Genomic DNA, 72089 nt, shown 5'->3' with positions numbered 1-72089 from the left:
AAGTAACAATTCCACGCTTGATTTCACACCTTATCTACTAAACATAAAAATTACATCAGCATCACTTTCTGTAGGATAATCTGAATTCCAGAATGATTCCCTGAAATCCATTGGGTTTGCGTTGTCATCCAAGAATGCTGAAAAATCTTGTGTATGCATTTGTTCATGACTGTGTGCAGCTGTCTACACTTGAAAAAGATCAGAACTTCAAGCTTTAGCATTTCATTTTGTTATGCTCTATGACAATTGGGAATTTGACTGTGGGAATAATATTTTGTACTGATAGCTGTGAAATTTTTAAACAGGTGCCAGAGACACCTAAATCAGTGACTAAATCAGAATGAAATTTTGAGATTCAAGTTAATGCCTAGCTATAGTCTGGATGTGTCTATATAAAATTTCATGAGTTTGATAGGTCAAAGCAATATTCAGTACAGTTATAACTCTACAAAGTTGTGTATTGTAGAAAAGGTTGCATAATTCTAAATCTTGCATAGGGGCATTCAGTCTTATGAATAAAAGTGACTGCCTTGTAGGAGTAACCACAGCCTAGAATTTTTCAGTAACTCTATCCCAGCTTCTCAGATCTCTGTGGTGGGTTAAAACTTCTAATATTGAACAAGTGTCCCTATATATTTTTCCCAGTCTGTTTCTATGCTAGGTTTCTATTAGTAACATTTCTGAAACTATAAATTCAGAACTAAGGTGGATAAGGTGTCCCTTTAAAAATCTTTGAAGGCATATATTTAATTTTATAAACTACAATCCAATAGGCATTTTTTATTGAGGAACAGATTCATCTGTCTTAATGTTATATACCTAATTGTGAGCTAATCACTCTGACTACCTCTTATATCACTTCACCACAGACCTCTATTTAGAAAGGTGGTAACAAACTTCAGCTACTTTTATCATCTATGGTACAAAACATGTACTTCTAGGGGGTAATTTATCTTACTCTAAAGATAGATTTTAAGATTTTTCTCTCTGGAGGTACCTATCTCTTGCCATACATTATGAAAGGAGCTAATGCCTGTGTATGTTTGCACTGGTTTTGGCTGGGATAATTTTTTCCATAGCACCCGATATGCTGCTGTGTTTTGGGTTTGTGATCGTAACAGTGTTGATAACACAGGGATATTTTAGTTATTGCTGATCAGTGTTTACACAGCATGAAAGACTTTTCTACTCCTCAGACTGACCTGCCAGTGGGTAAGCTGGAGGTGCACAAGAAGCTGGGAGGAGACACAACTGGGACAACTGACCCCAACTGACTAAAAAGATGTCCCATATCAAATGACAGTATGCTCAGAGCTAAAAGCTGGACAGAGGAGGTTGGTGGGGGCTGCCATTGCTCAGATACTGGCTGGACATTTGTTGATTGGTGGATTTTCATCTGTTGCTTCACATGTTTTTCCCAGGTTTTATTTTTGTATCTCTTTGTTGTTTTTTTATTTCTTACTTTCTTTTTTTTTTAAAAAAAAAAAAAAAGTTTTTATCTCAACCCACGAGTTTTCTCACTTTTACCCTTCCAATTCTCTCCCCATCCCACTGTGGCAGATAGTGAACAAGCGGCTGTGTGGTGATTAGTTCCCAACTGGGGTTAAACCACAACAATACTGGATGTGCAAAGTAAAGACACTAATTACTCCATAGGTCTGTAACATTTAGCTTTAAGTATGGGTGACTGAGTTAGAATAGGTGAAGTTAGAGTGAGATAGAAGAATTTATGCTGAAATGGTCAGCTCAAAGACTTTTGAGCAATGAGAAAGTTGTGTTTTGGGGATGAAAGCAGTTTATTCTAGCTGTAACTAACATTTCAGAGTCTCCCCTTTTTGATACAAGAAACATATTATTTGTGTCATACAACACGATAAATAAATTATTTTCTTTCAATTTCTTGAACAGTTCAAAGCTATGTAGCATGTGTCTCTCTTTTTTAGTCTTTGAACTTTTTTGAAAGCTATTTTACATTGTCATTATCTTTCCCTGTCAAAAGTGTCAAGTTACATTAAAAATGAAACAACACATTTCCTTAGAAGTATGTTTGTTGTTATGAAAAGGGAACAACTTGACCTTACTATGGGTCAGCAAAAGCTTTATCTGAGTGTTTTCAGATATGGAAATGTACAGAAAATTTGTTATGACCTTTTCAGCCTTCAAGTTCATATTATTGAATGAGATCACAACTCAAGAAATCCAGAAATTCGATAAAAGTAAGAAAAGAAACATGGTTGTTGCTGAAGTTTTAAAAGAAAACAAATCACTTAACCAGCTGAGGTCACCAGCTGTGTGTCTGTATTTGATGAAATGTTAAATTAGCTTGTGGTAGTGAGACACCTGAGCAAATATTTTTTCTTTTTCAGTTTATTTCACTGTTGAAGTTCCCCTACATTATTAGTGGAAAAAAAGAGACATGATTAAGAGCTTAAAAGAAGAAATTTTATTTTCCTTTTTCAGTCTATAGCTAAAAATAACATGGAAAGGACATGTTATAAAATGTGTTTAAGAGACAAATGAAGAGCATGTCTCTATATTGCTGTGCCTTTACAGGCAGTGGAGTTCACATTTCTTGACAGGTATAAAAAAATGCAAAATTTGTAACTGAAACATAACCTTTTCTTCTATTTTACACTAATGGAGAAACAAGTAATTTCTCACATAAGCAATTAATTTCACTCTTTTTTTCTCAGAAGTAATTAACGATTCAGACTGGTCTTTCAAAACAAATCAGAAACATACAAAGTATTTTGCATATGGTATATATTAAAGAGGATGTCATATGTATATATGCACACACATATATAATACATTACAGAGTATTCTTTATGTATATATATGTACATATACACCTATATACTATCATGCAGAGCATGTATGCAATGAATGTAATACGAAGAAAAGGAGAATACATGTCATGTAATTAATATTTATACGTGATTGCTGCTCTGTCCTTCAGTCTAGGTATGAAAAACAGAAAAGGGAGAGGAGTGATATTGTTCGGAGCTGTAGCAAAGGTAATGCAACACATTCACCCATATTAGGCATTACTTTGCAAGTTGAAAATGCTCCTGTTGAGGTCAGTAGAAAACACATGGATCATCTTCAGGGGGTGGAGTGAAGCTGTGTTTATTCAGTGTATTATTACACTGAATAAAGAATCACTCTTTCAAATCTGATATTTGTTCTTTCTTGAAAGTCTTTGACATGCATAACCCTAGGACGATAGACAGTACAATGACTATGGCTGACTATATTGACCAGGCAAGACATGCCCAAACAAATCTCAAATCTCCATTCCATCTCCTGAGTCTTACAAGATTCACTTCTGAAATCCCAATTAAAAACTAAAATAATTATATGTTTGCATATTAAACTTGCCCACATCCCAGAGATGTAATTCTAGGTATGATTTACATGCCTGTAATCTGTTGATTGTTTTATGATATGTTTTCTCTGTGTTACTCCATCCCAAATATTAAAATCTAAGTATTTTGTAAGCTGGCTAGTCACTGCTTAAGTGTGATATTTCCCTGAAGGAGAGTTTGCAGAATTGTATGTACTACACTAAGCCCAGACCTTCTGGAAAATTCATAGGTAATTATCTGAGGACTTCAGCCCCAAAACAATTTGTTCTCAAGGAGAAGGATTTTGTGTGTTCTCTCTCAAGAAAATAAAGGGCTAAGCTTCAGATCATATACAATATATCCTTGAAGAGGTCACAAAGGGTCAGATATGCAATAAATCTCAGACCTGTTGTAGTGAGAATCATAAGCAATTAGATGAAATCACAAACATCACTGGAGTAAGTAGATTGTTCCTTTTAAGAAAGTATTTGTAAAATGCAAAACCTGTTGGAGGAACCTTATTTTCTTTTTTTCTTGGGTATCCACACCAAAGATAGCTTTGTTTTTAACAAATGACAGAAAAAGATTAACATGTTAAAACATTAATTAATGATTAAAAGGAAAGTGATTAAAAGGTTCACAATGTTCCATTATGTCTCCAGAAAACTTGTGAAACATCTAGTTACTTCTGAAAAAAACAACATCAAATGTAATGACAGCAGAAGAATATGACTCCAGCAGCTAGCCATGTTCATGTATTCTCAGTTGTGTTAATCAGCTGCATCTGACCTGGAGATGTGTCTTGATTCCTACTGATCGGTCCTCAGAGTTCCCATTGTTTCCACTGTTTTGTCAAACAAACAAACAAAACCCTAGAGAAAAATAAAAGAAAGCCATCCTAACAACATAACTGTCTAGGTATTCTGTAGCTTTTTTTTTTTTTTTGCTACTATTTTCTGTGTTTCTCTTACAGAAGAGCATTTGGTAATCAGACTAAACCACATATTCATCAGAAGGTGAACTACTGACTGCTTCTTTAGTCACAACTGAAAAACAAACCTTTTCTTATTTTTCTACTCTATTCACTACAAAATTTGCACCATGTTTTTTATGTAGGTTTTTTCTCCCATTTTATTCTTTCTTCCTTTTTCATAATCTTAGTATAAATATAATAGAAATATTTTTTGTTTTTAAAATGTAATCTCTATTAAAAAAAAAAAGTGTAATCACAGTGGTTGAGAAAGGCAATATCATAACAAGGGCTATGAAGAGCTAGCCATAAATATTTCCTTTCCTGATTTGAAGTGTTGGTTATTATTCCTTGATTCTGTCTCCCTATTTTCTGCCATTACTGAGGCATCAGCTGTTTTTTTGCTTATTTGTGCTGCAAGTATATAACAACCACTGTTTAGACAGTGATTGCAGCACTCAGAACTGCAATGAAGAATCAGTGTAGTCACTGTAAGGTTGACTGAAAAACAGAAGAACGTACAGTGAAAATACTGCTTTTTCTTTTTTTTTTTTTTTTTTTTTTTTTTTAAGGTTTGGAGAATACTAACCCTCTCAGACTGGAAATGGCAACTACTTGAAACCTGCAAATGGAGCAGCCATTTCAGTGTCCAGCTCTAAGACTTGATTCTAAGACTCTTGAGTTAGTTCTGTGAAAAATTCTTGATTATAATAACCGTAAGAATACAATTGTCTCTTGTGAAATTAGAACCATGTCTGTTCTTTGTTTCACAGCTGTGGGAAAAAAAAAAAAAAAAAATGCTGGACCAGATTCTTTATAGTACCAGAAGTTACTATTTTATGTGGGTGGCAATGAAGTTGGAATGCATACTCCAATCAAAAGAGTCGTCAGGGCCTGGGGGTTGTTGACAAGGGAATCTGGAGTACAGGCTGTTTTTTCCTCTATCCTTCCAGTTGCAGGCAGAGACACTGGAAGAAACTGATGGACCCAGTCTATTAATATATAGCTCCATGGCTGGTGTTACTGCCACAGTTTTAGGGTTTTCGATAACAGGATGACCTACACAACACCAGGCCTGCTGGCATCAGATGGGATTCACCTTTCTCAAAGGGGGAAGATGGTCTTTGCTCAGGAGCTAGTGGGACTCATTGACAGATCTTTAAACTAGACCAGAAGGGGGAGGGGGATAATATCAGCCTATGACAAGCTGTGGGATGACATGCCAAGGTTAGAGGGATGGGTTGTTAACGAGGGCCTTCAGCCTGTTGCTCTGAGAAATGTTTGGTACACTGCAGCACACTTGAAGTCTTATAGAGGTGACTCAGGGGCTCCTAAGGTAATAGGAACCAAAAGGAAAATACCAGTGAAATACCTTAAAGGGATTAAGGGGTGTTCCTCTAAGAAGGTGGCATGGCCAGCAGCCCAGCTGAAGTGCCTTTACATCAATGCATGCAGCATGGGCAACAGACAGGAACAGTTGGAAGCCACCATGCTGCTAGAAAGCTACAACCTAGTTCTATTATGGAAACTTGGTGGGACGAATCCCATGACTGGAATGCGGCTATCTATGACTACAGGCTGTTCAGAAGGGACAGGTGATGAAGGAGGGGCAGAGGGGTTGTCCTTTACATCAAGAAATGGGTAGACTGTGCACAGCTGTCTCTGAAGAATAGCCACAAGCAAGTTGAAAGTTTATGGGTAAGAATCGGAGACCAAGGCAACAAAGGGCACCTTGTGATTGCTGTCTTCTACAGGCCACCCGATCAAGGGGAGCTTATTGACAAAGCCTTCTTACTCCAGCTACAGAAAGGGTCATGCTCACAGGCTCTCATCCTTCTGGGAGACTTCAGCCACTCCAACATCTGCTGGAAAAGTAGCATGGTGAGCTGTAGACAATCCAGGAGACTCCTGGAGTGCATTAAGGATAACTTCTTAAGCCAGATAATAGACCCTCCGGTCAGGAAAGCCAAGGCACAACTGGAACTGAACTTCGCAAGCTATGGAAAGAATAATAAGGGCTTCTACAGCTATGTCAGCTAAAAAGGAAGGTCAAAGAAAGCATACCCCCCTTCCCCAATGAAAACAACCGTCAAACCGGTAACAATGGCCTAGGAGAAGGCTGAGGGACAGGGAAGTGATCTTACCCCTGTACTCGGCACTGGTGAGGCCACACCTCGATTACTGGGTTCAGTTTTGGGCCTTTCACTACAAAAAGGACATTGAATTACTTGAGTGTGTTCAAAGAAGGGCAACGAAGCTGGTGAAGGGTCTGGAGCACATGTCGTACGAGGAGCGGCTGAGGGAACTGGGGTTGTTTAGTCTGGAGAAGAGGAGGCTGAGGGGAGACCTCATCACCCTCTACAGCTACCTGAAAGGAAGTTGCAGAGACATGGGGATGAGTCTCTTCTCCAAGCAACAAGTGATAGGACAAGAAGTAATGGCCTCAAGTTGCGCCAGGGAAGGTTTAGACTAGATATTAGGAAACATTTGTTTACAGAATGGGTTGTTAGGTGTTGGAATGGGCTGCCCAGGGAGGTGGTGGAGTCCCCATCCCTGGAGGTGTTTAAAGAGTCACGTTGACATAGCGCTTAGGGATATGGTGTAGTTGGGAACTGTCAATGTTAGGTTAATGGTTGGACTGGATGATCTTCAAGGTCTTTTCCAACCTAGACGATTCTGTGATTCTGTGAACAACTTTTTTGCCACAGTCTTCACTGGCAACCTCCCTTCCCACACCTCTCAAGTGAGTGGACCACAAGGCACAGACTGGGGGAGAAAAGTTCTTCCCACTGTAAGAGAGGATCAGGTTTGTGACCACCTGATGAACTGAACATACACAAGTCTAGGGGACCTAATGAGATGCATCCCAGAGTCCTGAGGGAATTGGCTGATGTAGTTGTCAAGTCACTCTCCATCATATTTGAAAAGTCATGGCAGTCAGATGAAGTGCCTAGTGACTGGAAAAAGGGAAACATTGCACCCATTTTTAAAAAGGGTAGAAAGGAGGAAGGAGCCTGGGAACTACCAACCTGACAGCCTCAACTATGTGCCTGGGAAGATCATGGAACAGATCCTCCTATGAGCTATGCTAAGGGCTATGGAAGGTGATTCAAGACAGGCAGCATGGCTTCACCAAGGGCAAGTCTTGCCTGACCAACCTAGTGGCCTTCTATAAGAGTGACTACATCAGGGTACAACGAAAGAGCTACAGATGTCATCTATCTAGATTTCTGTAAGGCTTTTGACACAGTCCCCCCCAACATCATTCTCTTTAAAATGGAGAGATATGGATTTGATGGATGCACTGTTCAGTGGATGAGCAATTGGTTGGATGGTCACATCCAGATGATAGTGGTCAATTGCTCAATGTCCAGATGGAGATGGTTGATAAGTGGTGTCCCTCAGTTGCCTGTATTGGGACCAGCACTGTTTAATATCTTCATCAGTGACATAGACAGTGGGATCAAGTACATCCTCAGCAAGTTTGCAGATGACATCAAGCTGAGGGGTGCGGTTGACATGCCTGAGGGATGGGATGCCATCCAGAGGGACCTGGACAAACTTGAGAACTGGGCCCATGTGAATCTTATGAGGTTCAACAAGGGCAAGTGCAAGGTCCTGCATCTGGGTTGGGGCAACCCCTGGTATCAATACAGGCTGGGGGATGAAGGGATTGAGAGTGGGGCTACTGATGCATGAAAAGCAGAACATGAGCCAGCAATGTGTGCTTGCATCCCAGAAGGCCAACTATATCCTGGGGCTGCATCAAAAGAAACGTGGCCAGCAGGTTGAGGGAGGTGATTCTGTCCCTCTACTCTCTTCTGATGAGACCCTACCTGGAGTACTGCATCCAGCTGTGGAGTCCTCAGCACAGGAAAGACATGGACCTGTTGGAGCAGGTCCAGAGGAGGCCACAAAAATGATCAGAGGAATGGAACACCTCTCCTATGAAGAAAGGCTGAAAGAGTTGGGATTGTTCAGTCTGGAGTATAGAAGACTCTGGAGAGACCTTCTTGCAGCCTTCCAATGCTTAAGGGGGGCTTGTAAGAAAGATGGGGACAAACTTTTTAATAGTACCTGTTGCAATAGGACAAGGGATAATGGTTTTAAAGGGTAGGTTTAGACTAGATATAAGGACAACATTTTTTACAATAAGGATAGTGAGACACTGGAACAGGTTTCCCAGAAAGGAGGTAGATGTGCCATCCCTGGAAACATTCAAGGTCAGGTTGGATGGGGCTCTGAGCAACCCGGTTTAGTTGAAGATGTCCCTGCTTATTGCAGGGAGGGGTTAGACTAGATGGCCCTCAAAAATCCCTTCCAACCCAAACTACTATATGATTCTATGATTCTGTGATTTTTGGCATTCTCTATTACGTGACCCAAATATTTTTGATATGAAGACATTAGTGTTATCTTGCACAACTATGACAGTTCCCTGTTTAATGCATAAACTAGTATGGCCCTGTATTATTAAAGATTGGTTCTCAATAGGAAGAAATACTAGTACCCAAACTTCATTGCTGAAAGAACAAGGTACAGTATAGTATGCTAAATCCTGACACCAGAACAGAATATTTGTGAGATTCAAGCTCTAGTCACATACAGACAAAAGTTGGAACACCTGAGGCAAGTTCAGTCAAAAAAAGAAACAAAGATACGTCAAATACTTTAACTGTTGACAGTTGTCCTTGAATTGTTAATAGTAACTCTTTACTATTCATTGTATATGATTGATCACCTAGGTCACAATAGTTTGTGAGCCCCCTTTTCGATTAATGGAACAATTCAAATAGAAGAAACAAAGAATAATGAGTAGTAAATAAACTTTAAACTTTAATTTAGAATTCATCATGTGGTTTAATTCCTTCCTCAGTCTGGCATAAGCAATTTAATGAAGGTCACACAGAAAGCCTGTGAAAAAGCTTAGAACATTGTTTAGTCTTCAACTACAAACCATTTTACCTTTATAAAACTGCATGTCACAAACTGGAAACTGTGGCATCAAAACTGTGTTGTTCTGGGTTTGTGTCAGTGGCAGGGGGTTTTTGTAGCGGGGCAGGGGACTACAGTGGTGGCCCCCTGTGAGAAACTTCTCAAAATTTCCCTGGCTCCAAGTTGGACCTGGCGCTGCGCCAATTAGCGATGATGACTGTGCCTCTGCGATAACATATTTAAGAAGGGGAACCTGGGACAAGGAGTTGCGGTTGTGAGAAGGAGTTGTGAGGAGGACACCTATGCAAACACCAAGGACAGTGGAAGAAAGGAGAAGGAAGTGGGGGGAGGTGTGTTGGTGTAGACTCTCCTGCAGCCGTGGTGAGAGGGCAGGGCCGCCCCCACTGCCACCCATGGAGGTCCACAGTGGAGCAGAAACACACCTGCAGCCCATGGAGGACCCCACACTGGAGCAGGTGATTGCGCCCAAAAAAGGCCGTCACTCTTGGAAAAAGTTCTTGCTATTGTAGTCTTTCACTGGAGAACTGCAACATGCTGCAGGGCCTCATGCTGGAGCATCCCATGAAGAGCTGCATCTTCTGGGAGAACTCATGTTGGAGAAAGTTAGTGGAGGACTGTCTCCCATGAGAGGGACACCACATTGGAACAGAGGAACAATGCAAGGAGTCATCCCCCTGAGGAGCAAGGAGTGGCAAACTGACCACACACCCCCATTCCCTGATCCCTGTGCCACTGAGGGGAGATGAAGTAGAGATATAGGGAGCAAAGATGAGCCCAGGAAGAAGAGAGGGGTGGGGGGGAGGTGTTTTCAAGCTGTGGTTGTATTTCTCACTGTCCTAGTCTGTCTGTTAAGTGTTGTTAGTGTTTGAATTAAACTGATGTTCTTTTTCTTCCCCTAATAAGTCTGTCTTTTGCCCAGGACCATAATGGGTTGAGTCATCTCTCCCTGTCCTTATTTTGATTTCCCGAGCCTTTTGCTTTATTTTTTCCTTCACATTCCTGAGGGAAAAGGGGGCAGTGAGCAGGTGTGTGGTGCTCAGTTCTCCTCTGGGTTCAAAACACAACATTTGTGCTGGCTCGAACACATCAGGCCTAGAAGATTTATCATTTCCACTCAACCTACAAGAGCTAACATTGTCATTTAAGGCTACATTTATTTGTATCATCTTTTATTATTGTATGGGAAAATTTCTTTTTCCTATTAGGAAGGGAAATTTCTTGAAAGTATTGAAATAACAGCTCAAATAATTACTATATTTTGTACAAAACCCTCAAATAAACAAAAACCAGCAAAACCCCCCATCAATTTCAGAAGTGCAAACCCTTTAATTGCAGAAAAACTGGTGGCATTTCATATACAAATCCCATACCATCAGATAACATCAGAATAACATCTAAACCATGATGCATATTGACCATGAATTTGTGAAGGACACTAAGTTTGTTTCTGAAGTGTCTTACCTTCTGCCCAAAACACTAGAGATATAATGCCTGCTGGGACTTCTGTCACATCTTTAAAGCTCTTATTCTGAATGAGGTCAGGGGGCAAGAGTTAATCAGAAGAACCAGGAACATTAGTGCTAATTTATAAGGTTGAAAGAATGTAAGGTAGGCGATGAACTAACTGACTGGAATCTGCTAGAAACTTGCAGAAAACATAATCTATTTTCTTTGCAAAAAACTCAAAACAACTGTCTATGTGGATTTAATATATATTTGACCAGATTAAAAATGTGTTTCCATGAATAGATTTTGCATACGATAACTGAAATGCATGTAGAACTTCCTATTGATATTACATGATATTGCATTATACTGCATTATATCATATTAGTTTTATTATTTTGTTAGATTCATTTTGAACTTGGTTAAATAAACAGGTAATCTGAAATACATATTGACTTCTGAGACCATCAGGATGAGTAGTAGCTTTAGTGGCTTTCCTGCTCAGTTTTAGAAAGGGCTTTTTTTTAACCTGTACTGTTGTTAGGTACTAGCAGAAAAATCTGAAAAAATGTGTAGTATATTGTTACTGTTATACCAAATGCAGACTTACATGGTTTTTATCTTTTGTTGTATGGTACACAAGCACCTCCTTTAAAATTTAACATAACAGAAATCAAAGACTAATGAACAAGTGATAATTCAAGTTAACAATATATACTCAGTAATACTATGTTTATAAATTTAGTATCAGTTTATATGATTTTTTGTTTTATAAATCAAATGACAATTTAAAGAATTCTGATATGCAGTAGTCATAAAATTATTTACAAGAATATTTTTAAATAGATTTTGTATGTAGCTGCTAGACTGCTTCATAATGGAACAGTGAAAACAATTGCTAAAAAGGCACATCATCATTAGTGAGATGTTATGACCTTATATTCTAATTTTCCAAGAATATACAAAAAGTTGTCAGCTACCTTTGACCATCTTTAAGAACTCTGTATTTAAAACTTCAGTGTACTCTTTTTCAAAGTTTCATATACCACTCAAAAAGCTTTTGGGGGTGGGAGTATAAAGAGGATAATGTGATTGCATTTTCTCAGTTATGTAGTGCTCTAATGCTAGACTATATTCTTCATTAAAAACAATTAATTTTTTAACTCCTTCCAAATAGTTCAATACTTTGCAATAAAAATTTTGTGAAATTTATTTCAGTATTTTGAAAGCCTTATTTTTCCCCCTGAAAATTAGTATTGAGTATGTGACATAAATTGTTAAAAAAAAAAAAAAAAATTCTGTAGACAAATGTCTTTATTTAGAAAAAGCAGAGATAAAAAGCATTTTATTCAGCTGTAATGGCCAGTCCTGCATCCTTTTCCAGCGTATCCATCAATGATGAATATTTTCTTTACTTTTACGTTTCTGTGGGTACCTTAAATAACAAGGGGAAACCAGCCACTTCCTTTTATGTATTTCTGTCACACAACTGATCCTGTTTCTGTTTAGTATACTCTCCTAAAGGTTAGTATGTCTCTTTCATGCAGTGTATCCTTGTACAAAAGAACTTAATCGCTGCCATGAAAATCCTTTCTTTTAACTGTGCTATGATCAGACTAGATTAAAAAAGGACAAGGTGTTTTCTCATAAGTAAAGGAATCATGACTTTCAACGGAAAGAGAGATGTCTGTGATATTCCAATGACCTCAATCAAATTGCTGTTTAAAGACATACTTTGGCTTCCACAAATTATATTTGTTTTAAATAAAAATCATAACTATTAGAGAAAATACAATCACTATGTACTTCTTTTATATAAGAATTTTCTTGTCCTTCTACTCTCTCCCCTACTTTTTAAATGTGTACACAAAACTCTAGAGACAAATAAGGTAATAAACACAAAATCAGAAATAGAGTTAAGATATAAAGAACTCATTGGGGGAAAAATTAATGGTGTAGTTAAGCATCACTATACAGAGTTTTGCCCCTTCCCATAGCTCCTCTGCCTTTATGCTCCTAATCAGTTACATCTAATATACATTGAAAACAACTCAGATATTTTTATTCTCCTGTAAAACACCACCAAACTGGTGGTTTGGTTAAAACACCAAGCTTTACTCAGTCAGATGATCAGTAAGAATGGTAGCATGTATAACTTTGTGTATATAACTTTTTTGGGCCACAGAATGGATGAATTACATCTCTTGCTTATATTACTGTAAGTGATTATTTACTTTTTTTTTCCTTATTTTGAAGGTTACAGTTCTGAAATATAGCTATTTGAATTAATTAAATTTATTTTTAAAAAATCTAATAATCAAGCTGTGGAGAAGTGTGCACATCTACCTTTATAGTAAAGATGAACTTCTGTGAGCTTCTCTGTGTAGCTTTCTTTGTATTTCACTCTTCACTTACAGACCTTCAGGTTAAGAAATGTCATGAACATCACTGCCAAAAGCTCTAAATTAAATGACTCAAAATAAGATGACATTCAATTATATACTTCTTCATCCCTTCAAGAATCACCATAGCTACTGTGAATTCATAGCAGTTGATGTAGTTTATGAAGGAGTGTGGCAGAAGCGGAAGACAGGAGAGCACCTTACAGCAATTTCATTCAACAGGTTATTTTCCCAGGATGGCAGTTAGTCTTAACATGGATGAATGAGAGTGTTCAGGAAGGTACAAAATGCTGTTTGGAACTGGGTGTCTTGCTGGTTCTTTTCAGCTGATACTGCAGAGTAATAACAAATAAGCAAAAATGTGCATGCATTAAATCTAAGAAGAGAAATAAATAAATAAAATACTGACTGTATTCCTTGGGGCGAGAAATTTGTTTTTTAATTACTTTCTGTGACTGTTATTTTGCTTTTTCTCTTCTTTCTGTTTTTGCTGTCAGTTGTATTGTCAGAAAGGCAGGGTCTTTACTTCAACTACCTGAAGAAGGCAAGACATTAGGGAGAAGAAACCTAACTGTACTCCAATTCAGTAAAAAAAAAAAAAATCCTGGACTCTTTCCATCTTACCTGAAATAATTCCCTGAATATAAATATTTAATTAAAAAAACTACTACTTCAAATCACCAGGGTGAGAATAGCTATACTTTTCAAGTATGCACTAATTTTAACTTTTGTGGATATCCTGTGATTTCTTTCTTTAATTAAGGGATTCCTTCTCATAAAAGGTACTACTGTAGTCCTGATTTATTATGCTTCAGGCAGGACTACACTTCAGAAGTAATTGTTTTCCTTGGCATTCTTAAAAAGGAATGTTATCCTAGTTTTTTCTTAAGAATGGTTGCCTTCCTCTTTATAGTATATCATCTTATTTTCTTATTTTTTTTACTTCTCTCCAAAAGTAAATAAAACTGGTTTAAAAATGGGTTTTAGTCTAATCTTCATTTCTGGTATTGATCCACCAGAAATAGTTTTTAAGAAATTCAGGAAACAAAAATATATCTATAAAATATATATGCCAACAGAAGCAGCAGTTTGTGCAGCAGTCTCTAGGTTCTGCTTTGGGAGCTTCTGGATCTTATGGGGACAAGGTCTAGAATCATCAGAGAACACCTGGAAACCTTCTGAGAAACCTGAGGGCTCCTGCTGTTACCAGATAAGGATGAGGTAAGAGGAGCTATAAGGCTGCAGGTCTAAGGAAGTTCTAGCAGCTCCTAATGAGTATCACTAACTGCCCTTTTATCTAGGGTACCAGGAGCCTTTATTGCAGCTGACCCCTGATTAAGGAGGGTCACGCTCCCTTTAGTCAGTGCTTGGGAGAGGCTAAATATGAGCTAGACCCAGAGCACAGCTCCCAGAGGTAGTCAAAGAGCTCATCAATGTTTAGTTTTAAAGTACAGCTATGAGAGGTTAGGTAGAGCTCTGTCACCTAATGTGGTACATTATGAGAGAAGGGCAAAACCTCAACCTTTTGCAAAGGTAGCCTAGCTAGTAATCAGAATAGGATCAAACTGGAGTACACTTCACATCTTTTGTTGAATGGACTTCAAGAATTATTATACAGCTGCTCTCAATCATCAATGTCAATATTTTTCTATCTACCAGCGAAATGCAGATCTGTTACTTATTTATGCCTACCTACTTAAAATACTACAAACTTCAACCGAAGCTTTTTGTCATACTTTTGTTCATAAAGACTTTTTTGAAATTAAAGTTGCTTTAATGGATGACTTACAGAAACAACACAAAGTCATATTTTTAAAAGTCATATTTTTAACCATGACTACATATTACCAGCAAAAGCTATGCAATTGCCTTAGAAACTTGTTGGAAGTAGAAAGTAAGAGAGTTTATTTTATGCAACAGTATAGAGCACTTAGTAGTGTGAAGAATCTGAGGATAAATCTCTTTGTTTAAAAGGTTGGTGGTTTTTTTTTGAAGGAGAAGCAAATAAAGTTTAGAGTCTTGAGACAGCAGAACAAAAAGTCATTTTCATTTAATATACCAAACTTTTTTTGAGGAAGGAAAAGAATTATTCTGTAATTCAAAATATCAAGAAATGTGAATGACAAGAATGACTGTTTTTTAAAAGATATAAATGGTTAAAACTAGATATGATCAGTGCTCACTATATTTTCCAACTACTGAAACCTCTTTCACCTCAACTTCAGGTACTCAAGGGTAAAAGCAATTCTAAACTCACTCAAGAAACACATCATGTTTCAGGCACATAGATTCTTTTATTAGTTATATTTAGGAGACTTTCTCATGTGTAAGAATCAACAATACTTTATTCAGAATTTTCAGTTCTAATCTCTACTGTGGAACCTACCTACATGTCACAGCCCTGACCTCACAGGTGCTTAAACTCTGTAGTGGATTTTGCTTTTAGCAAATAGAGCAGTGAGTGCCCCATATGGAAAAGTAAATTCCCCAGCTGAAGCTCATCTACTGTTCTGCCTTTCAGCTACTAAATATAAAAGCTGTGAGAGTATCTAACTGAAACATTCACAGAATCATGTAGGTTGGAAAAGACCTTGAAGATCATCTAGTCCAACCATTAACCTAACACTGACCATTCTCAACTGCACCATATCCCTAAGCACTATTGCTGTCAATACAGAGAAGGGAAATGTCAATATTAAGTTAAAAGGAACTGAATTTCTCTTATAGTGAAAACATAACAGGATATATAAGTGGGAGTAGGTTTAATCAAAGAGGGTTACATCTACATAATTTGATTAAAAACTGTTATGAAGAGACACAACCTAAAGCTTCTCATGAGATGACATAAAGATTATTTTGATTCTGTTGCATCACACTGAATCGGTTATAGCTGCCTTATACATGAGGATATTAAAATTTATAGCACAATAAAGAATACATCTGCCTTGCAAAAAAATATGATTGATATGTCCCCTATGAATGTTGTTTTCCACTAAGCATCATTATTGTTACCTACTTTGGCCTGAAAAACCAATAAATAAATATCATTTGGATTCCAGGTCCACACAGTCTGATTTAAATGAAAAGAAAATGTAGATCTAGTATTTTGGCAGAACACCAATGAAAACTTACATTTCTGTCATCTTCACTTTACTCATTCATGAACTGAGAAATAGATAGTGGAAGGGAGGAGAGATAATAGAATAGATTCTTTCATTATCTTAGTCCATTTATACTAGTATGTGAGTAATTAAAAATATCTAAACTCCCAAGAATAAAAATCGAGTCTAAAAGTGAAGTTCCTGAAAACTTCATTAAGGTAGTATTTTTTTTTTTTTCTAATTACTGAGATTACATTCAGCAATGCATTACTGATTCATAAATAGAACTTCTTAAAATTGAACAAACATCCTTTAGTAATTGAATTACAAAAGTTTTTAAAATAGTTCTTGCAGAGATATTTTCAACTACCATTATTTAAATGTATTATTTAATGCTAGCATTTGAAGTAATGAGAGAATTAGAAGCAGTGCTACCTGAAGATAAAGATAGAATTCACAATATTTTCTATTAGCTATTAGGAAATGTTTCTTAGATTTTTTTTTTCTTATTCCTGTTGTTATCAAGGTTTTGAAATGCTTCTTAGAGCATGTGTATCTATAGGGCAGAAGGATATCTGAGATTTTCCAATCGAACATTATTGAATGTCTATATTAACTCTGAAAATTACACTGTTGTCCGAATAAAGTTTATTCTAATACAGCAAAAGGTATAGGAATAATGTTCATTGTAACCTAAGATATTAAGCTACTATAACTAATACTTACACACAACATTTGTGATACTGGACTTATTTCTGCTTAAATGCTAAACTGTTTTGGAGGCAGAAACATTGACTGAGGGAAATTATTCCACAGACTTTGAGCCTCAAGCTTTATTTAACGCTCTAAAAAACAAATTCAGTTAAAGTTTTTCTCTGGAACTGCAAAGCTTCCCAATCTCATTAATGCAACTATGACTGTGATGTGTCACACTTGAAAAATATGGTGCATATTGATACAAGGATTTATGTCCAACATTCATTAAAAGCAGGATAGTTACATTAAATAATTGGCTATGAAGCCAAGAAATCCACAAACAATATTTATAGAGTTAGTATTGGATTTGGAGCCTTTCCTGATTCTCTTTGACCATTGGTTCATCAAATATCATCATCACAAACTAACTGCTTGAACACAGACCTCAAAATAATACTGAACTTGTTATACTGGGCATATTGGATTTAAAGGGAAAGAAGCTACACAAATCACTTTAGAAACTTTAGATGAAGCTGAAAAATTCATTTTATGTTCTTGATCCTTTCTTTTGGTCAAAATAATAATAAAAAAAACCCCGGTAAGTTAGTTTTCTACAGTTCAGAGTTAACACTGCTTCCAAAAAGCTAGTGAATTATAATAGGACAGGAGCTGGTATGAAAGCCTGAAAAATTATGTGTGCTTCAGGTGATGTTTATCAGTGAATTTGCATCAAACAATTAACAAACTCAGTACATTAAATAGGGATAATTGAATCATCATTAATTCATACATGCAAGAAAGTTTGTGTCAAGTTAAAACTTTCTGTGTAAATTTAATGGTGTCTCAGAATAATTTTGTCAGTCTTTGCCTTACAATGTAAAGAGATTTTAACACAGTAATATGCAAATAAAAGTTTTTACATTAACTAGCCTTCACACACATTTGACCTTGATCATATTCAAGATAGTGCAGCTCCAGGATGTGACACAGGGTAAAACATATTTCCTTTCATTTGCCTCTAGGGTTTATAATATTTTCAAACAAGAATGATGAAATAAAGTACTTGTGCTGTATGTAAATATTGCTAAGAATGAAAAATGAAATGATAGATTCAGTTTTTGTTTTACCATTTGTTTGAACATTCAGGGGTTATAGTGCCTGGCTTCACAAATCACTGAGTATTAATTATACGGGAGATATGAATGCACTCCACCTTGTAGAATTAGGGTTAAACAGTTCTGCTTGTATCTAGGTCATATATCTGTATTTTAAAAGGGATACCTATTTATATGAAAAGACTGTGAGACACAAAAAGATTTTCCCCAGGTAGAAGGCAGCCACAGCACGGTGGAGGAAGTAATCAAATTCATTAAATGTCCCTGTGGGCTCTAGAGCAAGAGTGCAACACTTCATCTCACCAGTCATTAGACTCATCTCTTTCTGTGATGTACTTGTTCTTTAAGTAGAAAATTATAATCATAGTACTTAGTTAATTTGATATTTCTCTTTGGAATTTTAAATGTGAAAATAATGTAAAAATATTTCAGGCTGTTATTATATCACACATTTCTGAAAATGAAGCATTTTAGGCTATGATGGTATCCTTTGCCTTTGAATCTCTAATCACTGTTTTCATTTTGTTACACTTTCTTTTTCCTTGCTTTGAATCATTTAATATATTTTCACTTTCCTTTTTTTTTTTTTTTTTTTTTTTTTTTTCCCAACAGTCTGTGGGTTCACATATTTAATATCTGGATCAGTTCATCTGTAATATTTCTTCAAATATGGAATCTAAATATTTTCCCCAAAGTAATTGGAAGCTGGCCTTTCATATTTCATTGGTAATCTTTTCACTTGTGATTTTCAAATACTGGTAGCTGCTTTATTTGTTGGTCATGCCTCTGTAAATGCTTGACAGCAAGATAAGGTGCCCATTCAGAAATTCTGAAGGTTAAATCAGATTTTTCATATCAGGATACATCTATTGTGAAGTTGGTAACTAAGGAAGAATTCATCTTTGACATCAGTGACATGAGTCAGATCTGCCTCTTTAAAAATACCATTTGTTGTAAAATGACATCCACCATTGTACAAGAAGATTGATTCACTGCTGAAAATATTAAAATGCATTTATTTATTAAAGTGCTGTGGATCACTCATTCACATCAGCATTTAGTTTTAAGCAAGTAGGCAGCCCTACAACAATGTACAGAACCATTATATAATTGAATTAAATAACTGTCTTGAGTGTTTCCTCGTACAAAACATGTTCTCAATGCTATGAAAGAACACACCCAGTATATGTACCTCACAAGGTATGTAGGATACACCTCAAACAGCTTAGCAGTACACAGCATGGACATTTACACTGTTCTGCCTAGACTTCATTAGTGACTGTCAGCCTGTCAACTAGGAGAAACAGTTTCTTTCAGAGTGTTATTCATCTGATTTATTTTAGGCATCTATTCTAGGGTGAGATGAATTGTCTTATACAAGTAGCTGTTTTTCTCATTGACAAGAAAGATCCTTTGATGATTAATCTACACAGCAGTTGTCTAGATTTGGTCAGAATACCACCCAACATATCTCTGTGGCAAAATGAAGTGTCATAGAAGAGGCTGAGAGTAGGTCCAGATGAGCTAGTTCCTATCATGAATAATATAAGTAGCAGCATTAAAGAAACGGTGTCTATTAGCTGGAGTACGCAATAACGCTCCAATATGGTTAAATTATCTCCAAAACCTGAAGCTTGTTCATTCAGAACTAGCATAATATTTTTTCACAACACTTCACTATGACATGTAAAACTATCATACCCTACATATGAAAAGAAATATGAAAAAAACATAAGTTCTAAATAAATATTATATTTACCTACACCCTTAGGGGGGAAAAAAAAAATAAAAAGAAAGAAACACAAAAATAAAACAAGCATTTTAAAGTTAGTTCATCTTGATACAGGTGTTTGTCCTGTAATTCCATCAAATTTCTGTTACTTGAAATCTGCTTTGTGTAAGAATAGTTTAGGTTCTTGATTCAAACCTTTATTTTTAAGGTATATGATTTGGTTGTTCTTGGATTTTAATATAAGCAAAGATACATGATCAAGGAGTGTGGCACATCACATCAACCTTACTTGTATTAAAAATTATTCAATTATATTATTTTACTGTTATTTCACAGGTGTCTTCTTATTTTACATATTTCAGTTACAGTTCCATGAAGTGGTTACTCACAAAAGAGAAACAACAAAATAAGAAAATTAAGACTAGCATAGTAATATTTTGTCTGTTTTAATGGTTCAAAATATTTGAAAGATACTGCAAAATCTGAATTTGGAACAAACACTAGTTAGAGGACTGAACATATTCTGCATTCATGTAAACTGCAGAAAATTTCACTGACAGCATAGGAACTATTTTATATAAACACTGAAATAACTAAGAGTTATGTCAGGATTCATAACTATGGGTTTTCTCAACACGCAGTAAAAATATTATTTCAAAGATAGGAGATAATAACTATTTATATTTCCAAGCTTTGTTCGACATTGATGTCTTGGGGATCTACTTTGATGATCTGAATCTAGGGAGGTTAAGTATGACAAGCTCCTTTACACACAAATTCTATGTCATCCCTCCCAAGCCGTGATGAGAAAATTCCTCTTATATTTACTTCCATGGAATGAGTTGACATTAGATATAACCAGATAAAAGATAATATTGTTGTAGGGACAGTCTCTTTTTCTCTTTGTAATTTCCTGAAAATTGAAAGCTTCCTTTTAAAAATAGAATGTAATAAATTAGCTATATTTTCATCTGTTAAAATTCATTCAGTTAATACAACACTGACACTTGTTCATGATGTAGTATTACAGTCTTGAAGAAACTATCTTCAGGCAAAGAGTAATGTCAACAAAGATATTAAAAGCTGTTCCAAGACAGATAAAAAATATGAACCTTGAAGTCTGATGGATTCCATTAAATCTCATATAATGAATACATTTTTATTTTATATCTTCTCTGAAATATCAAGATTAACTGAAAATTATAGATTATCATAACTATATTGATCAAGATTATTCCTGAGATTAAATGATAGCTATATGAGAGAAGAAAAGAATTCTCCACCTAAGAGACCTCAATAATTTTAAATGATTATATTGAGAACGTTAAGGAAATTTTTCATTTGTGAGCATAAGTATCACTGTATTTGGATCTACTTAGAACTCCCTTTCTCCCAATATAATCCTTCTCAGTCTTTTAGGAGGTTAACTAATAATTCTTATTTTGGAGAAGAGACACATTTTTTGTTTGTTTGTTTGTTTGTTTTTTAAGTAAACACCTGTTGTTAAAGTAATTCCTTAATTCCTTTTAAGACCTTTCAAGACATTGGGCAATAATGATTTTAGAAATGTTCTGATGCAGTATGTGAAATACTATTTTCTTCTTACATACTTTTTAAGTTTTAGCTTGATAATTTCTTTGCTTGCATCTATGTTTTTGTTAGAGATAAGAAATAATAATTCCTTACTTACATTCTCTTCTAACTTTTTGCTCTAGACTTCTGGTAAACCTTATCAACTATCTTTTCCAATCTAAACACCTATTTAATATCACTTCAGATGGAAGCAATTCCTTACCTCTTATGCTTTTTAAAAGACATAGTAACATTTTCTGGTTTAGTTTTACTTCCTTTGCTAATCTGTGCTAGCATATTTTCTGTCTGGGATTTTTTTTGGCAGTGAGAACTGACCTAAGGATTTCAAAGTATTCCTCACTGTGATTCCAAGACCTCTTTCCTGACCATTAATGACTAGTCTAGAATAACCCTGGACAACCCATTATGTTTTTCATTCTGCCAGGAATTAGAACCGGTTCTCCTAAATCTTTGTGTTGTGTTTGTTGTCATTTAACTTCACAAGTAATTTATTGTCCAGTTGCTCAGTTTTCTTACAGCTCTTTTATAACATGTTTGCTTGCTCATTTCCTAGGTCACATTGACATTGTATAATATAATTTTGCATATTTGTTGAGCTACCTTTGTATCACTTCACACAGCCACAATTTTGAACCAAAAGATAGATTTTTTACACCTGTGTCTGTGTTAGCCCAGTGCTGTGGTGCACTATTAGGTCTAAACCTGAGGCATTTAAGTTAAACTAAGTAGTAGAATATGGCCCCTTTTCAATGGATTCCTTACAGTGTATTTTCTGTCTCCTTTAATGAATTCCACAATGCAATATAGTGTATCTTAACATAGGTTTTTAGAGCAAGTAGGGTAAAATGCTCTTTAGTGACGCTTCTCTCTCTCCATTAAGTATAAACGAATGCTAGAAAAGTATTCTAAACTAGATTAAGATCATAAATGTCTAAAGGATAATGAATCCCCACTTTAGTACCAGATAGTTACAGATACTTCATTTCACCTGAACACACTCAATGGGATTTAGAAAAGGTCATGAGAAAGATGTCAGAGGTATTAGAGTTTACCCATGATTCTGCAAAGAATGACTTGAGACACTAATATTTTTATCTCAAAAAGGAATCTTGAAGCTTTTGCTTTCCTTCTCTGCTCCAAAAATTATGTTTGTCTGAAGGAGAGTCACAATGGGTGAGTCCACTATAGTAGTTTCCTAAATCAAGAACTCACTACACTGAGGATGGCCCTTCAAATCCAAGTGTAATTCATGATAAGACAGTTTATAATTGCATGTTAAAAGGTCTTTTTAAGGTTTTTTAAAAATATTTTAAAATTTGCAAAGCTAGTAATAATTCCTTTTGTGCCAATGCACTTCCTAGTCTATTAAACCTTGTCAAGCCTCAGAGCTCCAAGCTTTTTGAAGCAGTATTTAAAGCCACTTTTAACTACACTGCTTTCTCTAAAGCTTATCGGTGCAGTAGGTGTTCTTACACACAACAGATTTCTGACATTTCCCTCATCTATTCTTTGGTAAATATTCTCTCTGTCAAAGTAATTTTTATCTCATCCGTTTGCTTTTGTCACCACTTCAACAGTGATTTTTACATGTCTTTTTTAAACCTTATTCTTCATTTTATCTGTTATATATAAAATATAGAACCACATTTGGAATAAATTTGATTTTTTAAGTCTCTGATAAGTTGTGAAAGAGTTAGACATCTGAATGATGTAAGTAGACAAAAGGTTAGCTTTTCTACAGGCTTTATAAATTATGTAGACGAACTTCACAATTCTTACAGGACCTGTTATAATCCTTCAAGATCTATTAAGAGTTTACTGAGATAAAAATAAAATACGGGGGTGGGAGTTCCTTTGCTCCCAGCATTCATAAAAATCATATTTAGTGGTAGTTATTCCTGAGATGGATTTGGAAAAAAAAAAAAAAAGACAGTCACAAGTAAACCAAAGGTATTCCCACTTAAGTAATTAGTATTTAGTTCAAAGGTTAGACACAACTGACTTTTTAAGAGCCCAGTTCTTGTCCTGGAAGAGTTAACAAGCATAATTCCCTGCCTTCCAAGAGCCATGAAAGAAACACAATTTACATAAATTCTTGCACTTTTAGTGAAATGTTTACTTATTAATCTTTGGTAGAAGTATTTCAAAGCCTTCAGGCTCACAAATTGTTTCTGTCTTTTCACTGTCAACAGTTTTTGAAAGGACTACAGTTTATCCCATCTATACCTCTAGGTACAAGCATATTGGTCATGGACATTGTTAACTCTAGCCTTTTACTTTAATTAAGCTTTCCTCTTCTTTTTAAGCTTCTTTTATAGGTACCAGTTCCTTTTGTCTCTTCAGAATTTATACAAAACTTCAGTTTCCAAGCATAAATTTACTTTGAACACAAGTATAGTGAAGACAGGGTAGAGTGTCTTTGCATTAGAATCAGGGGGAAGGCCAACAGGGCAGATGTTGTAGTGAGAGTCTATTATAGGCCACCCAACCAGGACAGAGAGGTGGATGAAATATTCTATAGGCACTTAGGAGAAATGTCACTGTTGCTTGCCCTTGTTCTTGTGGGAGACTTTAACTTCTCAGACATCTGCTGGAAATACAACACAGCAGAGCGGGACCAGTCCTGGAGATTCCTGAAATGTGTGGAAGACAACTTCCAGACACAGCTGGTGAGTGAATCAACCAGAGAAGGTGCCCTACTCGATCTCCTCTTTGTGAACAGAGAAGGACTGGTGGATGATGTGGTGGTTGGAGGCCGACTAGGGCACAGCGATCATGAAATAATAGAGTTCTCTATTCTTAGAGAGGCCAGGAGAGGGGGAAGCAGAACTGACATCCTGGACTCCCAAAGGACCGACTTTGTCTTGTTTAGGCACCTGCTTGACAGAATCCCTTGGGAGACGGTCCTGAAGGGTATGGGGGTCCAGGAAGGTTGGGCACTCTTTAAGAGGAAGTCTTAATGGCATAGGAGCAGGCTGTCCCCAGGTGCTGTAAGAGAAGCCAGTGACAGAGAAGACCACCCTGGCTGAACAGGGAGATTTGGCTGCAACTCAGGGAGAAAAGGAAAGTTTACAGCGTTTGAAAGAGGGGGCTTGCCACTCACAATGATTACAAAGATGCTGTGAGGTTATGCAGGGTGGAAATCAGGAGGTCTAAAGCCCAGCTGGAAATTAATCTGGCTTCAGCAGTCAAGGACAACAAGAAATGTTTCTATAAGTATGTCAACAGTGAAAGAAAGACCAGGGAGAGTCTCCATCCCCTGCTAGACGCAGGAGGAAACATGGCAACGAGTGATGAGGAAAAGTCTGAGGTCCTTAATGCCTTCTTTGCCTCAGTCTTTAAAAACAAGACTAGTTGCACTGAGGGAATCCATCCTCCTTATCCAGAAGACAGAGACTGGGAGAACAACCCCCCCACAATCCAGGAGGAGATAGTGACCTACTGCATCACATAGACACACACAAGTCTATGGGACTGGATGGGATACACCTGAGGGTACCGAAGGAGCTGGCTGGGGTGCTCGCCAAGCCACTTTCCATCATTTACCAGCAGTCCTGGCTGACCAGGGAGGTCCCAACAGATTGGAAATCGGCCAAAGTGACGCCCATATATAAGAAGGGTCGGAAGGATGATCCGGGAAATTACAGGCCTGTCAGCATGACTTCGGTGCCCAGGAAGCTGATGGAGCCGATCATCCTGAGTACCATCACACAACACGTGCGGGACAACCAGATGATCAGGCCCAGTCAGCATGGGTTTATGAAAGGCAGGTCCTGCTTGACAAACCTGGTCTCCTTCTATGACAGGGTGACCTGCTTATTGGATGAAGGAAAGGCTGTGGATGTTGTTTACCTTGACTTCAGTAAGGCTTTTGACACCATTTCCCACAGCATTCTCCTGGTGAAACTGGCTGCTCGAGGCTTGGATGATCGCACACTTTGCTGGGTAATAACCTGGCTGGATGGCCGGGCCCAAAGAATTGTGATGAACGGAGTTAATTCTGGTTGGCAGCTGGTCATGAGTGGCGTCCCCCAGGGCTAGGTTTTGGGGCCACTCCTGTTTAACATCTTTATTGATGATCTAGACAAGGGAATTGAGTGCACCCTCAGTAAGTTTGCAGACGACACCACTCAAGCACTCAAGAAACCTCCTTAATCACTTGTGCCCTGCTGTGTTTTCCCTCTAGCTAATATTGGGCTACTTCAAGTTCCACATAATATCAGGGCCTACAAACATGAGGTCACTTCCTCCTAATGCTGTTGTGCTCAGGCTTATTTGGTTCAGATGCTTCGTTTTACACAGCTGCCAGATGCTCACCTGTTACGAGGGCATTAAATCTCTTTTGAAGTTGCCAATCTGCAGGTGTAGCTGCTTCTGGTGTTAAGTCATGAGCTTCCAGACTTTGCCATCAGAGGTGTGTCCAATTCCCAACCCTGTAAATATAGGCTCTGCCACACCTCATTCAGCAGAGTTGGAGTTTTAGTGTTTTCTTGTAGCTGCGGGGTCTCAGGGAAGATTCAGCTGATCTCTTTCTGGTGATTTCTTATGTTGCACAGGCTGCTGAAGTTCATCGGCAACTCCTTCACTTGGTGGTCCAGCACCACTTACCTCCTGAAGGCAAAATATCCCACCTCCTGCTGTTCTATCCAGACCTTGTGGTACATCACCACCGTTGCTGAGCTGGTTTATGCTGTCCTCAACAGAGTTGCTGGCTGCCTTCTGTGCACCCTCCTGCAAAAACTGCTGTGAAAACTGCTACAAATGCGAGCTGCCTTTGCTAACTGCACTCTATTATAAAGACTTGTAGAGACAATGTTTTCAGTTTTCAGAAAAAGAGAGACAGTTTGGTACTAATGTGGTGTGTCATTCTTAGACTTTTTTCTAAGACTGAATGCTTGCTCTCTGCTTATGAGTTTGGGGAATATTTTCTGGATCATAAATTTGGAAGGGAGGTAGATTTTTACCTGTATTTTCTCTGATCTTATTCTGGTACATTGAAGTCTCAGATGTATTAATTACCAGGTCAGAAAGGATATTTGCAGGCCGTGGTTCCCACGTAGCTTACCACTTTCATCCACCATGTATTTGTGTTGCCACAAAAAGGGATGATCCTTCCTTCCTTTCTATTTCCACCTGCTTTTTCTCAATACCTGCAATACTGCAAAATGAATCAGATTATAGAACTCAACTGAATGTTGATATATTATTCATATATTTATATAAACAAATAAATAGTCATTTTTTGGAGGATTAGTTTTCAGCTTGATCTATTCTCTGATCAGTGCTGGAAAAAGTGAAGTGGGAGCAGCTAGAAACACAGGAAAAGTAGAGGTGGACTGTATGGGGCTGAGCATCCTACCAACGGCCTCAGTTTATGTCACAGAAATAATGTAACTATAGTTCAGGTAAAGCAGATTTTTCTCTTTTTCATGAAAACCATATTTTTCATCTCATCCTGCCTGAATAGCAAAATATACATCAGACACAAGTGATAAGCGCTTGAGAAGTTATTGGCAGTTTGCACAATAAATTCACCAGCCATTTTAAATTTCTCTATCATTAAAAGTTCTCAGTGTGACCTAAGGGGCACTGTAGAATTTAGAATAAATATAAATGGAATGCTGAATTGCAGTGGTTTGCTACCAACAGAGCTGATCTCAGACTCCTATCACAGCATTTACTTTGGTGCAGAATGGCTTGATCCAAGCCATGACTAGTACACAGATCTGTTCCTAAGAGTTTTCTTTTCATCCCAGTCTTTCTTCATCCAACATCATGGTGGAGTAGACCCTCAAGCAGTGGCAAGAACTGAGACAAACTTTATGGAGTGGGTGACTTCATTTTCATCTTCCTTTTCCTCAGCCCTCTCGGAATTTAAGATACAAGTACTGATGTGTTCATTTTTTTTCTCTCAAAGTAATGTTTGTAAATATATTCATACAAGCGCCAAGTAGAATCCTACTGCATTCCAGGGGCATAGGATGAGAAGACATGCTCCAGCATTGTTTCGTTGATGTAAATAAAATAGAGGAAAGTGGAATGAAACATTAAATGACAACCAGATATATCTATACCTAAGCAAATAATATACAACAAATAAAAGCCATTTGAGAATTGAGTGAATGATGATGTTGCAATACAAAGAGGTATAAGGAAATGTAGTGCTAGTTGGAGTACCACTTGAGTTCGATTGCATATGCTGCCTTTCTAAAAAAGAACTAGCCACAAGTCTGTGCAAAAGCAACTACCAAAATTATTTACATCCCAAACTATTGAAAAGATTGAGATGAGATGAGATGAGATTAGTGCCAGAATACCCAGAATAACATGAGAAATGTCCATATTTCTGAAAAGGTTTTTGGGTTTTTTTGTAATTCCCACCTAGCCAAAAAACTACTCAAGTTGTTCCTATGGATAGAGGTTTTCTTTTAAGTATAAACCTTGGCTATCCCCTTGATATTAGATTATTGAAATAAAATCAACAATGGATGAAGACATTATTTGAATTCATAGTCTCAGATAATGCATACTGTCTCATTTGTTGTCTTTGAACTGAAGTGTAGGGTCCACAAGATTTAAACTAGAATAAATGTAGTCCAGTGACCAAAGCTTCTGAAATTCTTACTCTTGGAAGAGCAGATATATTTTTAAAGGACCTATCATAATGGGAGCCTATGATACCTGAAACCCATTGATCTGCATTACTAAATAGAATGCATGTTGATTATTTCTGCTAACTCATTCCCTATTAACAGCTTTTGGGAGCATGCAGTGAAATGTTCCAGACTAACAAAACTCTTGAACTGCATTTTCCATCTGCTTATCGCTGTCTTCCAAAATACAGCTATTTTTTATTCTGCTAGAGTATCTGAGAATCCAGTACTCCTTTATGCTTTTTAGAGGCTGGAGATTTCACTTTAGAGGAGGACTGTAAGAGGTGAGGACTGCACTCACAGGACTATGTTACTGTCAAGTGAAGTCAACTAGGGGTGGGTGTTGAATGGTAGAATGGGAAGATCAAGGATAAATCACAAAATTCTAAGCTCCTGGTAACAGGAAACACCTTCACTTGGAAAAATCCTTGTGGGTTTTTTCCACCCTGTTTTGTCTGTACTTCACATTAAATCTCTAAGGTTTCAGCTGTCCATGGAGACAAATGATCATTCATCAGGGAAGAAAGACTCACTGCATGAACTCCCATGAAACAGTACTTTTTTTTTTTTTTTTTTTTCTGTTGATCTCTGCTATCTAAAACAAAAATTGCTTCTAATGTGTCTGTTTATGGTCAGTGTAGAAAAAAATGTAATACATTTAAAAGAAATATGTGTGCCTGTATGATTTGTATTCTACTACACCTCATATCTAGTTCTTAGCACAATTTATAACCACATTTGAAAGAGGTAGTCCTTCTGAGTTTGCATTATTATTCAGTGAAAATGGCTATGACATACATTGTTTTGCATTTTCTGCATTGTAGTTGAGTTTTGCAAGGGCTAAGCAAATGCTGATAATTCATGTGATGATTCCCCAGACTGTTTTATGAGGTTTTGAAATATCAGTCCCCTACAAAGTTAAGCCATAAGTAAGATAATTTGGTTTTGAACATTTCCCCCACGAGGCCTAAATCCCACAAGCGCTTAAAAAGTGTTATTCTAGAACTGTGTATTATTTAAATATTAAGTCCAAAATTATTGCTGAAAGATACAATATTATGGAATAGCTCTAGCTTTGTAATTAAGGACAAGTTATTTTTGAAGTTAACTGAAGTTGTTGAAAGTTAACTGAAGATGTTGAAATTGCATTAATTTGAAGGGGGGGTTGTTTGGTTTTGGCTTTTAGTAAAAACTAAAGGGAGAAAGGAGAAAAAAAAACCCATACAAAATAGCCATCAGCAATATCTTCAGGTAAGAAACATGGCAGAAGTGATAACTAACAGCAAATGGAGCAGTGACTTACCAGTTACCGTCCTGGGCAAAATAGACTAGACTTGGTGAAATTAATTTAATTTATTGCAATTTAATTCTAACAGAGCAGGATAGTGAGAAATAAGAACAAAACTAAAACCAGCTTCACCCAACCCCTCCCTTCTTCCCAGCTCAACTTCACATCCGACTCTTCTACCTCTTCTCCTGCCCCGAGTGGCTCAGTGAGGTGGGGAACGCGGGTTGTGGTCAGTTCGTAACACTTTGTCTGCTGGTCTCAGAGGAGTTACCAACGTGAATGACTGGCTCACCAGTGGTGGATAGTCCTGGAGCCAGCTGAAACTGGCTCTGTCCAACATGAAGACAGCTTCTGGCAGCTTCTCACAGAAGCCATCCCTGCAGCATCCCTACACCTTCCCACTACCAAAAGCTGGGTTTTGGTACCTGTACTGGATTATGTAAACCCAGTACAAGAAGGCATTCATCCTGACAACAAATTTGCCTTCCCCCAACAAGAAAAACTCAAGGATATATAACAAATTACATTCTAAATATTGTTTATAAAGACATTAAAAATGGGTGGAACATATATGTGTGCAGTAACAACGTGTCTACTGTAGAGCTATATAAAGGCATAGCTCCAGGGGATTGCATCTGTTCTGTACAGTGGGAGTGATTTTCACATGTGTCAACTTAAGTATGTCAGTGTTTCTTCTTTTTTGATTATATTGAAACATTGGCTAGTGTAGATAACTAACAATGGCAATATAACTTTCAAGATGGAGAAAACAAAAATCTGAATACTAATCCAAATGTACTGCTAAGTGGTGTCTTGGAAAATGTCAGTTATATAAAATTTAATGTTACAGAGTTTAATGGAGAAGGTCTCCGTCCCTCTGATCTCAGTAAGTATTACAAACCTGGATACAAACAATAAATTATCATAATCTCCTGTATACAGTTGTGGGAGGCATCGGCTTGTCAGCCTTGCACAGCCTCTGAGAAACAGCTAGGCTTTGATGAAAAACAGGCCTTGGGAGAAAGATAAGAGACTGCTGAGCTGTGCTAAGGTGGCAGAGGAAAACAACGGACAGCTGCAACACTAAAACTGTGGAAAAGTACTGAACTGTGAGAAGTTACCGCCGCGTGAACAGCGTGTGAACAAGAAGTTGATTGGTCTGCACAACGCGTGTTAGAGTGGTCTTATGCTGATAGGAGAAAAGGTTGATAGCTGTCTAATTGCTGATTTGCTAATTATGAAGTAAGAGCTTTGGCGAGAACATACGTATGTACTATTGGAAGAATAAATGGCTTTGCTTGTTATAACTCTCATAGAGTTGTGCTGATCCAATATTCTCCCACGACATACAGTCATAGAACCATAGGGGGATTCAGCTTGGTAGGGACTTGAGAAAATCACTAGACCTGCCTCTTGTTCAACACAAGGTCACCCAGGAGGCCAGACTATGTTGCTCAAGGCTTTATCCTTTCAGGCTTTTTTAAGGGTATGTGGAAGGATAGAATGTCTGCTCCATTAAGATTCACTGATTAAGGACTTTGTCAAACAGGATGATAAAGAAAAGAGAGAGGCAATAGGTAAAAACCTACAGAGATGCAAACCTTACAGACAAACAATAATGGAACAATGACAATAAACAAACCTCATCAGTCAGAATAATTGATGGGATATTAAAAAATTCAATCACGGGTCTGAAGTGGACCACCTGAACTTTGTAGCTGGTAAGAAGGGAGAGCAAGAGGAATATAAGTAGTTGGGGTATTGCAAGGGGATTGGTAAGTCTACGCAAACTAATAGAGAAATGTGCAGGGGAAGGAAAATGGGGAGGAGCAAAGGAGGAACACAGAGAAAGGGGACATTCACATGCAAAATGTTCAGCACACTTGTCTGATCAGGCTGAGCTCTATGCCTGATCACTACAGGCTGTTCTGTCTCATTAAATCCTTTCTTAACTATTTCTACATAGTCTCACTCTATTCCACATGTGTGTGAGTGATGCAAGGACTAAGCACCAGCTACTGGGGACTGGTTGGAGTCAGACCAGTGGGAACCCCTGGTCTGTGGTATCACCTCCTGGAGCCAGTGGCATTTCAGTGTCAGCTACTGGAGTAAGTGGGGGTCTTTAGCTTCCAGCCACTGGAACAGGAATGTTGCATGTCCCAAAAAATAAATATGGGGGGTACTGGGTGAGTGAGGTAAGTGAGGGGTTCCACATCAGTGGCTGGACCAGGATGATGGGTCACAGCCCATGTACCTGGTGCCAGCTGCTGGGGGAGCAAGTGTCTGTACCTTCCCCAAACAGTGTGTGTATGTGGTGTGCCTGTGTATTGTCTGGAAAACTTCAAGCTGGACCAGCTGGTGATAAGAAGGCCTTGGGGATGAACCAGGCTATCATGTGATTGGAAGCCAGTGCTGATATGCCTAGGGCGACTTGTGAATGCAGAGTGCTTGTGGGACAAGTGTGTGAGTGTTGTGTGTTTACAGTGAGCACCCAGATGGACCAGTTGGTGAGTTGGGGAACCATGGGCTGGGTAAGGGGGAGGCCAGGATCCTGGCAAGGGTGCTGGGCAGAAAGAGGGGCTGTGACAGTGCTTGGGGGATCCATGAATGTGTGTATGCTTGTGAACCTGAAGAGTGTGGTGTGTGTGCTTCACTAGTGACCTTCTGCCTCTGTCATCCCAAAAGGAGGAGGGGACATGGCTGTCTGGCCTTGTGTTGGGTGTGAGTCCTGCCTGTGGGTGTTGTTGAATGCAACGCCTTGTATGTGTGTGTATGTGTGGGTATCTGTGTGTGTATCTCTTGATCATATGCCCAGTTTTGCTACTGGTTGAACCTGCAAACAGGAAAGTGACAACGCCATCCCTCAGCCTAGGATTGAGACCCAGGGCACACAGGGCTCGGTTCATCTCAGTGCATTCCTGGGCCCAGAGCTGCTTATAACATCCCTTAACAGTCTTTAAAACCTCTAAGGATAGAGATTGTACAGCTTCTTGATCAAAATTTTCAAATGCTTTGCTGTCCTTGTGGTCAAAAAAAGGTTTTCCTTATACACAATTGGAATTGCTCATTTCAATTTGCAACTGCTGCCTGTGATTTCCCTACCACACACCTCAGTAAAACAACAACTCACACCTCATAGGTCTGCCATTGCTTTTGTATTCTGGAGGGCTGACATAGGCTCCAAAGAGTTTTCAAAATCTTGTTTCCCTCATTAATAGTCTTTGAAGTAAAGATTTATTCTCTTCTCCAAAGATGTTGTAATTGTATCTTCTGAAATATTAAACTGAAGTTACAGCCGACTACTGGGAAATGGAAGATTTTGCAAAATGAGTATTGCTTCTGCCATGTACTATTGTTCTTGTCTTTCCATAACTGTCCTCCCAGGGTTGGTATCTTCTCACCATGTTTGATCTATGATTTGGCATCTCACAGAACACAGAAGCATGGAAGGATGTCTACACAAACTAGCTTCAGTTGTCTGTTTAAGACATGATAGAAGTGTCCTTACTGTCTTTAAATATCCTTTACATGTCTTTCACACATTTTTACATATCCTTTACACATTTTTAATGAAGAGAGCTAGATTTCTCCAGCATATGACTCAGAATGACATTTTAACTTAGACATACTTTTTAGGGTCCTGTTCTGAGTCATCTTCTGAATGATCCCCTTCCCCTTCATTAATAGTATAGGGACCCTAGTCAAAGCTATCACATTCATTAAGTGCCTAAGGCTAGACAGTGCAAACAGCCTCTAGGGAGTCTGCAAAGCTTGGAACACTGTCACAGCATTTTGCTGGTAGATGGGATAAAATTCAACAGAAGCAGACATGCATCACTGTTTTAAATATTATATGAAGATATCTACGCCTAGATCAAGTCACAGTGGCTCCTTATTTCTCCTACCCTGCATTCATAGAGCTTAGAAGTCTACATCTTTAGGTGGTCACAAACATCTCAAATTAGAGATACATTTAGAATGCTAAATACTAAAAGATATCTGAGCTGTTCAATGTCACTCGTCTTACAAATATGGATAGAAAACCATCTGGCAAATGCACTCTGCTTTCTCCAGTTACACTCTTCATACTATCAGCATAATTTCTTTTGTACACAGTCAGTAATTTCACTAAGTAGGATGCTAAATTTTGCCATTTTGTAATTAACCTAAGTTAGGCCGTCTCCTCCTATGGCTGTTCCCTCATCTTTAAAACAAGATGTTGTAAGACAACTGAAAGTAGTCACTAAAGAACTTATCTGTACAGAAGGGACAATGGAATGTGTAGTTATAACATTTCAATCTGTAAAATGATACAATATTATCAATAGAGATTAACAATTACTAAAATATATAGAACTGCATATTGCATAAGAGGGCAGCACAGCTTACCCACACTATGTACTTTATGCTTCCACAAGAAAAGGACTTTTATGTTTACGTTAATCTTTGATATTACCTTTTTTTCTGCTGTTACTCTCTATTTTTGCAATTCTTGTGTCAAACTGCACTTAACTGACAAGCCAAGATGTTGCAAAGCATAAAGTCAATTGAGTATGCTTTGAAAAGATTCCACCTGATTGTATTTACTTTTAAAGTAATATAGTTACTGAAAGCTGTCTCTTACAATGTTTATGCACTCATGGTTTATTAATGTCGTAGAATTGCTGGAGGATAAATGTATACAATGCTTAAATGATAATACAGTAAGTAAAGTATATTTACAAAGCAAACTGTTCTGCAAAATAACCTTAAAGAACTTTGACATTTATGCATTATTACTATTGCAAGGGTCTTCTTTTTTTTTTTTTTCCTTTTTTTTCTTAAGTTTAAGATAGTATTAACTAGAAGTATATGACAATTTTTAATGCATCCATCACACTGTTTCGTATTAGCATAATAAAAAATACATCATTAAAAAAAACCAACAGAAGAATGTATTTTACTTCTGCACATCTTGTACACATACAGAGTACTAGTTACCATTCCAAATTACTGAAATACTCTAATTAAAATGCTTTGAAAAAAAATTCTTTGAGATAAATTAAAATGGCAAGTGCCAGACAAAGAGGAGTTTCAAATTTTATGGGTCAAAAGAGTGTCCAATGCAAGCTTTATTGTTAAGAAGCTGCCTAATAGTTGTATACCTCTGTATTCTAGGTTCCACTGGTAGATCAGGCACTTACACATGGGGGTTTCATTCTCTGAAGTTTCATTCATTACAATCTTTGCAAACCACATTTATTTCCTAACTGAATGTAGCGTAAGACATGTAAAGTATAATGAACAAACTCTGGATGCAGAATTCCAGCAGACTTATGTGCAATTGCTGATAGAGAAAACACTGAATGATATATTAAAACATCAAAGAATCCTAGGATCAGCTAGAATCAATGTAGTGGAAGTAGTACGTTAGGAAAAAAAAAAGGTGTTGTGAAAAATCAAACTTCTGGTCTTCAAATGGCAATACTTTTTTTTTGTTTCAGTCGCATTGTTTCTAGTTTTCTAAACCAACTTCATTGGGCTGGTTTGGGTTTGGGTTTGGGTTTGACAGGGTTTTTTTATTCTGATATTATTTCCATGTTAATGATTAATAATTAGAATTAAAATTCTCAAAATATTAGAATTCTACTTGAACAAAAAATTCATGTTTTATCCCACTCAAATCGGAAATAATCTAGGAAACATGTTCAGTCAAGTATTTAGACCTTTCTTTCCCTTTCCCTAAAACTTTATTTCTGGCTGACAAAAGAAAATATTTTGTTCTATATTACATTTCTTCAGATGAAAATAGAAACACCAGACATGCATTATTCAGTGGAAAAATATCTTGTCATTTTTTTTGCTTAAGTACATTTTAGCATTTGTCCTTCCATTTTTTTTTTATGTCTGTGAGTTTATTACTTCCTTGTGATTATTCATCCTATTGATTACTATGTAACAGATATGACAATTCTTCTATTCAGTCTCTTGTTGGCAGCTTTATCTACAGCAGAGATTTTATTCAAGACCTAAATGCAATGTGTGAATTTATTTCAGATGACTCAAAATTTCATACAATTTCAATAATATACGAATATTCAGAATTCAAGCTTTGCGGACTTTAGTCAGGTGTGTATTCTCAGCACTTCCACACTTCTAGTCTCCAGGTCCTAAGAGACTCAGATTCCCAAGCTGGGTATGACTTAATGAAGACTAGCTGCCTTGAGAAAAATGTTTTTTCCTGGCTCAGTTGAAAGCACTAGAATTGTGTGTCTAAGAAAGAGTTCAAATGCAATTTGCCATCATATGATTGCGCTTTAACTTCTGCCTGTTGCTTTCTAATTCTGAATACATCTTCCGTCCTCTGAAATAAAGGCAGTAAAAAAATAACTTTTTTTCACCTAAGGCAGGAGCAAAGACATCCTAATGTAGAGAATCAACAATCTGTTTCTTCACAGAAGAAAAAAAGAAGCAATTGTTTTTTCCTTAAACACTATACAATATGGGTAGTTGTTAATAGTAGATGCATTTAAGTGTCGACCAGGGTGGATGACCTGGTTGGAGGAGTAAACAGTTTATTGGCTTAAAACAGATTGCTAGGGAAACTTTCATTCAAAACAGAGGTTACATTAAATTCCAGGCAGTGTTTCTGATAAGAAAATCTAGAGACCTAGAGCTACTTGACAACATACATCTTTGTAAAACTTTGCAACCAGCCAATGAAACTACTCTGAAATAAAACAGGTGGGAAACCCAAGTATTGTTTAGAAACACAAAATGGTTAGGTTCTTTAGATTTTATTTCAATGATGAACAAATAAATGTGACTGATTTATTTATTTTCATCCTCATAATTGAGTAAAAAACTGTTTGAGTTAAAGCACTATGCATTTAAAATTTCTCTATCTCTGTCTGGTTAAGTGTATAATAGAAGTCAAGTAACAGTTAATATTCTTAAATATACACACTTTAAAAAAATAGATTTACCTTATAATTATAGTTGTAGCTTTATAGAATTTTTTTCACTAATTATTCTCTTATTCCTTTCTGATGCTTCTTTGACCTTTATGTCACCTTGAAATATGGCTTCCTACATGTTTCATAAAAGTTTTGTCCTTTAATCAGTAGGTCATTAAATATCAGTAAGAAGGTTATTATTTTCAGCTACTTAAAAAAAGCATTGATATCTGCTTGGAAAATAGAATTTTCAGAAATGAATGTTATTGATTACGATACATCTCCTTAAATTATGAAGTAACACCACTTGAGAAAGGTATGGGTATGCAAGAATCATAAATGTGACAGATGTAACAAAGGACTCATGGGAGATTCATGACCTTCTAGTGGAGCAATTGGACATAAGTCGCGATAGTCTAGGCATCCCCAGTGACATTTGGTGCCTATATTCACATTATGTTCACATCAACTTGTCCAGTATTCAAGTTCAGCCTGTTGACATCTAAGTGTAAGAGTCTACATGGAGTCCACACAGTTAGCCAGGTGTCTGAGCTCCTATAATATGGGAGTCAGAGTGTATTTGTTGTCCCAAAAAGGGGGGTTCTTCACCCAGTATGCAAAGATACAATTACCACAGAGTCAAGATATTTGTATTTATTACGTGGGTGCCTGTCCCAAGACAGCACACCACGGTCCCAAAAACTACAATTACTGATACACACAATTTATACATATTAAATACACTGATACGTGTCTATTAAGTGATTAGTTATAATCTCTACATTTAGAATGTAAATTAACATGACTGCCTAGTTTGGCCTCTCCACCTACTTCTTTTGAGTATGTGGTATAGAGTCGGTGGTCCATGGGTTGGTGGTAGCTATCTCCCCCTGCCGGAATTACCTTCTACCTAGTTTCCTCATAATTTGGCAGATGCAGACAGTTCATTGCAGTTTGCTGTCTCTATTTCCCAATAATCCTACCTAGGATTCTACTTTTTGTCTGATATACACAATAAAGAATTGTTCAAGGTTAATCATCTGTTTCTACCATTGTTCTAAGAGCTAATAATTTAGTTACATAGTGTGATCCTGATTACAGAAGAAAACTTAGATTCTGAGCTGCAGATTGTATGAGAAACTTTTTTTTTTTTTTTTTTTGTCATTTGGTATATATTTGCTCTTTTAGGCTTTTACAACATATCCAGCATAGGTTTTCTGTACAGTAGTCTGTTGCTTTAGAGCGGCAGTGCAGGTATGAAGCAAATCCCTGTATTGCATTTTGCCTGCATTTGCTTGTGTTTGTTCAGTTCCTGAGCAGCTTTGGTAAAGTCATTCCTTTTGAAGCAAGCTGAAACAGTAACTCTGTCCACGACTCCAATGCTCAGTGAAGTCATTGTTTCTAACCAGTTTGTGGATTGCACTGGTATGAAATACTTCAGCATGTTCCTAACATGCATATGCCTACAGGATTCTCTAACTACCCAGAGCCCTCATAATATCTGAAGTGGTTCCTGTGCTAATAAAAAGCACACATTAAGTTTATTGCTGTTTGTTGGTGTTCTTTCCTTTTCTTTCCACACATCTTGTCTCCTTATTCCATTGCTGCACGGTGGCCTAGCAGAAACAGTATTGACATTGCTAATTAGAGGTTATTTGCTTTATTTTTTTTCAAATGCAAAGCCATTTGCTTTACAAAGCCCCACTCCTTGACTATCAGACTTGTAATCACCCCACACCAAGCAAAACAAAACAAAACAAACCCTAAACAAACCTAGGAGAACCAGGATATAGATATGCAGTTTATAAGAGTTTCCATCTACCCGCAACTTTTCTTTCCTTGTTGCAAGGTTTTATATCAGAGAATAGTCAGTCTGATATACACTATTGGTTACGCAAACAAATGCTTGTCTGTCTACTCGTGTCACTTCCAAAAGCCCACAATGATCTATCTATAAAGGTCACCCACACCTTGAAGCACACATAAAGTAGGAAAGGATTTGGACATATATGCTTCAGTAATCATTGACTAAGCAATGAATTTTAACTATCCTTTAGTTTCCACAAATGTTCCTTTTTATAAGGGGAATTTTTAGAGCAACCCCTGAATGACCTTAGGTGTTTTGGTAGGTGTTTAGTGAAGGTATCTCTCCATCTCAAAGCTTTTACACATACTTTCTCCTAAGTTCAGATCATATTGGTTTTTATTCACCCATTGTGAATAGAATAATGATAGTCAAAGCAAGAAACCTGGCAAAATAATTTCTAAAAGGCAATTACATTTGTCTCACAGGCAAATAAGAAAGAGATATGTAGATTTATGGGAACAAAACCAAATATCAGCAATCAAGACACTGTTCATATTCTTCCACTTCCCAGGAAAGTCAGCTTCCTTTCAGTGAATCCTCCTGTCTTGTCTTGTATTCTAGCCTTTCCTTCTGGTAAACAAGAGCTTCTCTCCTTGTCAAAGTGTTCTTGGGCATGAAAAACAGATCCTGCACTAGATATTTGCATATATATACATAACTCTCTGTTTCAGAAGAGTCTCAGGAGAGAGGAAAATAAAAAAGAAACAGCCGAAGAGAGTGAGGGGGACAATAAGGAACATTTTAAATTGTAGGCTGATAGTCGTCTTTGTCCTCCTAGGGCAAAGTGAGTTCAATTCTTGACAAGTGACTCTTCATTTGAGGAGATACATGCAAGTGCTGTCATCTTTTTGTGCATGTGTGGGGACTGATTTCAGAATATTGTTAATTGTAACAGTAAGTGTAGGATCCTACAGTCCTTAAAGTTTCACTGAATCACACCTATTTAGAGATAGAATTCTTAACCATCACAAATCAGAAAAACAATTAATAGTAGCTCTGTTGGATTTTAAAAAACAAAAGAAAAGTATTAAGTCTATTTCAAATATGCTTAAAAATTATTAGTGGTCATTTTCAAGTCTATGTGAAAGGTACCGAGGAGTATACGGATAGCAACCAGCTATTGCAAAAAGATCTCCAAAAAACAGGAAACACTGAAAAGTTTTTAAAGACATGATATTCAAAGACATTCAAAGTCAACCCAGCTATATATGTGATACTACCTGGAAAATTCAAGATTTGCTGATGGATTATAGATGATAAATTTTAAAAGTATACTCTTCTGACTTTATAATTTTCATGAAGTCTGGAAAAAATGAAGTTGTTTAAGATGCAGGCTCTATCACAAAGTAACAAAGATAGAATTTTAAATTGCATTTTTTGCCTAGTGTGTTTGGTGCTTTTATGTCAAGTATTACTGACTACGTTACTTACATAACAGAGTTTTCGTTAGTGGATTAAGGGGGAAACTGAACAGATCTTTAACCTTTTATTGAAAGGTTATTGTCTTCATGTCAGAATCAGTTTTATTTAAGTAAAAGACAGAATTTAAATAGTTTTTTACTTCAGTTTCTGAAATACTGATATTTTAGATTCTATTTATTTATCGAACAAGGCCAGACATAGGAGGGAATGGGTGACTCATATTTTAGAGAAGGGTTGTCTCATGCTCTTCTGGTTTTTTATGCTGCAGGGTAAGTCTGACTCTTGCTTGTATCAAACCTGGAACCATTTTTTTTATAGGAAAGAAGGTAATGATATACACCTACCACTTAAATAAAAATAATTTTCTTTATTTAGAAATTAAGAATTGTAAGATGTTCATTGAAAAGTTTAATGAGACACTAACCACATCTGGGAGCAAAGTCTTGTGTTTGTCTGAAGGCAAATCATGATCATTACACTTATCTGCCAGCTGCATATGTGTCTCTATGTGGTTTGTCTGGGGTTTTAGTATGTACTTATTTGTTGTATTTGTTTCTGAATGACCTTCTGATATTATTTGGAATAACAGTGTCCTATTTACCACCTATAAAATAACACTTTCTGCTGAGCTTACACTAGCTATCTATTTTTGTAAATGGTGAGTCAGATAATAAGAATCCCCTCCTAAGTGAACCAGATGAAAACAATAGTGACCTCTGTATAATATTGAATATTAACAATGTAGTCTCATGATAAGTGTATTTTTTATACTATTGCTAGTTTTAAATTATAATTTAAAACACTGAGTTTTTTTCCAGGAATTTAGTCCTGACCTGAGTTAAAATACTAAATGTCCTCAAACTAGTGAAACAGAAGATGATAAAAACTCTTTACCTTCTTTATATGACAAGTTATAAAGAAAAATGTTTCAATGTCACCGGATAGAAAAATCATTCCCCTCCGCCCCGACTGTTAGCTATCTCAAAACACAAAATATAGTAATATATTCCCTGAACTACCGATCAGGAATGGTATCAAGTGTAGGCAAGAAGAAACAACAAGAAAAACTGCAAAATGTCTGCAGATTGAGATTCCAAAGAGTTCCAGATTTTTGTAAATTGGTTGAGTCACCTCAGTTGTAAAGAAAGCAGAAGATGACTTTCTGTAACTAGTTTTAGAGGCTTTCTGAAAATAAGCTCTTCAAACTATTCCATATGAAAATTGTATTACTTAAATTCCTGGTCTGTATGCAGCAATGAGGTAATACTAAACTATCTATTAATGGTAACTATCTCTTAGGTACTACTAGTCAGCGTTAAGAAAAAAGAACAAAAGGTTTTGTATTTTAAAAAAAAACTACAGTTTTAAACAACTAATCTAAAAACATCAGCTACTCACAAGATTTGTAGGTGAGTGTCCTGGTTTGAGCCCAGAGGGCAGCTGAAGACCATGCAGCCTTTCACTCACCCCTTCCCCGCAAGCGCTGGGAAGGAGAAAGATGAATCAAAAGGCTCGGGAATGGAGATAAGGACAGAAAGGTATGATCTCATCTATTATGGTCACAGGCAAAAGACAGGTTTGTTAGGGGAAGAAACAAAAGACATCATTTTAATTCAAAACACTAACAATAATGATGTTTAACAGACAGAATGGGACAGTGAGAAACATTTCTGTATCTTAAAAACACCTCACCCCACCCCTCCCTTCTTCCCAGCCTCAGATTTGTTCCTAGTATCTCTAACTCTTTCCCCAGTGGTGCAGGGGCAGGGGATGGGGGGTGCAGTTAGTCCACTGCTTCTTCCTCAAAGGTGGAGGAAACACTCTTTTGCTTTCTTCTCCCTGCTCCATGTGGTGTCTCTCTGATGGGAGACAGTCCTCCATGTACACTCTCTGTCATGAGTCCTCCCCACGGGATGCATTCCTCTTGAGATTCTCCAGCGTGGGTACCCCCAGTGTGCTGCAGTCCTCCCAGTGCAAAACTACAACAGCAGGTGTTTCTTCCCAGAGTCCCAGCCTTCTTCAGGTCCAGCTGCCTTCTCCAGTTTGGGATCCTCCCCAGGGTGGTGGTGGATCTCTGCTCTATTGTGGATATCCATGGGTGGCACGGGGGCAGCCCTGCTGTGTCACAACCATCTGCTCTGGCATACCTCCCCCCTTCCTCCTCCTTCCATCTATTGACCTTGGTGTTTGCATTCCTCTTAATGTCTCCTCACAAGTTCCCCCCCCACTCCCCGCAGGTTGTTAAATACATTATGGTAGAGGCACAGCCACTGTCACTAATTGGCTCGGCCTTGGCCAGAGGTGGGTCCAACATGGAGCCGGAGCAGCTTTTGGGAAGTTTCTTACAGGGGGCCACCACCGTAGCCGCCTCCCCTGCTATCAAAAACCCCACCACACAAACCCAGCACGATGAGAGAACAGATTCATGTGGGTTTTTTATTAAGGTGAATATGAACACCTCAAAAGTACCTTGATTTTCAAATCAGAATTTCTGGTGTGTGTGTAAATATATATATTTCTATATAAACATAGATTTTCTACTTAATATTTAAATGTGGTTATACACAGTGTATTTGAAGCATTTAAAGCAAATAAATTTTTAAATAAAAAAATAAAGTCATTTTTCTAACTTTAAAATGTTATGGGTATACAGTAAATTAGAAGTAATTGGACAAGAGGCTCAAGTAATTATTCAAAAACAAAGAACATAATTTTATCCACATGATTTTCTAATTTTCTTGGAAAAAACCCCACAAAAATCACAAAAAAAATCAAAAAAATAAATGTGTACTTTAACATCTTAGTATCTAACAAGAAATTTCAAGACTTCTGACTCAAATTTTACATCTTTGTGCTTTTCTGTTACTGATTAAATACTTTAAGAATAAAAATCCAAATTTTTTAAACTGACAGTTAAATTCATTATTTTGACATGTTCTTCATTTCAATGGGCTTTGCAATTGTGTAAAGGTCATCACTTAGGAAACAGAAGTCAAGTTTAGGTTGACCTTTTTTCTTTACTCATTTCCTCTCTTTTTCAAAACCTATTTTTTGGCTAGAGTTTCCAGTGATGAATAGCTTTCCCTGACCATAAATGTATTCTGTATTTAGTTACACACCACTCATGCATTAAAAATAAATTAATTAAACAAAATTTCCCTCCTTTTTGCACAAAGGGAAATTAAAATAGAATAGGGGCAAATTTATGAAATTTCTATTAATTAAAAAATAAAAAATAAAAAAATGAATACCTAATCTACTTTGCAAAAGTAGTTATTATTATATCTCCTTATGGATCTTAGTACACAAAACCTTCTGCTGGCTGATGTTCACAGAGTATACATTTATTGGGAAAATTATATTAAATTTGTCAACTTGGTCAAGCTTATTTTTGTATGCTGAATGAATCTGTTAAAGCAGATAACAGCTTTATTCATGTTTAAACAACTAACATTTGAACTCAAATTGTATTCCAGCCCATAGCTGATATCAAAGAGAGACAGATAATTATTGGATAGCAGTGAAATGGATGTTTGCTTGCCTTTTCTTTTTCTTCTTGTCAGGATAATTCTGTGGAGGTTTGAGGTTCTCAGAATGATTTGACACAATGTTTTTTGATTGATAAACAGTCATGGAAGCCTGTGAAGAAAATTAAAGATGGCTTGTCAAGCTGCTTTTCATCATGGCAATGACATTTTACATTTTTAACTATATTTTTCTCTTTTTTATTTTCTCTCTTCCTCTGACATATGATATTTGTGCATTTGTATTGCTTTCTTTTCATCTTTCTCTCACTATGTATATTGGTATTCCACAATGCTTAGATTCAAATGATAATTCATTTTGATAAGTCTCACTCATAAATTAAGTACTGTATATCCCTGAAGGATTTAGTATCAATTAATTAATTTTACACAGGGGACACTATAAGTAGTCAACCAATCAAAAAAGGCCCTTTTAAAAAGCATGTATTGTAAGGTTTTTCCATATGTGTTTACCCGTATGTCATGTAATGGAGTTTGAAAATGAGTACCAATGATTCACTTCAAAGCTGAATATTTAGCTATTAATTTTCAGCAGTTTAAACAAAAACGAACAAATCTAGCAGTTGGAAATCAGTAATATTGCAAAATGGTTTAAAGCTTTGGATCTTTTCCTTACATTGGAAATGGAATGTGACACCACTTATGGTATCTGTATTCTAAACATGTATAAGCATATTAACTAAATGGTTCATTTTGGCCTTTATCTTCTGGGCAACATTTAACTCTGAACAATATAAGAATTTTACTCAAAATTGTAAAAGTGGTTAGAAAAATTGCTGATTAATGGTTTTCAACATTTTAACATGAATTGCTTGTGTACGCAATATTTTTACCATAACTGCTGTATTTACTAAAATTAAAACAAAACAAAACAAAACCAAAAACAAAAACAACAAAAAACCCCACAAAAAACAAACAAACAAACAAACAAAAACAAAACAAAACAAAAAACCAACCAACAAACTATAAATCAAAAATCCTCATAACAAAACAGAAAAACTTTTAAAGTCTTTGGATTGTTAGAAAAAAGCACCCCAATGGTTTCCTGTTAATGTTCTCTGAGGACGAGAACCATCTGTAAATGCACAAATAGGCAGAAAGCTCACAAAACACTGTTGCATAAAGATGGACTCTCTAAAAATATAAACAAAAAGAATACTTATGAAAACACAGAAGTTTCTATTATCACCTAAGAATGTTGCTCAGTTACTGGGCTAAAACTGTACATTTTTCTTTTGAAGAGTATGCTCTTCTGTTATTATTTAGGTTCTAAATGCCTCCAATAATATATTTTTAAAGCATTTATTTAAAATTGCACCACAGGTTTCAGTACGTATTCATTGATTTAAACAAACCTTTACTGAATGTGTGCTACTCAAGTTTTGCCTGCATTTTTACAGGCACTACCATATAACTTGAGTCAGAATCTCCACTGATTTTCCTCAGTGGCTGCAAGTTGATCTCTGAAAGGAGCAGAATGATTTTCACTTACTGTGCTGATGCAATTTATAGAGCAATCAAAATAAATTGTTAAAACAGGACTTTTTTTTTGGCCTCAGATTTGAATGTGCTTTAATCAGCTGAGGCATCTGGTTAAAATACAGTCACACTCTATAATCAGTGAAGAGAAATAGGCTTATTTGGACAGTTTTACTGTTCCTGAGTGAATTGAATCCCCCTCTCTAAGTGTCAGTTTGCTGAAAATTATATTGTGAGCGACAGGGTTGTTGTAGAAAACTTAGTCCCACCAAGGAGAAAAAGAATACAATTTGTTTCCACACAATATGCATTAAAATGTTGGTTTGGCTATTCTGAATAATGTAAATTTGTTTCACATTAAAAGTCCAATAACAAGGTATTTCAAAAAGCAGCCACTACTGACAGGGTTTAATAGTTACCATGACTCTGTTTCGTGTAGAGCATCAAATTTAACACAGATGTGCCTTGCAAATTCAGATGATCCAATAGAAGCCTAGTGTTTTAAGCTTAGGAAAGAAATGGTGGAAGTTTTTCTGTTTTAAGAAATCAAATTCATCTGCAATGTGTGCTCATTAGATCTATAAACAGTTCCAGTCTTTTCCCAGCTTAGAAAGCACTTTATAAGGTTGCCTGACAGGTCCCAGAAGAACCTGTCCCAAGGCAAGACAGCAGAAGGATTAGTTCAGCTCAAAGGGAAAGGTTGTCAGGCATGTAAGGAATACCTAATGCTTCCATCTGCAGCTGTCAGTGATAAAATATTTCCTCTCTTGAAACAAAATATGTCTGTGGGAGAACGTGTGCATTTACCTTTTTTTCAGGCAGAGTCATTGACTTCAGGAGCAGTTTTGTTTCTTTAAGGATAACACTTCAAATGAAAACAAGAAGTAGAGGGCCAGGTAGATCCACCCCAGACTGTAAATATACCTTTGCCCTTGTCATGTGAGTGGTCCACAAGCTGGAGCAGGAGCAGGAGGAAGTGTTACTGGTGAAGTCCAATGGGAGCACAGGCTACAGAGCAGGCTGTTTAAGGAGAATTCTCAACTCTCTACAGCAGACCAAGGATTACCACATGTAAGAAAGAGTCACAGGAAGTACACAGACCATGATGACCTGTAGGCTTATGGAAAAAGGAGGCTTAGATGATGGTGACTATGGGCATTCTTCTTTTTGTTCTTTTTGGTTTTTTTGCTTGGTCCATTCCAAATAGTTAAGAGTAAAGGGGTTGGAGCATCTGTCATATGACAAAAAGCTGAGAGAGCTGGAACTGTTCAGCTTGGAGAAAAGAAGGCTCAGAGAGATCTTATCAAAGGGGAAGGAGAGGTAAGCAAAGCAGAGCCAAACTTGTCTCAGTGGTGCCTAGTGAGTACAAGAGGCAATAGGTATACATTTAAACACAAAAAAATACTTGGTTATTGTGAGGGTTTCAAACACTGTAACAAGTTGCCCAGGGAGGCAGCAAGGTCTTTATCCCTAACATGTATTTCAAAATCCAACTGGACTCAGCCCTAGGCAATTTAGTCTAGCCGGTATGTATTAAAAATGGTTGGAAAATCATCTAGAACCATGGCTATTAATCATAGCTATTAATCAGTCATATATTAATACTGAATAGACCTTTTCAGAAGAAGAAAACCAAAACTTTGATTCAATATCTGGACCATGAAGTACAATTTGTGTTAAATTGGAATAGACCTTGTTCATTAAAGCTGTAGGCAGTATACAGAAAATTGTGTTGTCTGTGCCGCCGAATGGAACAATAACTGTCTCCTTACAGCACAGTTCTGTTGTTAAAATAACACTTGCAAGACAACTGGAAGATGACATTGAAAGCAATGAATACTGTTAAATTAGCACTAAGATAAAGTTGCAACCTGTGATCTAACACAGTAATAAACTCACATCTCTGAACTGGAAATTGATTTTGTACTTTTTTTTTTGCTTTTTTTGCTTACTCTTAATCCTTCTTAAAAGCACATCAAAAATTACTTCAGTGGAACAAATTTTACATTTTATTTCCTGTGCTCTTTTGAGGAACATAGAACACCCTTTGTGTCCTTTGGAGTCTTCAATTTGTTTAAAAGAATCATTCCACATAGCAGAAAATAAATATTTTATAAATCCAAATCTGTCACCCTGATGTATGTATGATTCTTTTAACATTTTACAATCATTTTATCAGCCTATTGATTCATTTATTTATTTTTTATACTTATGAAAAATGTCAAAGCTCTTGTATAACTTAGAATTCATAGTCCAAAGTAATAGAGGTATATAATACCTCTACTAATAGTTAACAAGTGATATATTATGAGAGCATGTGCTCCAATTATTAAACAGGGCAGTTTGTATGTTGATGTTATGTGATAACTGCAAATTCCAACGTAGACTTTATTTTCTGCTGTTTGCACTGAATCAGCTATGATTTTGTCAGTTGAACAGTGTCTCATTAGTAGCCTGGAAGAGCAGATAAACAATATGTTGCTGTAATTTACATGTGAAACAGGACAGGGAGATTCTGGAATTACATTTAGCAATGGGAAAAGATGAAAAAGAGGGTTGCAAAAAGAGAGTATAGTTAAACAATGTTAAACTAGGAAAAACAAATGAATATACCAAATAAAAGATGGCACCAACAACAGATACAATTCAGGAAAACATTACAGACCTCTTAAGCTTGAACCTTATAAAATTTAAGTATGTACTTAACTGGGCTTGTATGATAAGATTACTCTTATTCCTAACTGAAAGAATATGAACAAGTACTTTGCTTGATTTTAGTCATTTCAGAGGAGGCAGAGTTGTTTAAATACCACTTTAGGCAACAGTTCACAAGTTATGTAGCCAAACAAGTTACACAAATATAGTCAGACTAATCGAGCTGCATAGACAAAAGAGAAACAGGTTGCCAGTAATAAGCCTGGTCTTCCTTCCGGTCTCACCTTCAGGTAGAGCCCACTTGCCAGGATATGTTTACTCATAGATGCACCATAACAAAATATGTTGATAAATGAAAGGCATTCAGAAAACAGAGACCTTAATAACTACAATCCTGGCAAGCTGCTCTATAAATGAATAGTGAAAAAAACTTACCTTAAGTTTTAATCATTTTAATGAAGACAACTGAGATATTTCCATTGTTTTGAGCATTTCATACATCAAGCTTTATGTACATACTGTGTAGGATATGATGGGCTTTAAATAGCAGAAAAAAATGCAAATTCTGAGTGAGGAAAATAGTTTTTAAAAGTACAAAAAATGAAAGTACACAAACAACTTTATGTCCCCATCCAATATCGGGGTGGGTTCTTAAACGATCCCAAGAGCGAGATTAAGACACAAACGAGGTCAGATGCCGTACAACCTTGTAAACTTTATTTTCTATAACAACTGATAACAGCGATAGGGCAGAGAGAAAAAGAAAGGGAGAGTTAGAACCCCTAAGCAAGAAAATGGTAGAGATGCAGCTAGTTACCGCCACCAGCAGGGATCCAACGATGTTCTGTAAGCTCGGACTCAGTGCAGGTGATGGTGCTCCAAGCTCCGCCGAGGTCCCAGCTCCAAGTAACAGGTGTCAAAGAAGGTTGCAAAGACAGTGGCACCAAGAGAGGAGTACGCAGTCCTTTTATTGTCCCAGTCCCCACGATTCCTCCGAAGAGTCTGCCCATTTCCACGGGGCTCATTGTAATATGTGCCGCCCCGTGGTCCTCCGTACGCGCATGCCCAGGTGTTCATAGTGGTCTGGCGGGGGGGGTCGACCTGCAGTGCCTTCAGCTTTTGCACGTCTTCCTCGCCCCACACCCAGCTCGCATGCAGGTACAGCTTGGCAGGCACTGCCAAGGCTGTCGTTGTTCTCGCTTTGAGTGGATGTCGTGGTTTTGTCGGGGACTCTGTAGCGTACCCTTTAGAACAACAGGATCCTGGGGGTGGGAAGTGGTGGTCACGGAGCAACAATGTTGAGACAAACAATGTCTAACACAGTTCCTTACACTTTCTTATAAGCGTCCTTTAAGTATTGAAAGACCACAATAAGGCCTCACCAGAGCCTTGTCTTCTCCAGGCTGAACAACTCCAACTCTCTCAGCCTTACTCACAGGAGAGGTGTTCCAGCCCTCTGATCAGGCTCTAACAGGTCCATGTCTTTCTTGTACTGGGAGTTCCAAGCATTTAGATTATTTAATAAGTTTATATAGTCTTATGGTTAAAACTCCAACAAAACCACTGAGATTTATGATCTTTGTTTCAGAGTGAAAAGGACATATCTAGCATAAATTTTAGATAAATAAAATTTAGTCTTGAGTGAAGTAAAATTCTAACCAATGTCTTCTGTACAGTGAGACTGAATTAAAGTAATGGGTGAAATGTGTCTGAAGTTGAGTGGTTCAACAGAGTAAAGAGTGTAATTTCAAAGTGGCTTGACTATTTATTAGAGTAAAATACTGTGCTAGTCAAGGAGGAGAGAATCAAATATGCAGCATCATGATCATTGTTCTTTGACTGTCAGGTAGCCTTTTATCTTAACCTTTAGAAAACAAAATTGCATCTCATTTTATGAAGAACAACCTCTTACTGTCATCCCCCAGTTCTCCAGTTTGTTTTTATAAAGGGGACTTTCAGTGTTCTATAATCTTAATGAATCTTTATTGTTGCAACTTGGCTTTTCTCTCCCATATTTCAAGACAGATGTTGTATAATCGTTACAGATTAAACCAATCTCCCATCCAGCTGTTAAATATCAGAAACTCTACAGTGAGAAAGGAATAAATCCCCTTGAACCACTGTAACATCCCAATTTCTTGGGACAATGACTCAGATTCGTCAATTCCCAGGTCAGGATTAAGGTGGAACACACTTGGGATTCTTTAATTCACAAAACTCTATTTATTCAAAATAAATATTGGCATGAAACTTTGTCAGTAAGCCTTGCAACCTCTGCAACAAGTGACAAACCTCACAACATACACCAGCAAACCGCAAGCCATATGTCGACAGCAGTAAATATGCCCTGACAAGCTGTAAACATGCCCTGACAAGCCTTGCCTTACAGGGATACAGGGATAAAGAATGAGAGAGAAAAAGAGAGACAGGGAAAAAAAGAGAGTGAGAGGCAGGGAGGGAGCAGCCTAGGGGCCTGGTTCCAGAGGGTCACTGCCACCCAGGGCTTTGACTCATGTCTTTTTATAATTCCTTGCCCCATCTGTGGGCAGACATTTGGATTCATTAGGCTAATTAGGCATCATGCACAGTCTATCCTTCATGAATTCTCTTTGCTTTGATGCCTTCAGATTCTTCTGCAAATGGGTTGTTAGGTTTGGGTGTCGTTGGGGAGTTGAAGGAGTTGGGGAGTTGAAAGGCCACAACCAAGTCTCCCTGGAGCTTCCCTTCTCGAGGCTGAACATCACCAATGCTCTCAGCCTTTCTTCAGAGGAGAGGTGTTCCAGCCTTCTGATCATTTTCATGGCCCTTCTCTGGACCTGCTCTAACAAGTGTATGTCTTTCTTACTGTGGTGAGTCCAGAACTGGATGCAGTACTCCAGGTGTGGTCTTGCCAGAGCAGTGTAGAGGGACAGAATCACCTCCCTTGACCTGTCGGCCACACTTTTGTTGTGGAGGCTCTCAAAATAAACAGACAAGAATTAAAATAGAATTTCTTTTTGATAAAATCAATTTTTGCACTCCAGCAATTATCGATAAATGGCAGATCTGAATGTCCATGAAAGGAAAAAAACTATTATTGCACAAAACTCCTAGGATTTAATGACAATCCAAACCTCTTGATCACTAACCTAGAAAGTGAGGGCTCTCAACCTCGAGGAATTTCCTTGGGTGGCGTCCCAATCCAAGGGAAGAGTACTTGACTACAGTGTGGTGTTCTAGCAGGGACTAGCTCAAAATGGCTCCTGCAAGGGATTCTATTTATACCCAAGCCAAATCTGATCTGTGGTCAATATCAGCCTTTATTGGCTGAGGGCACCAATTACCATAAAACCCTGAAAACAAGAACGCAAATAAAAGAAATCAATGGCCACCATATCTCAGCAGCCAGGAAGCCCCATCTTCATCAGAGTGGGTTCACCTGCCACAACTTCAGTGATAGTGGTTAGATCATGGTTTTCTAGCTGCACAATGACTTCCAGCTCCTCCTGTTTGTTACTCGTGCTGGGTGCATTGGTATAGAGGCACTTCAGCTAGGCTATTGACCTTGACACCTTATTAGAGGAACACACTGTAATTCCCTTTAAGGTATTTCATAGGTGATTGCCTGTTGATTCCTAATACATCAGCATCCCCTGGTTCTTCTCTCTTGCTCAGAACTCACTTGGTCAGGAGAATCCCTTCAGCTTGCAACAGACCTGACTTCTCAAAGGTAGATCCATGATCATAGAAATCAAAACCTTAAGGATGGCACTAGCCATGCATTGACCTGTTCAATTTGTCTCTTTCTTCCTGAACTCCTTCCTCTGACTGGAAAGATAGAGGAGAACAATACCTGTGCTCCAGATTCTTTTAATATTAATCCAAGGGACATACAGTCCTTTTTGATGGTTCTAAGTTTCCTTGTCATGGTATCAATAGACCCTACATGGAATACTAGGAGTAGATGATAATTAGGGTTCACCAGGTTTGACAGTCTCAGTGATGTCACGAATAAGAGTTCCTGGTAGGCCACAAACTTCTCTATAGAACTTGTCTAGATGGTGAATGAGTGCTTCAGTGACTCTCAGTAAGGACTCTCCAGTTAGTAATAGTTTATGTGCTTTTCTGGTGACACTGGTTCTAATATGGGTGGGTGGTTGGATCAGCTTTGTATGGTCAGCTTTTCCTGGATCTTGTCCGTTGCTCAGTTACTCTTCATTTTATAATCCGAGCGTGTAATATCTGTTACACAGGGATAATTTAGGGGAAGGTGGAAGGTTCTTTCTTCTGCTCCAAGCAGAAACAAGGGTCTAGTCTCCATCTCATGAGTTACTGGTGTCAGTCAACTGGAGGCTGAACTCAGGCTTACCTTCCCCTTATGAAGCCTTAAGGCAGGGCTGTTGCTTAACCTGGGACAGCGCACAATACCACGTATCAATCTCCTACTCACATTCCCAGATACTGTGCTGCCTGTTGAGCTTCTCTTGTAACATAGCTACTTGCTTGAAGAGTTCTTCTAGCTGGGCACACCTGCAGCTATGACATCCACCACTACCTTCTGCGGTGGGACTTCCAGGTAAGAAGCTTCATGAAGCCTTAGGTCTGGACAGCTATTTCAGTCCTTCAGAGGCCAGTTTGGGTGGGAACATCAGCATATGTAGGCTGTAGTACAGCTGTTTGGGTTTCAGCCTCCGTCAATAATATGTGCTGTGAAAGTAAAGCATTTTAATTAATTTAGATTAATTAGAACATTTTGCTCCAAAGATTACTTAGCTCCCATCTGTCTTGGATTAGGGATGACCTTGCTGTCTTTCCTGGGTGGATGGGAGGAAAACCCCCTGAAAAGCACCTCTTTGAAGTCTTGATAGACTTGATTTGGCAGAGAATTATTCAGCAACTACTATTCTTTTGTAAACCATTAATCTAACATAACTGTTGCAAATCAATTGCCTTGTTTTAACATGACTAAACAAAATAAACAGTTTTCTGTGTTAACAGGAAGACAGAAATAGGGAGATCTTGATTTGTTTAGGTTCCAGTCCTGTTTTCTCAAGAAGGACCAACAAATTTTCTTCTTTCCTGTCCAAAACTGCCCTGATTAACATTTCAAATGGTTTGATGGTTACTAGGTATCATGTCTGTCACTGACACCTGCAAGACAGCAATAACTATGGCTTAGTATCTGTTGGGTAACGAAAGTATCAATTAGAAAAATATAAGAAAAGAAGAGATCATTATGCAAGCTGCAGTTTTATCTCTGGTTGTGTCCACAGGTTAAAGTGAAAAAAGGTCAGTGGTTTGTGTCCAAGATAAGTAAAACTGATTGTCTCATATCTATGTCTGAAAAAAACTAGTCCCATCCCTACAAATTCATTTTGAAGAAAATGTTATTGTTCAGCAGGCCAAAAAGGAGGTGAGCTAATTGGGAAGTGATCTAAGAATGAAGTATTTCAAATAATCCGAGGTCTTGAACATTCTTAGTTGTACACAGCCCCAGTCTTCATTGTATAGTAGTGCAGATGCATTATCAGAGTGAAATATCTGTTTTGAGAAGTTCTGTGACACTAAATTTCTGCAGATCGTTATCTGCAGGGAAAAGGAAATGGAGAAAGGAGAAACATGATGAAGGAACAATTAAAAAAGAAAAGAAGGGGAGAAGATAACCATAAGAAACATTTAGATTATATTTTTTTACAGTTCTAGAGTTAAGTATTGTCTGTAATATAAATGTTTTAAACTACAGAATTAATTTATATACTTCATTTTATCACTATTTTTAGTGTATTTTTTGTCAATCTAAATGGAAGAACACTGTAAATAATGAAAGCACTATACAGTTAAAGTTAACTGGTATGCTGTTATAAAAAGCACAGTTGGGGAAGACAAGATTATCACTGCTGTAAGTATTAATAATGACATCTAATGTTTATAATTACAGAGGCTAATGATAGGCTTCCAACAATATAAAGAAAACCACTGCTATACCAGACAACTCATAAAACTCACAATTCCTTTACAGCTTACCTGCAGGCAACAGTTTTCTTTATTATAACGGTTAAGATATAAGAGAGATTAGATAAAGGTCAAAAGCACTCAGAATTTAATTATCTGGCTCAAATGTCACTGGTTTGTAAAAGGATCAATGACCTTGTTCCTTGTTGGATGTTATATATCATGCCACTTGGATAATCCCATCTGATTTTATGCACTGTTTAGGTGTTTGGGACAGGATACGAAGAGCACTACATGCTCCTTTTATCAAAAGAGGTTTCTTGGGAGGGAATTATTCAGCCCCCTTAAAGTCTGAATTTTTCTCTGGCAGTATGTGTCTACTCACTATAAAGGACTACAGATGCTACCCCAACGTTAAGTGGAGGAGAAAGCTGTGAGATCATTAGATTTTATTTGTATTAGATGGTACAGGATGACAAGTCACACCAACCAATGTCTACAAATGGAAAGAAAAGTGGGGACAAACTCCTCTTAGTGAATTCTCTGCATGGAGATAACCATGGACACACTGTTTCCTAATTTAAGAGTTACTGAAGTGCAAAAATTAGCTGAGATGAGGTCAGGTCCAGGATTTTAAAACCACACTTCAATCTGACCTGGGTTCAAAGCATTAAAGTGCCTTACCAATAAACACAGTCCTACAGTACCAAAGTAGAATTAGGTAGATTGACAGCTTTGCTTAGATCACCTCTTTGTACTTCCTTTGTGGGTAAACAATGCTGAATTTCCTGTATTTGCAAGTTATTGGTTCAAGAAAAATACAATATCCTTATAATTTTTTAGTTTTTTACATCCATGAGAGCTGATATATGCTTTCAGTCTTAACGTCAATATAATAAAACTTTATGCTTGGATTATATTTAAATATGTACCAATACATGCACATTTTTAAATATATTTTTTCCCCCTGTATTACAATTTTTTCTAGCTTCTGAAGAAATACCGCAGCAGACACTGACTTTCAGTGAGGTAAATTAAGATAAATAGAATTGTTATATAAATCTGAATGGTATAACGACTGTATAAGAGAAACCTAAAAGTTGGTACAGTACAGTCTAAGTAAAAGTAGAAAAGTTTCAATTACAGTATTAAGAGATAGATGAATAATGCACAACCATGTAAGTGAAATATAATTATCTAATTAATTGTACATTGGATGTTTAATACAAAAATCAAACATGTTATGTTTAAGTCATTCTTTCTATCCTTGTATTTAAATATAACAGTTTTTTTGAAGTAATGACTAAATGTCCAGAAATCAACTACATAACATTGAGGGATAGTCACACTAGACACAAAGATCTGTGAAAAACAGAGAAACGATGCTGGGCAGAGGGACCCCAACAAAATCTTCAGGGCAAACAGAGCACTCCAACTTGGCTGGCCCTAAAACCATTCATGGTTGTAATCTATGAGGGTCCATAAAGTACAAAAGTTAAGTGAGATGAATTCAGATCCAGGATTTTAAAAACAATCTGACCTGGATTCACAAACATTGAAATGCTTTAACAATAAATGCAGTCCTCTGCAGGAGGATGGTCAAGCCCTGGTCTCACCTCACAGACTGAAGCGGTTACTGCCTAAAGGGGTATGTGACATCCCATTTGCCTGGGGTGCTAGGGAAAGTGCTTAGGCACTGTGTAAATCTTATGAGTTGTTTTAAGGACATTGTGGAAATATGCAAGGCTTATTCTGGAGTGTTTAGGGGAAGGGCAAAGGCAAGGAAAAGTGGGAATTGAGGAGGATCAGGGAAGAATGACTATGGGAAAAAATGGGAGAAGGGTATAAAAGTGGCCAGCTATGTATAAATGGTTTGCTGGTCCATAAGTTTGTCTCACTAAGCCTTGTGCTTGACCACTACAGTCTGTGTTATATTCTTATTAAATCCTAACTATCTTCTCTATGGGTGCACTCCCTGTTCTGAGTGGTGAAAATGAGCGAATTTCAAGCCAGAGTAGCCAACAAACAGAATTAGAGGTCTGAGTACCAGCAACTGGAATGGAACTGCAAACCTGAGGAGCTTGTAGGTCCAGAAGCCAACAACTGGAGGGCGACAAGGCCTGGGGCAACACCTGAACAGCTTGAATGTCTAAACTACTTCAGTGAAGACAATACACCTTCAGCACTCCTCAGCTGGAGGGGAAGAAGAGAATCAGGTTGAATGGGCTGCTGAATTCATGTGAGTTTTGTGCATTTATGTACATGTTAGTAAAGGCAATGTTTCCCATCTGTGTGGCTGGTCATTTGTGCATTTTGTGTGTGCACATCTATCATCAGGATGCTCAATCTCTAGCTGGTTCACTGACTGGAACAGAGAACCACAGCAGCTTCATATCTGCTGGGCTGGGAAAGGAGAAACACCCTCTGGCCCACCAAATTTGGCAGTGTCTAATAAGTTTCTGGTGGATAACTGTGAGTTAAACCTAGTATTTATTCTTTAAAAATAAACATGTTGAATTAAAACCAGAAAACATTTCCTCTTGTCACAAGTAACACATTGGCTAATGCTTGTCTTACAGAAACAAACTGTCCCTGTCCATAGAAACACTGCCATTAGAAAAAGAGATTGTTGGCGTAATGACATGCACAAGTGCTATCTGAGTCCACCAAAAAAAGTGCTTAATGACCAAACATGAATCTCTCCATGTTTGATTATTCTCACTTATTTGCAGACTGATATGTATCCTGTGTTTTTATAGTATTCCACCAGACTACTTATAATGGAGTTGTTTTGGAGAGGGATATGTCATTTATTTTTTTTACTCAACATTTGATTTGTACTTTTACCATAATAAAAACAGGGACAAGAACCAGAAATTCATTTCTTCTCAACATATTAGAGACAACAAAACAAAGCTCAACATTTAAAGGCTACAGGGTGAAGATTCCATATCCAGTAACTCTTGCTTCAGAGATTTTAGTGAATTTCAAAATAATATATCAATAAGAATATAACTGAATCTGAAAGCTGTTTTCCTGTTCCATGTGAAATCACCATCAAAACCCCCAAGAATTAGCATCTCCTACTTAGATTCACTGCTGTGGTGACAGCCTGTATTCATTTAAATTAATTTAAGCTGGCCATGTTATAAACACTGGCAGTTAATGTACATGGAAAGCATTTGTACTGTTTTATTGTTAGCATGGTTCCTAACACCATTTTGTTGTGAACAAACTGATGTTCTTCCAAACAATTCCTAGACATGACTCAGGAGATATCATGAGCTAAAGACCATTTCAGTAGGTAATCTACACTGGTCACACTGTTTCAGATGGGTGCAATCCCATGCCAGTTGGTATCAGTGCCAGAGAACAGTCCAAGGCATGTTCATTTGTCTAGTATAAATTTAGCCTTTAGTGTTATCACATTCCTCCACACTGTCTCCTTCAGGTCAGTGCAGCACACCAGTCTTTGTTTCCAAATGCACAGGCTGCAGCATTCTTGGATAGTTTTCTCCTGGAGGTGCACACAGTGGGAAAGACACAGTGCTGTATTCTCATTCTGAATCTTATCAGTGGCTGAGATAGTTGCACTGAGACTTGACTATGCATGACAGGGTGATTTTTGTGGAGAGGAGAACATCTTAACAGGAGCAAGAGTTTCACACAACACCAGAGTACAAGGTTTTACTAAGGTCTTCTTGGTGTTCCTGTTGGTGTCTTAATAAATGGACGTATTATTACTACATTTCAAGCTACTCTTAATAGCCTAGTTTTGGTGTCTAGATTCCTATAAAAACGGTTATCAGATGGAAGCAGAGGGAAGAAAGGAAAAATAACTAAAATAGGATAAAATAGATGAGGACAAAATTAAATCTTACATTTTATGGAAAGGTACATCAATAGGAATGGTAAAATAAAGAATACATGCAGTGGAATGAAATTTTTGCCACAATGAAAAGAATAGCAATTTTACAATAGACTTCAGCAATTGCATGCTTCTACTTGGACCACAGTATGTATTCCAGGGTATAGAAAAGGAGATTTTGCTGTGTATTCCTATTCTGAGGAATGGATTTCCATTCTTCCATGTATGTTAATCTGTACATGTGTGTGTGTGTCACACAAACACATTCACTGAAATATTATTTCATACAAAAAGAACAGTATGAAGACCACAATAAGCTGTTCATAAAGCTATTTCTTCTGTTTCAAATCAGAATAAATGGTTTACAAATCTTGTGACATATAATTTCAGAAGGATGATCCTTACTCTTCTATTAATATGTTTCATTATTTTAATCAAGGTACATTAACCTACTGTAACCTCTAGCATCAAATTACATTATATGGCATATTTTTCTCCCACTCTGCAATTATAATGGGGTTATAAAATTATGGCAGAACAGTTTGTGGCTTAGCTATGTGGGAAAAAGTACTTTCACAGAAACAAACAGCTTCCAGTGTATTGGAACAGAGCAATTAATCATAATTCACCATACTTTTTAATGCATAATTTCAAACTACCAGACTCAATTAAATACCATGACCACCCACCCCGGGATATATTGGCCATTAAGGAAAAAGAAATAAGAATACTGAGAGTGATTTAGTGAAATAAATAAATAAATGGAGTAAATTAGAGTAGAGTAGAATAGAAATTAAATTTTGGTTGGAAGCAACCTAAACAATCATCTAGCCCAACTGTCTGACCACTTTGGAGATGACCAAATGTAAAAGTATATTATTAAAGGCATTGTCCAAATGCCTCTAAAGCATTGACAGACTTGAGGCATTGACCATCCCTCTAGGAAACCTGTTCCAGTGTTTGACCACCCTCTTAGTAAAGAAATGTGTCCTAATGCCAAGTCTAAACATCCCCTGATGCAGCTTTGAACCATTCCCACATGTCGTATCACTGGGTACCAGGTAATACCCTAAATAAATACATACATGCTTCTCTTATAGTAATTATATTTGAATTTTAAACATGAAACATGAAGAAACTCTTCCAAGAGATGGAATGGAACAATGCACTTCAGCAAATCAAAAGAAGGATCTAGAGATATCTTTTCTAGCTTCCACTTAGTGTTACTTTTTTGGCAGTAAGTTTTCAGAACAATTTCCCTTAGAGGCATTTGACTTCTTTTTATATTTATGTATTTATCTTTCTACCATGTCACAAAGAGAGGAGAATTTTGGAAAAGGAAATATACTCTACAGCTGGAACATTACTTAAGTCTCTCTAGGGGATTAAGAATTAAGTTTCTATATACCTACAGAGCTTGTTATTTTAAGATTTCATACAGTTAATTTGCCTGACTTCTACATTTTCAATACATAGCCCTGCTACAAAGTAGTTTTCTAAATATGACCTTCCAATCTTCTTGTGTTAGATATCAAATTTTAAAATGTTTCAAAGACTCCTTTTATATTAAACTCACTAACTATGGAGAAGCTTGGAAAGACATTAGATGCTAATGGCAATAAAAGTATTGAAGCAGAAAATTACTGTCACTGACTAAAGCAATACATGAAACTTGGTATCCTACAATATCCTAATCATTATTTATGCAACTCCATAGATGTATGCAATATGCCATAGGCAAACAGAAATGACAGCAGCATTAGCAACATGAGAAGTAGGCAACTAGAGAGCAGAAGGCTATCATCTGTTTCTCCAGGCACTGACAAAGGCCCCTAATAATTCAATTCTACATCTCCATGCCTTACTATAACTCGAAATCACTGACAGCTTGGTAGGCAAAACAGATAAAAAGCAATCAAAATAACACTGGGATTGGGTTTTAGGTGGAGTTTTTTTGTTTGTTTAAATCTTTTCTTAAATGCCCTTAATCCTGCTCTGAATGGTCATGCTCCTCTTTACAGCAGTGGTCTTTATCTCCCTCTCTGTCTGGAGATGATGGCTTCAGTCCTCCAGATCATCCAGAGGAGGGTCTTATTTGGAACAAAAGTTCCAAACTCTGAACTAGGGACTGAATTAGTTATAAAACATGGATATAAGCATCTGGTAAATTTAGAAAAGAAACTATTCTGATGGAATTTAGTGATCCTTCTAGTACACTGGACTAGTTCTTTTTTCTGCCTTTCTTGCTGGGGAGTTTAAAGGAGGCAACTGAGAAAAGCCCTCATTAGACTTTGAAAATATCTCCAGTTCTTTGATCTTGGCTTAAACACCAATTATATCTCACTTAAACTGAACCTTACTTTCATTAGAAAACAGGTAACCCAAAGATCTGTGTCTAGACAAACAAGAGAGAGTCAAAAGCACTGTTACGAGCACCTTCAGGTTCTTTTCATTTTGGAACTAAAACATAACAACTTATTAAAGTTCTTTTGGCTGTAGTTAAAACAGGTTGCAGTAGTGGGGAGATATTTATGTTTGTGATTGTATTTCTCTGTATGTGTGCACATGTGTGCATGTGTGCATTTCTGATTTAACTCTGCTTATGTTGAGATGCATCAATTGTTGATACTTCTATTTATTTATTTATTTATTTATTTTTAAAAAGCCAAAGATTATGTTTAAATTCTTAAAAACTTGAGATGTTTTCTGTTTATGCAGGATGTAGAAATAACACCTGAAATGTTTGGACTTCTGGTCTGCAAACTGGAAAAACTTGAGCAATAATTGTATTGATATTTCAAGGAATGACCAGTAGAATGTGAAGACTGTTCCTTCAGAAAAAGTGTTGCCTTTCTTAAATGTATACTGACTTACAAAACTATAGGAAGTCTTTTTTCTTGAATTAGTGCAAAAATTCACAACTGTGCAACACTTTTGGAACAGATGGTCTTGCTAGTGGATGTACAATTTCTGTTGAACTCATATAAGTGAACAGAAAGAATAGTTTTTCTCTGCCATATTACAAAAATATTTTGTATTTCTCTCATAGCAGAAGCTGCTGTTCTATACAGTTATAAACAGAAGCTGCTGTTCTATACAGTTATAAACATGAGTATGAAAGAAGAAAGTTAAACTGATAGCCCTTAAGAAAGACAAAACTGTATCAGTGAATAATTCATACACATTTTCTGAAATGAAATACTAGCATTTGCTATTTTGCTTAGAGAGTGACTAATATGAGCTTGTGTGAGTATGGGATTTGTCCTGAATTTCTTGTAAAATGCTGACACTATAAGACTATAAGAAACATTTGATCAGACATAGAGATCAGAAAAAGCTTAGTTTTGCTTTTTAAATGTTCAACTTGCCCTAGTTTCAGTCTATTTTCTTTGTTTTCTATTTGTTTGCCTGCATGTTTTTATATAAAATTGTATTGATCAACTGTTTACCAAAGAAAAGTAATTTGTTCTCACTCCGGTAATTAATGGGACAAAGAAAAGTTAAAAGTCTGTGTTGGTTAGTTCTTGTCTTTCTTGTTAACCTTGAAGAAAGAGTTTTAAGTTGTCATTTTCCTTCTAAGTAAGGATTTATAAAATAATGTCCTTTAATTGGGCTTCCTAAAGAAAATAATTTATTTTGAACAAATAATTTAATGTTTCAGTTATCTTTATACTTATAGGTTTACTAGATCAGAGTATCTTTCAGGTTTTGCTTATTTATAGATATGAGGAACTGAAGGAGTTAATGCCTCAAACATTCATCTATGCAGAAAGCTTCAAGGACAAGTTGTGGCCTTAGTGGTTAGTCTAAGGGATGAACTATCTGCCTGCATGGCTCCACTGCCTTGTAGTTGTATTGCCAAGTTCCCTAGATAAGCCTCAATGTGGAGAGACATAGACAGATTAAAATCATATGTTTGGGTTAATGCCTACACTTTAATTTAGGAGCTTGATAAATGATGTAGGCTTGACTATACGCTTAAAGAAGAGCTAAAAGATTGATAAGAGGGAAAGATCTGGCACCAGATGGATCCAAAGACTGGATGATTGTCCAAGAAACAGAAAACTGAGGGAAAGGTAAAGGTGGCATGGGGAGATCATGACCACCAGCTCAATTGGATGAAAGGGTTAATGCACCCCATCCCCCCTCAGTGCACATGCAGAACCCATGCTCCATCTTTTCCTCACCTCTCATGTAAATAAGTTTGTGGAGAACCTGCCTCTCTTTGTCTAGTATGCAAATCAGCTGATAAGATGGACTTAAAACGTGACAGAAAATGTTGCTGGGTGTGCACCCACCACACAAGATTACCAGATCTGAGACAACTCTGGAACCTGGGGTGGTGAACTAGATTCTTTGACTCTCTTTCTCTCCTTTCCTTTTATTTCCTTTCATTTCTTTCTTATAGATTTACCAATAAGAGGCCACATCACTTACTATCCTTTCCAAGTTTAAGTTGATTCTACTGCAAATTAAATATTTTAACTAGTAATTTTTGTCTTTTTAACTTAATTTAACTCAAGGGGATCACAAAACCTTTCACAAAACCATGAGAGGCTTCCAGACTGGGAGGCTTCCAGACTGGGAGGCTTCCAGACTGGGACATAACAATAGACTAACAAATAAACATACCTTCCACTCTTAAACAAAAGTTATGAAGGTTTTTGAAAGCTAAATGCAGTTAGTAATTGTAAAAAATACTTCCATGAGTAGCAAAATGACATAAATGTAACAGCACAAAATCCTTATGTCAAAGAGTTTTTATCAAATCAATCACTAGCTCCAACTCAGTGCTGAGAAATGGGCAACTTTCCTGAAAACACAAAATCCCATATATATATTTACATATTTATTTATGCTTTTGATAATGACCACTAGCTATCAGTGGGAAATAAATCACTGTCAGATCTATGAAAAGCTAAATCAAGTTACAATCAAAACTAATTTTGAGGAAGAGACTATCAAAGTGCATGAAGTATGCATTCCTTTGGCAGAGTGTTGAATATAACTAAAACCTCATATTCTTTTACTTCACCACACAGTATAAATACTAGAAATGTTATGATACCAAATAAATTATCTAAATTCCAAAGGAAACCTATGATGCACGAAAAAAAAATTTATCTTGATTCAGTATTTTTTATTCAGATTTTCCAGTCAGCAAAATATTATTAAAATATGTTTTTTTATTTCTCAGTGTGAGCTGAGAAGCTCTCCTTTTAATTTTCCTTTCCTTTCCTTTCCTTTCCTTTCCTTTCCTTTCCTTTCCTTTCCTTTCCTTTCCTTTCCTTTCCTTTCCTTTCCTTTCCTTTCCTTTCCTTTCCTTTCCTTTCCTTTCCTTTCCTTTCCTTTCCTTTCCTTTCCTTTCCTTTCCTTTCCTTTCCTTTCCTTTCCTTTCCTTCCCTTCCCTTCCCTTCCCTTCCCTTCCCTTCCCTTCCCTTCCCTTCCCTTCCCTTCCCTTCCCTTCCCTTCCCTTCCCTTCCCTTCCCTTCCCTTCCCTTCCCTTCCCTTTTTCCTTTACTTTTACTTTTTCCTTTACTTTTTCTTTTACTTGCCTTCCCTTGCTTTCCCTTGCCTTCCCTTGCCTCACCTCACCTCCCCTGCCCCCAGGGGATCACTGACATTTCCCATCAGAAGTCAATAAAGTCTGTCAATCAACTTTTCTCTCTAGAGAAGTATACCATAGTGTTGTAAGTGGAGTTTTATGTGTTTGAAGTAGAATGGGCATTGTGTTTCTTTCCCTGCAAAAAATTGTCAATGACTTAATTGACTAAATGTAAAAGAAGAGGTAAGTAATAGAAGGAAGGATTAATCATACTAATTACACTTACTCCAATTTGTTAGGAATGGAGTAAAAACCTTTTGTGAGGAACATCAACCAGTATTTTGGGTTACTGTAGAGAGATTAAGTATCCTCATACCTTGCCTGTAGATCAGGAGAGTAAAATTATTTTTTCTAGTATCACTTAATATTTAATTTCTACCTTTTAAAATATGTGATCTATTTAATTTCTACATTTTAAAATATGTGATCGGAATTGAAGTGTTAGAAACTCGATACTGGTTATTGTTTATTAACCAATAAGACATAACAAATCATCTGACTCTGTCTATATCACTAAATAATAGACAGATTCTTAAGCTGGGTGGCTTACAACCATAATACAGAGGGCTAGCTCCCCCTGACACAAACTAGCTGTCCACATTACATGGTTCTTGGGCTTGTTTTTCATCTGGTGCGGGAATCAAGGCTTAGTTAGCATTTTCATGTGAATATTTATTTAAAAAATATTTTTTCCCAAGTTAAAAGTATCTGAAATATAAGGGCTTTGTGATAGCTTTCAGAGTAGGGTTCTGCTGCATGAAATAGAGGACATGTGTTACATATTTTGAAGTGTGGTGAGAGTCTGTGTGAGCATGTTGCCATTCCAAAGTACAATGATAAGATGCAAGATAACTGGACTGGCAGAGAAAGGAAATTCTGGTGCTTGTGTATACAGCTTTTTGGGAACAATCTGTTAGGTGAACTATTCCTAGAACTGTGCCACATCATTGTGTTACTCAAAGGCAGTTGGTGTCACTCAAAAGACATTCAAGGAACAGTGGAGAAAAGTTTCAACTAAATCTTAGGGTGAGATTCAGCTTCAGATGAAAGACTCATCAGTTTAGGTGCGTACCTGCCTAGATGCCTAGAAGCTGCCATTAAAGGTAATGAATACCACATGCTCTGTGGAGTTGCCAAATAACAGACGTCTTGTGAGTTCTGAGAGGTTCTAGAGAATCTGACATGCCTGTAGACACCAAGGAAATAAGGCAAATTATCTATGGGATGTAAAAGTAGAGAAGTGTTGGGACTGGGAGGGATATCATAAAACATTCCAAATGCAATAGACAACTGTTTTTAGGAAAGCAAATAACAGCCCTGCCTGACATTTTCTGTGATAGAAGCTTAGACACTTAGGTCACACATAAAAAGCTATATTCAGGAGTTCAGACAGTGTTAATGGACAATAAAAATGTCAATAAAAATGTCAAGGGATTTGAGCTGCTTCACTGAAAACTTAAGTATTGTAGAGAGTTATCAATGAGATGTAATTGAAGCTGAGTTTCTGCAATACACTTCTCCACTAAGTTCCCAGGGTGACTCCAGAGCCTCTAGTATCAGGGGATCAGATACTCTCTGTGGGCTCCTCTCTGTTCCTCTGCTTTCTTTGTAAGTGAGTACTTAGTTTCGTACTGAAGAACATAATTTTTCTTTTGCTACAGCCAGTGAGCTATGTTGTCCAGAAATAATTTTCCATGTAGCTATCTTTTAATTATTTCATTGTTCTGGAATAAGACTTTATCCTCCTCTATCTAATTATTAAACAGTCAAGGAGTTTTTTTTTTTTCTGGGAACCTCTTCACTCCTACAGGAAGAGATTACTGCTTTGATGTAAACAAATGCCTGAATACACAGGGTACTTCACTGAGAACTTTTTTTCCTACAGATTGTGTCTGTTTACAAAAATTTCTTTGTGTATTATGATGTCTCTGCTAAGCATTCTTCCATATAATTTTCATCCCCCTCATTACTAACACTGGAAGTTTCATGATCAGATGAGATTCTTAGGTGGATTTTTCTCTGATGAGACAAAGGAGAAGAAATATGGAGATGATCTGAAGGATGCTGATGCTGAAAGAGACCTTGTTTTTCAGAGGCCACAGAAACTGGCTATCCAGGAAGCTGACAGAGATGAACAGTCACTGATTGTAGGTGTGGGTATGTCCAGGAGTTGGGGAGTTGTAGGCCTGTGTAATGTGTTTTAGTCAAAGACAAAAGATGAAGTAGATGTTTCATCCATATAGCTGAGCATGATGACTTCAGAGTCTTCTTGGGGATAGAGACCAGCAGCTCACTTAGGGACTTCCTTAAGTTAACAGAACCTTGAAATAGCAAAGACTGTGGATGTGGCTTGGACGATTACTTGAATCTACAGTATATGCATGAGGCATGGCTACATCTGAACAACTCATGCTTAGGATCCTTTATGATTTAAAGTGGAGAACAGGGATTTTTAGAGCATGGATTTTCCTGATATTTTTTAGACATCCAAAAGAGAAACACCTTTGTAGAAATTACTATTTTTCTTTACTAACTACATAGCAAATTCAAATATAGATGTCTACATTATAAAAATCTACACTTGTTTGGTTGACTTTCACCTTAGAAATGGACAGCAGTCAGTCTGCTCAGAGCAGAGGCTATTGCCACAAGAGAAAACGCTGCTGTTTCTGTAAAAGTTATAGTCTAGAAGTGTGGAAGCTTTCTGACCTTTCTTTTTTGGCTTGAGCAGTCCATATCTGGAGTTGGACAGGAAATAATATTTTATCAATATCGTGATCATATATAAGGGCCTTCAATAAATCATGAAACAATCTGATACTCTCCAGGAAACACAAATTTTATCTACTTGGTTTTATGAAGGAATGGATAAAAAAGAAGCTAGATTTGAGGGATCTGTCCTTTCCTTTCCGTTGTCCAAGCAGGACTCACTCCGTTATAGTGTTTTCTCTTAACCTCTGTTTCCAACATTTCTTTTGACCTATTTCTTTCCTCCCAGTCTTCCAAAGTTTTACCTTTATTCTATCACGTGCTTAATAGGTCTCACCAAGATTCGGTGTAAAACAGCTATACCACCACTGCTTTTCCTCATAATGTATCTATGAAAATCATGATCTAATACAACTGTTTTAGGATATATCTGTACTGCAAAATAAGAAAGCAGCATGGTCAATCCCCTCCCCCATGATCAAGTGGCACAGACGGATATGTGGTCACAATGTTTTAGGATGCATACTTGTAATGCAGAGGTCTCTTGGAGAGAGCTACTTGGAATAATTCAAAGTAGATACAAGGAGTCTAAAAATTAAACAACTCTCATGAGACGACAGAATCATAGAATCATCAAGGTTGGAAAAGACCTTGAAGATCATCTAATCCAACCATTAACCTAATACTGACAGTTCTGAACTACACCATAACCCTCAGCACTATGTCAACCCACCTCTTGAACACCTCCAGGAATGGGGACTCCACCACCTCCCTGAGCAGCCCATTCCAATGCCTAACAACACATTCTGTAAAGAAATGCTTCCTAATATCTAGTCTAAACATTCCCTGGTGCAACTTGAGGCCATTCCCTCTTGTCCTATCGTTTGTTACTTGGTTAAAGACACTTATCCCCATTTCTCTGCAACCTCCTTTCAAGTAGTTGTAGAGGGCGATGAGGTCTCCTTTCATCCTCCTCTTCTCCAGACTAAACAACCCCAGTTCCCTCAGCTGCTCCTCGTACGACATGTGCTCCAGACCCTTCACCAGCTTCGTTGCCCTTCTCTGGACACGCTCAAGTAATTCAATATCCTTTTTGTAGTGAGGGGCCCAAAACTGAATACAACATTTGAAGTGCGGCCTTACCAGTGCCGAGGACAGGGGTAAGATCACTTCCCTGTCCCTGCTGGCCACGCTAGTTCTGATACAGGCCAGGATGCCATTGGCCTTCTTGGCCACCTGGGCACACTGCTGGCTCATGTTCAGCCAGCTGTCAATCAACACCCCCAGGTCGCTCTCTGACTGGCAGCTCTCCAGCCACTCCTCCCCAAGCCTGTAGCACTGCTGGGGGTTGTTGTGGCCCAAGTGCAGCACCGGACATTTGGCCTTATTGAAACTCATACAGTTGGCCTTAGCCCATTGCTCCAGCCTGTCCAGATCTTTCTGCAGAGCCTTAGGGGAGTAGTACGTAAACTCTGTCCCTAATTCCAGTTAGTCAGCAATACAAACATACTCAAATAGTACTTTGGAAAGGGATAATACATACAGTGCTCTAATAGTCATCTTGAGAAGTTTGACGTTTTATTTCTGTTAAAGCATGTCAAATCCTTGGGGTTTTTTGTGTGGCTGGTTTTTTTTTAATCATTCTAACTCCTGGAGCATAGTCATTTTACCCACAAAAACCTACTTGGAGTAGTATGCAAAAAAAAAGACAACTATTTGTTACTGACTCTCAGTGGGTAGTTGCAACTCCACAGCTATGCCATTGCAAGGGAGATTGTGTTCCTAGACAGTTTCCAATCAATGGAAAACTAGTTAAATTCAGAAGTCACTTATGTCACTTTCAATGTTGAAATTAACTAAATGATAGATTGTATTGAGCAACTGTTTTATCTTTGTTTAGATATTTAAAAGTTAGGTTACATATAATCTTCTATTTAAACAAAAGCAAATGTCACTTCTGTCACACTGAGTGAGAGAGTTGACTTGTAGCTCCCTGAAAGAAGGACAAGAAACAAGACTTGGTAAAGATAAGGGATGGGGGATAGCAGAGGCCCTCTGAGCTGAGGAATGTCACAAACACTCACAAGAAATGAAACTATAGTCACGGGGTCGATAGTGTGGAGTTTGGAGCTGATAGGGCTCCTGAATAACACAGGATGCAGCTGGAGGAGGGAGCTCTGTAGAGACAGGACAGCTCTGCTCTGGGGCATCTTGTAAAGTTTCAAGGGCCTCTGTCCAGTGAATGACCTTTGCTTCATATCCATGAAATGCATATTAAAGTTGACACCTCTGCATATGTTAATGAAGATTAACAAGATCATACTAGTTATATCATCCCATGAAGCACCTTACCCCTCCCCATACAAGTGATATGTAGATAGGTAGGTTGACCTATGGGAGGGACCCAAGGAAAGTATGTATAAGTTGGGGGGGGGGCAAGGAGTGAAGAATAAGAAGTGAAATGAAGAGAAAAAAACCAGATGCATCCTTGAACATTGTTGGCAGGACTGACACAGAAGCCTGGACCGATGATCTCTATTTCTATCTCTCTTTTCTTTCTTTCCTTTTTTGTCTTTTTACTTATAGTCACTAGGTAATGCAAGGCATGCTATATCCCTTGCCATAACTCATTATATACTTAGTCAATTATCGTGTATTTAATTAGTACATTGTGGGAAATTAATAAATGTCTGGACTTTGAGACTTGTCTCACTGTTGCCCACTTTGTTGGGGATTTACGATTCTAAGTCACTTGTCTTCCTCATCTGAGCGGGATGTGACACTATGTTTCATATACACAGATTTAGTTGCATTAACTGATTTACTATTTTACAGTTGAAGAGTCTAAGAAGCTGAGATCTGAACGAAATTAAATAAGCTCCTAATAGTACTTTGCTGACATATATTTTCCCTAAAACTACTTTTTTGAACAACTGGAAACAAAAATGTTAGAATTTTCAAATATGTTAAGAATATGACTCCTGTTAAAAAAAATATATATAGTTCTATTATTATTTTATTGATCTAAAAATGGGATTTCTGTAAACAGCATACTCAATAGCCTTTTAATTTCATAATGTTGGTAATACTATAAATAAAAAAAAGAATGTGTTTTGAAGTTTTATAAGTATATAACTGTGCAACTTCACTTCTAGAATGTTTATTTTGCCAAATTGGTTGGGCAGCTTTTACTGTTGAATGGGCATAAGACACAATTATTAAATTAACATGTCAAGAAACAAGACATTTTTTAGGTACCTGAATGCATTTCATACTGACTACAAACAGTGTTGTTTTCCATATTAAGGATTAAGAAATACTGAATAAACTAAAACTCTCGGTTTGAAAAAGAGCTAATTAAGGTAAGTTATGGCATAGGTCCATTAAATTATGAATACAGAGAAAATGAATAGGGAAAAATATTAAGTTAGCAGCTTGGCTCAGAGCCTGTTGTTCAGGCTTCAGTACTTCAACACTTTAGCACTTTTTACATCAGCATAGGTGGGTTGTTATAACCTAGCACAATACCTACTAGCACAATGGTTATCAGTTATAAAATATACAGGATTCATCTATAGGTCACCTCTGGCTTGGGCCTGTTGTCCAAGCTTTAGCACTTCACTGCATGACTCTGGTTGCCCATGGAATCATCACTGACCTAGGGGAAATATGGATGTCCAGATCTAACATCAGTGCCATTCCCTATCTCTATTCAGTGAGTAACACAAGAAGAAAGCATTTGTAGGTTTTTACCTACATCTCACCTTATTTTGCTTACTGTCCTTCAGGATCACAAGAATCCAGTCTGCTGACTGAGTCTCAGGGCCTTTTCAGATCAGGTATAATGAAGTGCTGAGAAAAGGTTTATGCTATTTTGGAAATTCCCTCCAAAAAATTTCACTTTGTCTCTTGTTTTTACTGGCATTGGTAGGTGATCCTTTTGCTCACTATCTCTGGGACTCTCATCTTTCTCTATTTTATGCTAGAGTGACTGTATCACTTCTAACTGGCTGACTTCTAATTTAAACCTGAGTGAAATTAATGTCTTGTCTGATCTAACTGCCGTCAACAAAGTAGCTACTGAATGTGGAAAGATTTCACTGAAATCTTTATCTACAACAGTCTATGATGTAGTGTACTACCATCTTTCCAAGGACTACAGTACCTAAAGATTCAATGTAAGTATTACCAAAACTTCTGAATGCTGAAATATTTCAATGCATAAAGGTTCTTCACTATATTTTCTATATTAAATTATCTTATGAAGCAAACTTTTGTTGCTATATAATCTATTATGGCTGTAGTACTGAGTAATTACTCCCTGTCCAAATATCTTTCTTTTAATACCAACTAAAGACAATGGAAATTAAAAAGCTGAAGAGTCAAAAAAAACAGCAACAAACCAAAATCCAAACAACAAAAAACCACAGGGCACCTCAAATTTTGGGATCTGTATAAAGTGGCTTAAAATGAGACTCTTTCAAGAACAGATAGTTCATGTAAGAGGTAATTACTGCAGTGGACTATAAAAAGCTACTAATTGAACAATTCAGCTGTGAAGCCTACACCTGGATACTTCTAGGATGTAAATACATCCAAGTTCCAATCTGACAGACAGCAAGGGTTCAAGTTCTCATCATTCCTTTCTCTTTCCAAAACAGTATCATCTCAGGAAGTAGTAGTTGGCATCAGCTTCTTTCTTCTTTGGGGGAAGAAGAGGATATGCAGGGAAGAGTACTGTGTACCCAAATATATCTCATTTCAAAATTAAAGTTACAACTGCTAAACGCTTAAAAGTTGCTAATGAAGTAAACATTCTCAATTCAAGTCCATTAAGACTGTATTACAAACATATATTTACTGGTTCAGTAATTGCATCGGAAGTATTTACATCAGGAGAAATAGTAAATAATAGAACCACAGAATCATAGAATCATCAAGGTTGGAAACGACCTTTAAGATCATTAAGTCCAACCATAAAATCATCTAGTTCAACTTCCCTTTCTTTTAAGTATTCAAGGTAACATACTTCGCATCTTACTGCAGATATCCTGAAAGTGTCTTTGTGAGTTAGGAGCACTAATTTCAATGATTTTCAAATAGTTTGCCCTTTTTTAAAGGGAATCAAACATTAGTCATATAATTATGCCTAATACGTGGAATAATTTTATTCAAATTACATTTGTTTTTTACCATACTCTAACCTCCATATTTATCTCTAACACTTCATATAGGGTTTACTGATCTTTTATTTAAAATTTTCAATAGAAATTTGAACCTTACTTGCATTATTGATCACTCACTTGTGTAATTGTCCCTTTGAAAGAAACACGAGCCTGTTTCACGTGAATATGAAGAGGTAGAAGATACTGCCTGGACCTTCAGCTTTGCTCTGCATGTGAACAGTAACTACATTTGGAAGTATTACCAGTCATCCCTCCTTCATTAGACATCATGTGTTTTCTTTTGAGGAAAGAAAGTTACCTTTTTCTAATTATCTTCTCAAATGTACATACACTGTAGTCAGCCTGTGGTAAACAACTGTATACTGCATTCAAAAACCTGAGTTATAGAAAATTTCCATTCAATATGGGAAAAAAAAATGTGTAATGAAGTAGAGCTATTAAGTAGAATAATGAAGTCTAAACTATGCCAAATTGCATGGGAATCATCAGTGAATGGGGAATAAAGAGCAGAAGATGGAAAGGTCATGGGGATATCACAGTTCTCAGACAGTAGATTTACTGTGTTTGAATTGATGAAAAATTATGGTCAGAATACAGTGCTGCAAATTATGTCTCAAGTAACCTCTGCTATAGACAACAGATGACTTCGGGAGGGTATGATTCATATATATAAAGAAAGAAATCATGTTGTGTTAGTGCATAGCAGAGAAAATTAGTATGTGTGCTAAAGATGATAGGTATATGAAACTGAAATTAGTATTTGCCAGTGTGTACAGAATATAAAGGAAGTATACTCTTTAAGACTTGCAGTTCTCTTTAGTCTTGATTTTACTGTTGTTTTTTTTTTTTTTTTATTTTTGTTGCTGCTTATTTCTCTCTACATTAATGCAATCAGTAGAAATCCCATACAATACAGAAAGCACAAAAAATACCTGAGGGAAATATGCCACCGTAGTTGTGGACTCTTTTAGAATTATTTTTGTGGAAGATATTAATTTTTAATTGTAGGAAAGTGCTGAGTTGTTTGGCTTTTGTTACGTATCCAAGGGAAATGCAGCACAAGCAAGGATTGAGGGCGAGGACCTGAGCCTGAAAGCAACTTCTGAGCACAGAGGAGAAAGTCCAAAAGAAAGCTTCTCTCTTCTCTTTGTCACCCCTGCAGTCTGATCCCAGGTCACCTGTCTGCCCTGTGTAAGAGACAGTCTTGAGCACCAGCAGCCAAACCCTTGAGAGTCATGGATGCATTCTAGGCCCTAGCTGGGGCCAAGTGGCATATATTGTAGGGGCAATGGATTGAAAATCTGGCTGAAATACTGCAGGTCAAGCTGAAAAATGTAGCAGCATTTATTAAATTGTCAGCTGTACTTCTGTCTCCTCTCTGCCTCCAATAAATGGAGTTTAGAAGACAATGTATATCAGAGCCATTGATTGGCTGACTATCTCAGCTCTGAAGTGGCCTCTCCAGTGTTTCTTGTAGCCCTCCAGGGCACAGCATGACAGTAAAGATTTTGTTTGCTGCCACTTGGAAACACGGAAAGCCTATGTGAAATCCCTGAAGAGAACAAAACCAGTCTTGTAGATAACTTAG

The sequence above is a fragment of the Strix aluco genome, chromosome 2 (genome assembly GCF_031877795.1).
Source record: "Strix aluco isolate bStrAlu1 chromosome 2, bStrAlu1.hap1, whole genome shotgun sequence".
Taxonomy (NCBI): Eukaryota; Metazoa; Chordata; class Aves; order Strigiformes; family Strigidae; genus Strix; species Strix aluco.
The sequence above is the reverse complement of the archived record's forward strand: the minus strand, read 5'-3'. Positions refer to the sequence as shown.